Genomic DNA, 72089 nt, shown 5'->3' on the forward strand with positions numbered 1-72089 from the left:
ATGTGCTGTAGAATCACAGAGCTGCTGTAACTAACAAGTTAAGCCATCTCAATAAGTTTTGTTTTACAGATCACAACATGATTATGTCAAAACATAACCAACACCATCAGATCACATTGTCTCTTTGTTCATCTGACTGTTATAAATCAATAACAGCAGACAAGCAAAATTTAAAGTAAACATAAAAGTGTCAAGAGCCCAACTGAAGCAAACACCCATCACCTTAATGGTAACTTACAATTAGTGATTTCCTCCTTCAGTGATTCTGCTTGTTAACATCAGGTGTCTTCAATAATGCTCAATCATCACTAAATTAATCACTTAATTATCTCATTAACTTAAACACTCTTGAGTGTTAATTTAACACTCATATTTTAACACTTTACACTTTTGAGTGTGGACTCATATACACTCCCAGGAGTGTTAATTTAACACTGGAGTTTTTGCTGTGTAGGTATATTTTATATGGTATCCCATAAAATACTCTAAAATAAATAAAGCAATACATTCAAATAAATTAATTCAATCTTAATTCATGAAACCTTAAAGATTAATGGGTGTTTTTTCGCAGCCAATCACATCATGCCTCTTTTTCAATGTCTTTTTCAAATGCTGTTTTCACTTGTTATTAATAACCAGATTAACCTTATTTCTGTCAGATGTTTACAGAAGCTCTTATTGAGAATTAACAGGTTTTGGTGTTGACGATTCATTGAATGGTTCATTTAAAGTCACCAGAATCGTGATTAGTGTCAGCTTTATTTGGGCTCTTGACCCTTGACTCCTTAACATTAACTTTCTCTAATTGCTGTAAATGTGTATTTATTTTAACACTTTTGAAACAGCAAAAATAAACATGAGATAAATATGTTCAGATGACACTATTATCATCATGGACATGTAGAATTGATAAGCTCAGAAAGTGTTTATTATTTGAAAGATGAGTGTAATATATAAGAGATCATCTTTAAAAAGTTTAGCATATTGCAATTAACTTAAAATTACTTTTTAAATACACAGATCGTACAGAACCTTACAGACTATTGTATCAAATAGGGCTGGGCGATATATCGCATCACGTTGTTATGCGCATCTCGTCAGTAAAGCCGGTTCCTTGATTAGTAGTAAATCACCATCACCTGCTTTCAGATGGAGCGGCATTTACTACAAAGAGCCGTAGTTAACTGACAAGCTGAGCCATATCGCATTAATATCGCGGACGTATTGCCAGCGATAATTAATGCGATATGGCTCAGCTTGTCAGTTAACTACGGCTCTTTGTACACAGCAAAAACTGTATTAGTCCACACTCAAGAGTGTTGAAGTTAATGAGATAATTAAGTGATTAATTGAGTGATGATTGAGCATTATTGAAGACACCTGATGTTAACAAGCAGAATCACTGAAGGAGAAAATCACAAATTGTAAGCCACCGTTATGACGATCAATGGTTGCTTTAGTTGGGCTCTTGACCCTTATATTATTAACTTTAGATTTTGTTTGTCTGCTGTATCTGAGTTATAATCACCAGTTGAACAAAGAAAAAAGTGATCTAATGGTGTTGATTATATTATGACAATCATCATTTGAACTTTATGTTTTTGGTTTATGTTGCTGGTTACAGCATAACTGTGATTCTGCATAAATATCCAGAATTTTAGATATAATATAAAGGATTTCTTAAAAGTTGTTTAAAAAAAATAATAATAATAATAATCTTTCTTTTAGGCACACACAGACGTCAAGATTCAGTCTATGCATCTCAACAAACTCACTCAAAAATGTTTTGTTCAGAACAATATTTATTAAATATTTTGGATTATATAAAAAAAAATACTGATAATCATATGCTGTAGAATCACAAAGCTGCTGCTAACAAGTTAAACTAAACTATCTCAATAAGTTTCATTTTTAAGATCACAGCATGATTATGTCAGAACATAACCAACACTATCAGATCACACTTTTCTATGTTCATTTGACTGTTATAAATCAATAACAACAGACAAACAAAATTTAAAGTGAATGTATAAGGGTCAAGAGTCCAACTAAAGCAAACACTGATCGCCATAACGGTGGCTTACAATTTGTGATTTTCTCCTTCAGTGATTCTGCTTGTTAACATCAGGTGTCTTCAATAATGTTCAATCATCACTAAATTAATCACTTAATTATCTCATTAACTTTAACACTCTTGAGTGTGGACTCATATACACTCCCAGGAGTGTTAATTTAACACTGGAGTTTTTGCTGTGTAGTAAATGCCACTCCATCTGAAAGCAGGTGATGGCGATTTACTACTAATCAAGGAACCGGCTTTACTGACAATATGCACCTAACAATGTCATGTGATATATCACCCAGCCCTAGTATCAAACAGACATCAAGAATCAGCACATGAATCTCAACAATGGTGACAAACGAAAAGCTTCATGCCGCAATGCATGAGTTGGGTGAGATGGCAATTTTATGTTCTCTTTTTAATTTGCTGTTAATGTTCCAAAATGAAACATTCTTTTTACAAAATTTCCAAGCATTTCTAAAATCATTTGAGCTATCAAGTTCCTCCTTCAGATATTTGGTCTTCACCAAACGTTCCATTTTTCCTGTGCAGCCTTCAGATATCTTCAATATCTTCAATAGCAATGTGCATAGATTTGTACAATGACCTTGACCTTGTACTTTACCCCCAAACTTACCTGAAAATACTGTTGTCTGGTTTTGTCAAATTCTGAGTTTTCTTTTTGTTGTTTTTCAGGAACTCAATGATGAGAGGAGAAGATCAGAAAAGTCAGTCACTCACAGCCAGACGACAACAACTCACAACAACTGTGTGTGTGCGCGCGTGTGTGTGTGTGTGTGCGTATGTGTGTGTGTGCGTGTGCGTGTGCGTGTGCGTGTGTGTGTGTGTGTGTGTGTGTGTGTGTGTGTGTGTGTGTGTGTGTGTGTGTGTGTGTGTGTAAGCAAATGCAAGGTCCCCTATGCTGCAGATGGAGAACCAGGTTTCCTCGGCTTCAGAAAGAAACGTAGCAGAAAGCTGGATACAGGGCTACAGGATTTGGAGTATGTTCAGATTGGCCCGATCTGAATGACTTGTGTAGCAACAATAATATCCAGTTGAACTGGGCATATACAGGCGGGGAGCAGGTAAATATCAGCGAGGGGCAGATTATGGATCTAAACATGCGTGCTGAGGCGACAATACTTCACATTGGAACCAGTAAGAAGCTGAACAGCCGGACATGCAGGTATGAAATCCTCCAATATTTTCAAGCACAACAGCGTGATTATTGGGTTAACCTGCGCCTTCAAGGTAAACTTGCATGCCTGCAGTGCGCGGATCATACAGTCTCACACTCTGCGTTACAAAATTCAGTCGTTAAAGGTGCTCTAAGTGATGTTGGGTGACGTCACTTCTTGTTGACGTTTAAAGTATTGTCAAACAAAACGGAGGCTAGCTAGACCCTCCCTCCTCCTCATCCACGCATTAACCCCCCAAACCCCACCCCAAATCCCACCCCAAATCCCACCCCAAATCCTTCTTGTCGGTTATTGGCTGGAACAGTTTGTTATGTTTCGTGGTGCAGCCCAGTTTGTTTTTGTTGCCATTTGTGGAGCCTAAGGCTGTCTACAGAGACCAAGTTTTTTTACAGTGTGTTCAGGGGACAGGCAGCTAGCGGATGGTGAGGAGATGTTTGCTGTATGTGACAAAAAATGTTTTGCCCTAAAAAACGCGTGACATCGCCTTTAACGAAGGTATCCTAAAATTTGTTATCAAAGCTCGGCTGCAAACTCTCCCGACCAAATACAACCTCTCTCTGTGGTTTCCAAAACACCACGAACCATTCTGTCTATTACACAGCGATAAAACAGCACACAAATCTACAGCGCACAAAATGAACAGGTGCCCTGCGTTTAAAGGCCTTTACATCGTGCGCCACAATCGCATCGTAAACATAACAGCTCAAGAACTGCGCAAAGTTTCTGGACAAAGTGCAATACACACAAATAAGACTGTTCAAACTGGCTGGTTTTCAAATCTGAATGATAACATTAACTCTCTAAGAAGTGTTCTTAGAGAACACCCAAATACTCCAGAAATTGTAGTTGTCAATGAACTTTCTAAAAACATTCTGATTCTGGAAGTGGGTTGTTGTGGACTTGTGTTTTTCTGAGAAAATGTTAAAATACCAGTCATTAATAAATGCTTTAGCAGTGTGTGGTTACAGCACAAAACTGATCATCCTAATTTTTGGTTGTTTAGGACATGTGCACAGACTATGCGTCAGAGGCTTGCAAATTGCTGGACTGAGTAAAAAGACCTCTAAGCAAATAGCCAAATACTGTTCTGTGTCAGCAACTAAATTGTTGAGCTTATCATAACGCAACACTTGTGAAGTTGTGGTTTCACACTGGACAAATGCAAAAAAATAAAAAACTTTAACGCCTAAGTTGTACTTCGAGAAGTTCTGACTCTATGAAAGTTAGAGTTGGAAGTCATTCTGAATTAAAAAAAGAAAGAAATATAAAATAAATAATTCCCGGTTCCATCCTCCAACTCGTCTCCCCTATCAATTCCGGTTTCATCTCCACTGTCTCTATCTCATAAAAAGGAAATAATATTTTAAAAAGTTGAATAAGATCATGAATTTCCTGCAAAACCCATGTAAACACTTGAAATCGAGGTCTTCAGCCCTGCTCCTGGGGACCCACTGTCCTGCAGAGTTCAGCTCCAACCCTATCAAACACACTGAACCACACACAAACACACTGAACCAGGACAGCTGGAAACAGGGTGAGCTGAAGGAGGTTGCAACTCATGAAATACACCTGCTGGCCACTTTATTACCTTGCTAGTACCTGGTTGGACCCCTTTCTGTCTTCAGAACTTCCTTAATCCTTTGTGGCATAGATTCAACAAGGTGCTGGAAACATTTCTCAGAGATTTTGATTCATATTGACATGATAGCATCACGCTGTTGCTGCAGATTTATCGTCTGCTCGTCCATGATGCGAATCTCCTGTTCCAGCACATCCCAAAGCTGCTCTACTGGATTGAGATCTGGTGACTTTGGAGGCCGTTTCAGTTTAGTAGACTCATTGTCATGTTCAAGAAACCAGTCTGAGGTGATTGAGCTTTGTGATGTGTGTGTTATCCTGTTGGAAGTAGCCATCAGAAGATGGGCACTGTGGTCGTCAAGATAGACAGAGATGGACATGGTCAGCAACAATACTCAAGTAGGCTGTGGTGTTTAAACAATGCTCAATTGGTACTAAGGGGCCAAAAGTGTGGCAAGAAAATAACCTCTACACCATTACACCACCACTAACAGCCCAAACCACTGATACAAGGCATGATGGATTCATGCTTTCATGCTGTTTATGCCAAATTCTGACCTTACCATCTGAATGTTGAATGAAGACTCATCAGACCAGGCAAAGTTTTTCCAATTTCTATAGTCCAATTTTTTAATTGTAGACTCAGTTTTCTGTTCTTATCTGACCCGGTTTGGTATTCTGATGCTGTAGCCCATGTTTCAAGGTTGGACATGTTGTGCGTTCAGTTATTTGAGTTATATATTTTCTCTTCTTCGGACCACTCTCTGTAAACCCTAGTGATGGTTGTGTGTGAAAATCCCAGTAGAACAGCAGTTTTTCCAAATACTCAGACCAGCCCACATGGCACCAACAACCAAGCCACATTCGAAGTCACTTAAATTATATTTCTTCTCCATTCTGATGCTCAGTTTGAACTTCAGCAGATGATCTTGACCATGTCTACATGCCTACATGCATTGAGTTTCTGCTATGTGATTGGCTGATTAGCTATTTGCGTTAACAAGCAGTTTAACAGGTGCACAGCAAAATCCCCAGAGTTAAATTAACTCTGCTCAGAGTACATTTGGTCCCTCGATATAGAGAGTTAAAATAACTCTGAATTTTTTAAGACATAATGGTAATCAAACATTTTCAAAAAAATCGTCATCATCTAAACCTCTGTTAATTCTCAATAAGAACTTCTGTAGACGTATGGCAGAAATAAAGTCAGTCTGGTTAGTAATAAGTGAACCTGATAATGCTGTTTGTGGAGTTGTTTAATCCTCCTCTGCTGAGATCTTCGCAGATTTAATGTCTCTTGTCTTCATTTGATTTCATCTAAAGCTGTGGCTGAAGTCAGTTGTAGTTCTTGTGTTTCTCTTTTTCTCTGTTCTTATTGTTTATCTTTCATTCAGTGATTCTGCTTGTTGACAGCAGGTGTTCATCATTAAAGGGGTGGTTTACTGCCTTTTTTCTTTGCTTGATTGTGTTTATGGGCTGCAATATAACATGTCTTCGTGTTTCGTTTGTTAAAAAACGCCTTATTTTTCATAAATTTCACCTTTATTGTAAGCCGCTTCCTCCTCTGTCATTTGAACGACCGGTTGACTTCCTTAGTCTATGAAACCACTCCCTCAGAAAGAGGCAATGAGCTCAGATTGGTTAGTTCGGCCGGTGTGTTGTAATTGGCTAAACTGCGTCCGGAATCTTCACGCCCATTTCCTTTACGGGCGACAGTTGCATGTGCTCCGGACCCGGTCAAATGTAATGGTGTCAATATTGCCTCATCAGTTTGAGCCAGAATCAGACCCAGAGAGCGGTGATAAAGAGAGTCAAGCAGAACCTCCGCAAACACGGCTCTTACTAAACGTTTCTGAATGGTATTTTTTTTTTATTATTATTATTTTCTCAAAGAATTTCCATACGCTGTTACTTGAAAATGCTACTGTTTGTTAGCTTTTGAGATACGGTTTCCCCCTGATTAAACATTTAATATAACTGAATACATGACTGAGTAATACCGTTTTTTAAAGATATTGTTTTATTGATAGAATGAACAACCGTTTAACTATTCACAAAACTTACCGGTAGTTTACTCAGTTTGTCGTTTTCTTACATGATAACAGCAGCTGAAGTTTGCTGTTGCGATAATTTTTTGAAGTTTGTACACGTTTCTTATACACACAAAATAACATCGAACTAACTAGCTACTATAACCAAACAGCTTTGGCATTGGTTTGCGTTCTTGATCAAATAAAAAAATTACGTCATAAAGTATACATGGAAAATACGTTTACAAAATTTGTACATATTACAAATTCGGATCCAAAATGTTTGTACGCATCTGTCATATACTAAAGCCAGCGCTGGCATTTTTTTACATCCTTGATAAAACTAAAACATTACGTCTTAAATTATACAGGCAAATACATTTAAAATGATTAAATCTTACTTGCAGGTTGTGGCCTCTGGTTTTAAAGCTGTAACTGCTTCATGTTGGAGTAATAGTTTCTTGTTGAATCCGACATTGAACTCGTGTAGATTCTGTAAGCTGTCTTCCGTAAAATGCGCAGCACAGAGAGCTAAACTACGATTGTAATTGTCAGGAACATAATCAAACTTAAATTTTAACCATTGTTGACGAACTACAGCGTCTGTAGGAAGCCTGAACACAGAAGACCTGACAGTAACAGCTCTCTCCACTATAACTCCTCCTCTTCGACAGCAGAACATGTTCCGGAGGGAGGGTTGATGTAAATGTATGGGTTAGTTACGTATAAAACCCGGGAAGTATCTCGTTGTAGTCCCATTCGAGTCGTTTTTGTAGGCATTAAACTTCCTGATTTTTAAAAGACAATATATCCGCTTACGTTGAACTTTCAGCGCAGCAACTTTGCAGATACTGTTCATGCACCAACAGCAACATTACACAGTATTTAAAATGAAAAAAGTGAAATAGCAATCAACCACCCCTTTAATGCCCAATTATCACTTAATTAATTACTTAAGTATCTCATTAACTTTAACTCTGATTTAGAGTTTTTTTTTTAACTCTCTGTAGAGAGGGACCAAATGTTCTCTGAGCAGAGTTCATTTAACTCTGGGGATTTTGCTGTGCAGACAGAAATAAAGTCAATCTGGTTAGTAATAAGTAAAGCTGGTAATGCTGTTTGTGGAGTTGTTTAATCCTCCACTGCTGAGAACTTGTTGACTGCAGGTGTTCATCATCAATGCCCAATCATCACTTAATTAATCACTTAAGTATCTCATTAACTTTAACTCTGATTCAGAGTTATTTTAACTCTCTGTAGAGAGGGACCAAATGTTCTCTGAACAGAGTTAATTTAACTCTGGGGATTTTGCTGTGTGGTGTGTCTGTTAGTTTGAAGCATTTTTTCGGTTCTTCCGAAGCGTGTCGTTCGTGGGAAGTTCAAAAAGTTGCCAGAGGCTCAGGCTAAATCCATTTCACTCGTAGATAGAAATGAATGAGCATGAGACTAAAACAAGGCAAGACATAAAACAAAACTTGGAGAGAGGACAAACTTAGAGAGACAAAACAAACTTGAAGAGAGAGAAAAAAAGGGGGTAATGATGAGCACCGTCATCGTTCTTTAAAGGTCCCATGACATGCTACTTTTTGTAGGCTTTAATATAGGCATTAGTGGTCCCTAGTACTGTATCTGAAATCTTTTTCCAAAAAGTCAGCCTTGGTGCAGAATTATAGCCACTACAAGCCAGTCCCAGAATGAGCTTCCTTTAGACGGGCCGTTTCGGTGTCTGTAGCTTTAAATGTTAATGAGGAGTAGAAAGGCGGCGCAAGGTGGAGGATGTATTGCAATGGCACGAAGACACGCAGTCGTTCAAGCATTTCAGTTCGACCCAGAATCGGATCCAGATGGAGAAGCAACGGATGAAGAAGTTGCAACTCAGCGGCACCAGCAGGACGTTTCCGAATGGTTAGTTTAAAATATTATGTCTGGATACGCACGGTACTTTAGTGAATAACAATAATACTTAAAATTAGATCTATGAAACGACAAAATGATATTACATAATTTATATTTCATATATATTAAAAGTAATATATATAAAAGTAATATATATAAAAGTAATATATATATATATATATATATATATATATATATATATAGCATGGGGGGAAAACTGTTTATTGTGCCTAGATGTTCTAGTACAGAGATCTGTAACGTCTGTAATTTATCTTATTACAATTACATCAAGCTCTGCGATCTTGAAATGCGGATATCGCGCGCACCATATAACCAACAGGAAAACGGTTATCCAAATAACAAAGAAGTGTACAACACTCGCTTTACAGTGTGTGTGTCCACATTCTACGTGTAACAAGCTAGGTAACGTTAACCATAAACAGTAAACAAGCAACACACTTATATCATTAGTTGGCTTGCTTGTCCGAGGTGTGTAGCTGAGCCAAAGAGAGTTGGTACTGATCCAGACTTTAGTTTCAGACGTTCAGCAAGCCCAGCTCTGTATTGACCCAAGTTGAGGGAACAGTCGTCGGTGAAATGTTTGCCGCAGACATGCAAAACTTTGGGAAGTTGTGTCGGCGCATTTCCAAAGAAAATGAAATTAATCCACTGGTTCTTCTGGGGCTTGGATGAAGGCTTCGGTGTTCATTTGTACATCCAGTTATTGAGCAATTATTCGCTCGCTCAGAAGCCATGATATCTCTCGTGGACAAACTAAAATCGCGCGCCCGCGCGTTCCTACTTCCTAGCTCATTTTCTCATGGTCGGGAAATATTTTCTGGGCGGGCAAAGCAGAGAAAGGGGAGGTAACATTTCTCCTTATGACGTCATAAGGAGGAGATTCAAGATCAGCCTGATTGAGCCTCCATTTTCTCAAAGGCAGAGAAAGATAGCAAAAGCTCGATTTACACCGATTCAAATTTCTAGAAACTTGGGGACCATATACAGGCTAGGGGAACTCATATTAATGTTAAAAAACCTCAGAAAGTGAAAATTTCATGTCATGGGACCTTTAAGGAAATCGTAGTTCACACCTTCTTTGGGTGATCGGACCAATCAAACCTCGAAAACTTTGAGCGGGAGAGAGTCTCTTTGCTCTTGACAGCCTAATTTGCATGGTTTATGATGGTGTTAGAATTCGTCATTTCTATACATTTATATGTAACCTACTATATATATTTAGCTTAGGCAAGCCGAGAGGTTTAATTCGGTACCAAGATAGATATGTCTGGAAGATACAAAGATAGAGATACATTCTTATTCTTGGAAATAATCACTTAGAGTTCAACTAACACAACTAGAAAGTCATAACTAGGCTAATATGAGGTGGAAGACATACATACATACAGGAATATATTGTATACATTTTGGAATTACTTATATTCTGAGTTAAATGGAAAGAATGTTTGTGTATGTGTAGTGTGGCGTCTCTGAGAGGTCTCTCCATTCCATCTGGACGTCTTGCTTGCCGTGAGAGGGGAGTTGGGGTGATTACGATCTGTTTGAAGCTCACAAAGGGGTTCGGAGGTGTTTCTGTTTAATCTCTATCATGCCACCACAAACGTGTCAAAGGGAGCAATTCGATCCAGACTCATTGGCGCTAAGCTGTGATTTACATGAAATGAGTCAATATAGTTAAAAGCTTTCTGAATCTTAGAATGAGTAAGTCATCGTGATTTCGTCCAGACGCATTCATTCCTGTCTGTCTGTCTTCTGGGTTGTGTGTGTTCATTTATTTACTTGCATTGTTTTAGCTTTGATTTTTTTGGGGAGTTTGTTTTAACTACTGATATAAATCAATGGCTTTTGACACATTATTTTAGTTTTGTCTTGTTTTTATTATTATTATTAGATTAGAATATGTTTTAAACATTCAAACAAAATATACAATGACCACCTGTAAATTGAATATAAAAATAATTTTTTGAACCCAAAGTAGATTTACACACATTGAAAAAAAAAAAAAAAAGTTGAGAAATGCTTCTTTTTCCCCATCATTACATATTATATCAAAATGTTCACATTTAGGCATGATAAGAAATACAAAGATCAGTAACAGGAAGAAATCTACAAGTTAACTGATTAGCAGGTAAACACAAAATAAAATTTGCAAAATTAGTAAACCGTTAAAGAAAGAAGCATGGTTTCCACTGTTAAACAATGCACAGTTCAGGTCACTTCTTGTTCCAGTGCTATTCAACACAAACACAGTCTCACACCAGAGATCTGGCTGATCTGTTCTTTTCATGACAGCAGTGACTTTAAACTTCTCATATGGAGGAATCAGCACCTCTTTCTCATCGGGATACTTTGAATATTTTGTCAAATTAGCACCTTCACAAGTGTAGATTTCAAAACAAGATTTATTTCCAAAACCCTGTATTACTTTACGATCAAGAGAGGAGGATGAAAATGAGCTCAAACGAACCTCTTTGCTCTGAACATCAAATTCAACATTTGTACCACGATAAGTTACATAGCATCTATTTTGTGTTTTCTTCAGAATTTGTATCGCTTCTGTTAACAGAAAGTGAAGTGAATACCACTTGAATGTCCCTGCTTTATATTTCTGTTTGTCAGTACGAGTGGCACTAGTTAAATTACTATATACTTTAGAGTCTTTGTTAGTGTACACATGAATGGCGACAGAGTGAATCTGTTGCAAGTTATCCTCTGCTTTCCTGGCTTTCTCTTCACCTTCTTGCCAAGTCTTATTAAATTCAGCTGAGGTCGATTTTTCCTTCTCTAGATATGTTGTGTTCACCAGGTCTGCCATTTTCACAGTACAACCATCATATTGATCATCAACTGAATTCGGTGCAAAATCCAATGGATATATCGTTCCTTCAACAGCAGCTCTGTGATCCTGCAGCAACAGAAATCATATAATGATCACATCATCAGTATTCATGTCTGTAATATTCATACTAGAACACAAGCTTACCTGTCCTAGAGCAGCTAAAATGAGAAGAAGAGCTTCAATGATCAGCAGCATCTTGATTCAGTCCCTCAGATGATCTAGTAAATCTAGTGAAGAACGGATGATGAAAGACAAACAGAAACACAACAGCGTTTCACAAATACTAAATCTATCACTGCAATACAATGCTCAATTTAACTGTGTTCAGCAACATAAGACAGTTTTAAATTCATGGAAATGGCAAAACTGTTTAAAATAATCACTTAAGCCTGTGATGTTCACTGATATTTTGACCTTTTTAACCCAAAACTTACCTGAACTGTTGTCTCTTTTTGTCAGATACTGTTTTCTTTTCGTTATTTTTCAGGAGCGAAGAACAGAAAAGTCATTTTCTCACAGCCAGACAGCAACGATACAACAACACAGCACAATGTATTTATATGCAAATAATCTCTGTCATCATATGATGCATCTAGTTTAGCTTATCTGATCTCTGCCCAACTCCAAGGAATCTCCTAAGGTCAGAAAACCTGCCTGGCAAGATATATCTTGCCTGCAGTTGTATAGGTTTTGATGTATGTTATCTTTTTGCATCACATTCCTGAACAATTTCATAGTTTGCATATAGATAGCTATAGCTATAGCTATCTATATGCAAACTATGAAATTGTTCAGGAATGTGATGCAAAAAGATAACATACATCAAAACCTATACAACTGCAGATTTCAAAACAAGATACAGTTCCAAAAAACCTGAATTATGTAACAGAACCTAAACCAACCTCCTTGTTCAAAACGCTAATCAAATTCAAGTTTACTACCACAGTAAGTTGACAGCATTCATTTAGTGTTTTCTTCTGAATCTGTATCACTTCTGTTAACAAAAAGTTAGTTGAATACCATGTATATGCAATAAAAAAAAAAAAAAATAGATATATTTTTTAATCACCATAGACTTTAATATCAGTATATACATAAATGGTGCCTGAATTATTCACTGTAAGATTTAGTTGATATCTTGGCATTCTTTTAACTTTCTTGACAAGATGTAACATGTTTGATGACCTGTATGAAGAGTGTGCAAAGAACATAAGGCAAAAAAGTCAGTTTCACACGTGTGTGTGTGTGTGTGTGTGTGTGTGTGTGTGTGTGTGTGTGTGTGTGTGTGTGTGTGTCTGTGTGTGTGTGTGTGTGTGTGTGTGTCTGTGTGTGTCTGTGTGTGTTTGGTTTATTCCCTACTTTGTGGAGACAGTTAGGGGAGAGGTTAGGGGATATAGAACATACAGTTTTTACAGTATAAAAATCATTATATCTATGGAATGTCCCCATAACATATGGAAACCCAACATATGTGTTACCTGTGCGCGCGTCTATGTGTGTGTTCTGAAACATAATAGCTGAAGTGTGACTTTGATGCTGTATCTCATGTGGTTTCACATGGGACAGGTTTGCAACCGTATCAAAACAGACTGTTTTACAAATAGCTTGTGCAGACTTGTTAGATCCTCAAACTGTCAGTAAACCTGATAACTCAGCCCCCTCTATCTTGACTGAATGAACTGAAGTTCCGCAGCCGCAAAAAAGACAGCAGCTGAACGAAGTTTTGCAAGGGTAAACAAAGATCTTGTTGTTTGAATAAGTACTGAACACTACACAGCAAAATCCCCAGTGTTAAATTAAGACTCCTCAGTGTACATATGTGTCCACACTACAGAGTGTTAAAATTAACACTGAAGCAGTGTTGTAGTTAATGAGATAATTAAGTGATTAATTAAGTGATGATTGGCCATTAGTGGTGACACCTGATATTAATAAGCAGAATCATTGACGGAAAGAGAAAAAACAATAAAAGAAAAAAGAGAAACACAAGAACTACAACAGACTTTGAGTCATTACACATTGTTGCACTTATTATTACCAGTTTGACTTTATTTCTGTCATACATCTACAAAAGTTCTTGAGATTCAACAGAAGTTTAGACGGTAATGTTTTATGGAATTTTTCGTGTCACCAATTTTTCCGGCCACCATTCTTTTACTTTAGTTGGGCTCTTGACCCTTTTCATTTTTTAAAGTTAGTTTTTTTCTGACTGGTTCAACATTGTGATTATAAAGCACATTTGTTACTGCAAGAGAAAACATGACCTGTTCACAATATGTTTTGATGATAATGACAATATCAGGATGTAGTGACCTGATTCCATGATGCAATTCTGAGTCTAAATTTTTGATTACATGCTTGATGTCTTGTTTTAGTATTGATGATTCTAGTCCTGAGATTCTACAGTTTGAGATCCAAAAGCAATATGAAAAATTTTGAAAATACTTAGTGCATAGAAGTTATTAATTTTAGACACACAGACATCAAGAATCAGCATAATGAATCTCAACAATAAACAAACTAGTGACAAACAGATCAACTCTGAACATCACAAAACAAGCTACTAAAGTCATAACAAAACAATAGCAAAATAAAAGCAAACAGAAAAAAAACAATGAAAATTACAGGACAATTCAGCTGCATAATTTATTCATGCTGCAATGCATGATGTGAGCCAGGGATGCGTTCTGATTGGTGGCTCCCATCATGCACTGCAACATGAAGGCTGGGCTGTATTTCCCAAAAGCATCTTAAACCTAACTTGATCACAGACCAACTGCAACAAATGGTCTGTACGATTAAATTAGGCTTACGATGCTTTCGGGAAACACAGCCCAAGTCATAGTTTTTCTTGCCACAACACATATGCTTTATAAACACAGAGTTGGAGCAGCCAGAGAAATACTAATGTTAAAAAGGAAAGGGTCAAGAGCCCAACTAAAGCAAATGCTGACCACCATAATGGTGACTTGAAACGAAATATTCCACAAAATATAAAACTTCTACTTCTAAACTTCTGTTGAATCTCAAGAACTTTTGTAGATGTATGACAGAAATAAAGTCAAACTGGTAATAATAAGCGCAATAATGTGTAATGGCTCAAAGTCAGTTGGTGTTTCTCTTTTTTTCTGTTCTTGTTGTTTCTTGTTCCTTCAATGATTGTGCTTATTAACATCAGGTGTCACCACTAATGGCCAGTCACATCATTAATCACTTATTTATCTCATTAACTTCAACACTGCTTCAGTGTTAATTTCAACACCCTGTAGTGTGGACACATGTGTACACTGAGAAGTGTTAATTTAACACTGGGGATTTTGCTGTGTACAAAGACCACAAACTTGATTAAACAGCCAAGAGTCAAACTGCCCAACTAAACGAAACCCTAATCACCAGAATGGTGACTTTACAAAACCTATTATTTCCAATAAAACATAAACATCTAAAACTCTGTTCATTCTCTATAACTAGTTGACAATAAGTGAAGCTGATAATGCTCTTTGTGGAGTTGTTTAATCCTCCTCTGCTAAGATCTTCAGATGCTTAATGTCGTCTTTTATCTTCAGTTGATTTCATCATCTGAAGTCAGTTGTAGTTCTCTTACGAGAGGTCTCTCGTACTGCGTAAGATATCTTACGCTAGGGGAAAATCCTTTTTCCGCGAGATATTGAAGCCAAAAATTATCCTTAATTTTGTAATAATGCAAAACGCGTTGCGGCAGCATGCAGACATAGGCGAGACAGCTCGTGCGCCTATTGGCTGCTCTGCGGCAACTGCAGCAGCCTATCGAGCGAGGCCTGGCGTGACGCCAGACCCAATCAGGGCACTTCGCGCCCGCTGCGTCACCTCCCGCCGAAATGGGCGTGGTCTAGGCCTATAAATACCGCTCGCAGGCAGCTATTATCTGATTTTTCATCCTTCAAGCGAAGCACACGCATCGCTGGAGCCGGAGAAGAAGCCGCGCCGTCTGAGAGAGAGCACCTTCAGCGGGACGAGTCACTGAAGTCGCTGGCCGCGCCGCCTTCCTGCCTTCCTGCTGCGCTTTCCGGCGCTCATATCCTTTCTATTACTCTGTACTTTTGTGTGTGTGTGTCGCCGCCGCGACACACATTCTAAAAGAGCTAGCGTCTTTTTAAAGATGCCTTCCTGCGGCTCGTGCAGAGCCACACTCAGCGACGGGGACCGCCACGTGATTTGCGTTTCCTGCCTGGGTGAGGAACATGCAGCTCTCGCGCTCGCTGACGGCGGCTGCCCTCACTGCGAGCTGATGGCAATGGCGACTCTGAGGACTCGCCTAGCCTTCTTCACCGAGACTGCTCCCCCGCCCGCCGCGGCGTCGCGCCGTAAAAAGCGCCGTGCCCAGCGGGCCCCGGAACCCTCCCTCAGCCGCCAAAGCTCGCCGGTTCGCCCGCTTGCTTCCCCGGCTTCGTCACCCTCGCTTCCTGACGGACAGCGGCCGCCGTCTGCCGCCGCTTCCGTTGACATCGTGGATGAGGAAGCCCTGCTGGGAGAGGATGATTCCTGCTCTATCCTGGCATCGGACAGTGAGGATTGGGCGGGCTCTGAGGACCCCGCGCCCCCTGCCCGCATGTCTTCAGGCAAGAGAGCGTCCATCGTCCATCGCCTCGGCCTCGAGTGGTCTTCGCCTGAGCAGCCCGCTCACAACCGGCTGGATGGATTTTTCCTGCCTGGGGAGCGCGCTTCGCCTGCGTCCAGACCGGCGCCTTTTCTTCCTGAGTTACACGAAGAAGTCGCCAAGTCCTGGAACGCCCCCTATTCGGCTAGAGTGCGTCCTGCTGTTTCTTCGGCATTCTCCGCTGTTGACGATGCCAAGAACAAAGGATACCTTTCGCTGCCGCCGGTCGAAGAGGCGATAGCGGCCCACTTATGCCCGCCCTCTGCTGGACGGCGTGCTAAGTCGGCCCTACCCTCTAAAGCTTGCCGCACGACGTCAAGCCTGCTCCGCCGCGCTTTCTCCGCCGCCGGGCAAGCTGCGTCAGCGCTGCACACCATGGCAACGCTTCAGATCTTCCAGGCCGATCTCCTCCGTAAGCTGGATGAGGAAGGGCCTGACGCGATCTGCGTGCCGGACTTAAGGAGTGCCACGGACCTCGCTCTCCGTGCTACTAAGTCTGCAGCGCAAGCCATTGGACGGAATATGGCCTCTCTCACCGTGACTGAGAGACATCTTTGGCTGACGCTCTCGGAAATGGCCGAGTCTGAGCGCACCGCGTTCCTCGACGCCCCGCTTTCCGCCACAGGCCTCTTTGGATCCTCCGTCAAGGATTTCGCGGAGAGATTCGCAGAGGTACAGAAAGCGTCACAGGCTATGAAGCACTTCCTCCCGAAGCGCTCCAGCTCTGCAGCAGGCCGTGCGAAACCGTCTGCTCAGAGCTCACAGCCACAGCCACCGTCCACTGCCTCCACTTCACAGCGCCGCCAGGCCCGAAGCGCGAGACCGCGCTCCCGCTCGTCCGGTCGCCGCCCCGCTGCACGTGGCCCGCGACCTAGGATTACGGTGAAGCCCGAGGCCCCGAAGTCGTCCTAGCACAGCTAGGAAAACGACGGTGTTTGAGTCCCGCTGCGGCCAGACTCACATCAAAGTTATTCGCTCGTCCAGTTCCAGCAAATGTGACTGTTCCAGTGTTTTCTGCAGCCAACAAGTCGGTTCTGTCACCCGCTTGCCTGCACACAAATGCCGTTTTCACGGCTACCCAGATAAATCCCCAAAAGAGTGTATTTTCTGGTGTCCCGGCTACGGCCGATGGTGTTTCATGTGTAGTAAGAATGCCCACTGCCCAGTGCCCATCCCTACACACAAGCACAGCCTGTCACACAGGGCTCGCGCACATAAAACCGACTCAGATCGGTTGCGCTTCAAACATGGTGAAAGTGCCCACTACCCAGTGCCCACTAACACCGCGTTGTGCATGTCTCACGGTTTCTGTAAAAACGAAACCAACGTGCACTCGCTTCACGCAAGCGAACGATGTTTTCGGTGTGATAAATGTGCCCGCTGTCCCGCGCCCACATCCACACACAGACATGACAGTTCCCACGGGAACCGCCCAGCCCTCCCCCTCGCGGCTGACCACCGCAGAGGAGTCGAGCGCGGGCAATCTGCCCGCTGTTATCAGCGCGCCCCATGCCTCAAATGTCACGAGCGCGATGCTTGTGTTGCAGCACGCCGAAGCCTCTCCATCGCTGAGCGAGCGGAGCGCGCTTCGTATTCAACCCCTAGCTATCCATGCAGACGCATGGGCAAAGCTGCCCGGGGTTTCGAAGTGGGTGCTGGACATTATAAAAAGAGGCTATTCGCTGCAGTTTCGCTGACGCCCTCGCCGCTATGTGGCGCGCGTCGAGACCACGGTAAAAACAGAAGTAGCACATTTACTTCGAGCCGAAGTGACGAAACTATTGAGCAAAGGGGCCATAGAGCCTCTCTCTCAAGTTCAGAGCGAAGGAGGGCTATACAGCAGATACTTCCTGGTACCGAAAAAAGACGGGGGTCTCAGACCCATACTAGATCTAAGGCAACTGAACAAAGTGCTTGTGAAGCGACAGTTCAGGATGCTCACGACCAGACAAATCCTTGTGCAGATTCGCCAAGGAGATTGGTTTGTGTCAATAGATCTGAAAGACGCGTATTTTCAAATACAGATAGCGTCACGTCACAGGCGATATTTGAGATTCGCCTTCGAGGGCCAGGCATATCAGTACACAGTCCTGCCATTCGGTTTGTCCCTGGCACCCCGTACATTTACGAAGTGCATGGACGCGGCGCTCGCACCCCTCAGAATGAGAGGCATACGAGTGCTGAACTATTTGGACGATTGGCTGATTCTAGCGCAATCTCGCGCAGTGCTCATGGAACACACGACCATTTTACTCGATCACCTCGAGGATTTGGGTCTCAGTGTCAATTGGGCGAAGAGCTCTCTGTTACCCAGTCAGAAGATATCTTTCCTGGGCACAGAATTGGACTCGCTGTCCATGATAGCGCGACTATCACCACAGCGCGCGGTAGACATTCAGCGCACAGCGAACGCGTTTCGCTGCGGCGCGTCTGTCCCGCTCAAGAAATTTCAGAAGATGCTAGGTCTCATGGCCTCAGCATCGTCAGTGCTCCAGCTGGGCCTGCTCCGCATGCGCCCGCTGCAGTTTTGGCTGAAAGCGCGAGTCCCACGCAGAGCGTGGGCATCCGGTTCGCTTCGCCTCAGGGTCAATCAGAAGTGCGTCACAGCTCTGAAACCTTGGAGAGCGAACGACTGGTACCAATTAGGTGTAAGCCTGGGGACTTCCTCGAGGGTGAAAGTGGTGTCCACGGACGCGTCCACCTCGGGATGGGGAGCGCTGCTCGAGGGCAGACCGTTCTTCGGCCAGTGGTCGGAACGGGAGAAGCTCCTGCACATAAACTGCCTCGAAATGCTGGCAGTAGACAACGCGCTGACGCGTTTTTGTCCCCAGATAAAAGGACGCCACGTCTTGGTCCGTTCGGACAACATGTCTGTGGTGTCCTACATAAATCGCCAGGGCGGCCTCAGGTCCAAGAACCTGTACAGGCTGGCAGAACGCCTCCTGGTATGGGCTCAGTGCAACCTGCGCTCGCTCAGAGCAGCGCACGTGCCAGGGCTCCTGAACATAGGACCGGACAGACTGTCCAGGAACAACCAACCTTGGTTCCCAGTCATGATGCAGTTAGCAAGTACTGCCCCGTGGCCAGTACCAGTGAGGAGAGACCTCCTCTCACAGGCCCACGTTTCGATCTGGCATCCTCACCCGGAACTGTGGTCCCTTCATGTCTGGGCCATCAACGGGTACATGTTGGACTCCCTGAAGGAGTATTAAACACGATCACGCAGGCTAGAGCTCCGTCTACGAGACGACTCTATTCCTCGAAATGGTCAGTGTTTTCGGGCTGGTGCACAGCCCGTGGTGTGTCACCCACAGACTGTGGTGTGGCGGAGGTGCTTTCCTTCCTACAAGAGCTGTTGGATGGGGGCAGGGCCCCCTCCACGCTCAAAGTTTATGTGGCGGCTATAGCAGCGTTCTCAGAAACAACGCTTGGTCAGTCAATAGGAAGGAACGATTTAGTCATCCGCTTCCTTAGAGGGGCTAAGAGACTGAATCCTCCCAGACCTCCCTCAGTCCCCGTATGGGACCTTTCTACGGTTCTGGAAGCCATGAAAGGTGTGCCATTTGAGCCTTTACAGTCAATCGATTTGAAACACCTGTCTTTCAAGACGGTGTTTTTGCTGGCTCTCGCTTCGGTGAAGCGCATAGGGGATCTGCACGCGCTCTCTGTGAGCGCGGCGTGCATGGAGTTTGGGCCTAATGACTCAAAAGTTATACTCAAACCTAAGCACGGTTATGTTCCGAAATCCCTCAACACACCGTTTAGGGCGCAGGTTATTTCCCTGTCAGCCCTACCGGTCCCTGATGAGGAAAGAGACGCGAGCCTCCTCTGCCCAGTCAGGGCATTACGAGCTTATGTGTCTCGCTCGTCTGGTTTCAGACAGACGGAGCAGCTCTTTGTTTCGTTTAGCGGACGTTCTAAGGGACTAGCCGCGTCGAAACAGAGCCTATCCAGATGGATAGTTGATGCTATAGCGCTGGCATACGCCTCCAAGGGCATGCAGTGCCCGTTGGGTGTCAGAGCGCACTCCATGAGAGGCATGGCCTCTTCGTGGGCCTGGTCAAGTGGGATTGCCTTGCAAGATATTTGTATGGCGGCAGGCTGGGCCTCCCCGTCTACATTTATAAGGTTTTATAACCTAGAGGTTCCCGCCCTGCAGGCCAGGCTGCTGTCGGTCTAAGTTTACCAGTATTATCTGACCTGATGCGTCAGCTCAGAATGCTGCGTCTACTGAGCACAGCTCAATGTTCGACAGTAAAAAAGTAGCAGCACGAGATGTGCCTGGGCAAACTGTGTAAGACCCACATTCCCCCATCAGTTCAGGCCGTACCCCGCCCTGTCTGTATGATGAAATTTGCGTCTCAGCGACGCTACCATATGTGGAAGAGTGCGGCTTCGCCCCTCCCTCTTCCTGGACTCCCTGTGAGTTCCCTGAGTGATTGTGCACTATATGTACCCCGGGCTTTCGCCCTTGGGTCTTTGGTGTCAGATCTCAGCATGCACGGCGTTTTGCATTGGGTCCCCTAGCGTAAGATATCTTACGCAGTACGAGAGACCTCTCGTAAGAGAACGTACTCGGTTACTAACGTAACCTCGGTTCTCTCTAGAAGAGGGAACGAGTACTGCGTATCTTGCCGTGCATGCACACGCTCTGGTTGCTTCGATGATGAAAAACCAGATAATAGCTGCCTGCGAGCGGTATTTATAGGCCTAGACCACGCCCATTTCGGCGGGACGTGACGCAGCGGGCGCGAAGTGCCCTGATTGGGTCTGGCGTCACGCCAGGCCTCGCTCGATAGGCTGCTGCAGTTGCCGCAGAGCAGCCAATAGGCGCGCGGTCTGTCTCGCCTATGTCTGCATGCTGCCGCAACGCGTTTTGCATTATTACAAAATTAAGGATAATTTTTGGCTTCAATATCTCGCGGAAAAAGGATTTTCCCCTAGCGTAAGATATCTTACGCAGTACTCGTTCCCTCTTCTAGAGAGAACCGAGGTTACGTTAGTAACCGAGTACGTTCTTGTGTTTCTCTTTTCTTCATTGATTCTGCTTGTTATCATCAGGTGTTTTCAATGCTCAATCATCACTCAATTAATAACTTAATTAACTCATTAACTCTAACACTGCATCAGTGTTACTTTTAACACCCTGCTGGTGGTTCCCATATGAACACCGAGCAGTGTTAAATTTAACACCGGGGATTTTACTGTGTGGGAATGGTCTGGCTGGAAATTATATTGTCCAACAATATGCATAGTTATGTGAAGAACCTTGGAGTATTTTTCGATTCTGAAATACACTTTGATCGTCAAGTTAACAGCGTTGTGAAATCATCTTTTTTTCAGTTAAGAAATTTGTCTCCAAGGAATTAGAGATTGTTTTGCATGCCTTTGTTTCAACCCGGTTAGACTACTGTAATGCTCTAGGCATAAGTGAATCACTGGTTACTCGTCTTCAGTGTGTCCAAAATGCTTTAGCAAGATTCTTAAGAAATACCAGAAAATGGGATCACATAACCCTTAAATACAGAATACAATACAAGGTATTAATGTTTGTTTTTAAAGCATTCCATGAGTATATAAAGGACATGTTAATCCCTTGTCAGTCTCAACGTCACCTATGCTCCTCTCATAACATGCTCCTAACCGTCCCACGGTCTCGCTTGAGGCGTAGTGGAGTTTATGTTGTGGCTCCTATAAATGTGTTGCCATTATCTTTGAAATCCTCGTCAAGCATGGATATATTTAAAAAGGACTTGAAGACTTATTTATTTGATCAAGCTTTCGGCGTTTGATTAGGTCTGAGAACTGAGTGATTTGTTGTTTGATTTTCTTGGTGTCATGTTTTGATGTTATTTTATGTTTCTATGTATTTTAGAGTTATTTACTACTTATGGACAGCACTTTGGTCCATTCTAATGGTTTTGAAAGTGCTTTATAAATAAAAGTTGAGTTGAGTTGAGTTGTTGGCGCGTTGCTATTTTGAGGCAACTGAAATAGACTGCGCCATTGACCAACAAAAATTAGTCGCAGTATTTTTTTGTTATTTAAAGAGCGCATTAGTAATGTGCGCCTATAGGCAGGTCTACGATGCGCGTACACTTTGTCCCGTAGATGGTCCATTTGCTCGCTAGAGAAGCGTACAGTTTTTCCACTTGCAAATTCCTTCATGTAAATAGCGAATCCGCCATGGTGCGAGCGCAACTGGCTTTTAAAGGGAATGGGAGATGAGACTCTGACTGGTTTATTGCATGTTACGCCAAAAACACACCCATTTCTCATTAAGAGAATAGAGACAACCCTTTTAGAACATGCGCCAGGAGCGCTGACCATTTTTCCCGTCGTGCATTTGCGTCATGCGCTTTAGACCACGCGCTTAGATCCTTAAAATATGGCCTGAATTATCTAAGTTGATTTGACAAAGAAAAAAAAAGTTGTGTTAACAAATCATGAATTTTTTTTTACTTGTATATAAAAATAATAATAATCACACAGATTTTTTACCTAATCAAAGAATTTATGCTGGCAAAAGAATCTGCACTGTAAAAAAAAAAGTATTAAAAATGGTAATGCATAAAAGCCAAAATTTCTATTCAGCATGGTCTTTATTATCACGTCAATTTGTTGACTTTATTAATATTTGTTGAAAATACCTTATTTAAAAAATAAAAACACTTTTTTTTTTACATACAAATTCAAGATCTCTGCACGTTTTTAAAATTGAATTATAGCTTTGCAATTGAATTTGTGCCTTCTTACAAAACTGTAAGTTCATGAAACTTCACCTTACACTTTAAACATTATATATAAACCACATTAATAAATTTCCCTCAAAAGTGGAAACTTACATTTCTTATAAAAATTTTACTTACATTTGCAATAACTTGGTCCTCAGATTTTGTACTCTTCTGGTGCTCTCTCTCTCTCTCTCTCTCTCTCTCTCTCTCTCTCTCTCTCTATATATATATATATATATATATATATATATATATATATATATATATATATATATATATATATATATATATATATATATGTATATATTTACTCCTTATTGTTCTCCAAGTTTAGTGAATACAACAAGCCAAAACGGACAATGAATACATCTGTAAAGTCTCCCACATTTTCCAACACAACCTCCTCTTCCAGGACAATGAGAACATTGAACATGCTGCAGAGCAATCTCAAGAATTCTCCTTTTCATTTTATTTGACACCCCCATGCCTCTGTAATCCATAAAAAGCATAAAATAACAGTATTAATACTGAGTATATAATGAATAAACCAAGAATACTGAACATCCTCGCTGCCCCTTTATAGGAAAAAGTTCCACTTTTTAATTCTCTCTGAAAATGTGTTTTTGTCTCAGTGGTTTCAGACCTTCATATTCAAAAAACAATATCAAGCAAGGCTAGCCATCAATTCCAAGTAAATAGTTTTGTATTTATGAATAGGATACTGTAAATATCTAAGTAGACTTAGCTGCTGCTTTCTCTGTATTTCTCAGTGTTTATTTAGGGTTAAATGTGGTTAGACTGTTTATTCAAAAAAATTGTTAGCTAAAAACGAAATAAAATATGAACTGTTGGTGGCGCTAGTGCAGTGGTTCCCAACCCTGCTCCTGAAGGACCCCCAACACTGCACGTTTTCTTTGTCTCCCTAATCAAACACACCTGATTCAACTCATCAGCTCATTAACCCCGTGTTAAAATATGAGTGTTAAATTAACACTCAAGAGTGTTAAAGTTAAAGTTAGTGATGATTGAGAATTATTGAAGACACCTGATGTTAACAAGCAGAATCACTGAAGGAGAAAATCACAAATTGTAAGCCACCGTATGTGTTTACTTTAAATTTTAAAGAAAATGTTACTGTTGTTTGTCTGCTGTTATTGATTTATAACAGTTAAATGAACAAAGCAAAGTGTGATCTGATAGTGTTGGTTATCTTTTGACATAATCAAGCTGTGATCTGAAAAATGAAACTTATCATAGTTTGGTTTATCTTGTTAGCAGCAGCGTTGTGATTCTACAGCATATGATTATCAGTATTTTTCTTATAATCCAAATTATTTAACAAACATTGTTCTGATCAAAAGACTTTTAAATGAATTTATTTAGAAACACAGACATCAATAATCAGCCTGTGAATCTCAACAATGGTGACAATAATAAAGCATGTTGCAGTGGCTGCCACCAATCACAACTCATTAATGGCTCCCATCATGCATTGCGGTATGAATAAATTATGATCTGAATTGTCTATGTAATTTACTTTTCCTAATTGAATATTCTGCTCGTCACCATTTTTGAGATGCGTAGACTGAATCTTGAAGTCTGTGTGTGCCTAAAAGAAAGTTGTTTTGTTTTTTTTAAAGAACTTTTAAGAAATCCTTTATATTACATCCAAAAATCTGGCCAATCACAGTTATTCTGTTATCAACAACATAAAGAAAGAAGGATCTTAATGAGTTCAGTGATCAAATTCAAATGATGATTGTCATAATATAACCAACACCATCAGATCACTTTTCTCTTTGTTCATCTGGCAGTTATAATTCAGATACAGCAGCCAAACAAAATCTAAAGTTAATAACATAAGGGTCAAGAGTCCAACTAAAGCAAACAATGATCGCCATAACGGTGGCTTACAATTTGTGATTTTCTCCTTCAGTGATTCTGCTTGTTAACATCAGGTGTCTTCAATAATGTTCAATCATCACTAAATTAATCACTTAATTATCTCATTAACTTCAACACTCTTGAGTGTGGACTCATATACACTCCCAGGAGTGTTAATTTAACACTGGAGTTTTTGCTGTGTACAAAGAGCCGTAGTTAACTGACAAGCTGAGCCATATCGCATTCATTATCGCTGGCGATACGTCCGCGATATTAATGCGATATGGCTCAGCTTGTCAGTTAACTACGGCTCTTTGTAGTAATGCTGCTCCATCTGAAAGCAGGTGATGGTGATTTACTACTGATCAAGGAATCGGCTTTACTGATGAGATGCGCATAACAATATCCTGCGATATATCACCCAGCCCTAATATACACTCCCAGGAGTGTTAATTTAACACTGGAGTTTTTGCTCTGTAAATGCCGCGCCATCTGAAAGCAGGTGATGGCAATTTACTACTAATCAAGGAACCGGCTTTACTGACGAGATGCGCCTAACAATGTCATGCGATATATCGCCCAGCCCTAGTACTCCAGGAGCAGGGTTGGGAACCACTGCGCTAGTGGGTTTGAGCGACTGATAAATTTGGTAAAATTATTTTTCAGAAACTGCACTTATAACTGCCAAATTTCATTACATGTCATCGTAAAGTTCTGCCTGTCAGTGGCAAAGAGAGCAGAATAATAATAAGAAACCGTACAGATACAATATATGTCACTACAACGTTGGTGAATGGCCTCTAATACTGTAAACCAACTCTAAAGGATATGATATGTGTTTATTGCTTTGTTTATTGATATTGTTTTTGCTGACTTTGTTGTGTTGTTTGTTCAATCTCATGCTTAATTCATTTTTTAACAACTACAGTAAATCAATTTTACCTAGGATAAAAAGATTTTTGCCTAGGATAAAAAGAATTGTTTAGGATTCACAAAAGTTTCAAAAAATTATTGGCCAAAATCATAGAGTGTGAACCAGGCTTAACTCTTTCCAACTAACTGATGCAGACGGAGCATGATTCAGGAGACCAAGTTATAATAAAAAAAGAGCAAATTCACAAATTCAACATCTGTTATTCAAGAAAAAATAGAAAAAAACAAAACAAGAAATAAGTACAGATCTTTAAATCATTTACGTCACAATTACATAATCAAATTATTTTCGAAGAATAGAATAAAAAAATGTGGGTAATTAAGTGTGGAAGTGAAGTAAACAATGTAAGGATGTAAATTCAAAGCACTCAGCATACATTTTGAAGTATTACTTTAGTTCAAGCGGTACAGCAAGGCTTTATAATGCCAAGAGCATGGGATCAAATAACAGGGAATACAAAAAGTAATGGCAGTGCCGTTCTGACCAATTTTCTGCCTAATGTGAATTTCTCCTTCTATTGAGTTCGCTCAATTGTCATCCTGTCAGTTTTGTTCCGCCCTAGAAAAAGCCCTCAAATTGAATGTTTGGATACATTATTGTCACTTTTATCTATATAGTACTTTTATATATTTATTTATACAATACAAATTGTAGTTTCAAAGTACACAGTAAATTCCACAGTGTTAAATCAACACTGCTCAGAGCAAATATGGTCCCACTCTACAGAGTGTTAAAGTAACACTAAAGCGGTGTTAAAGTTAATGAGATAATTAAGTGATTAATTTAGTGATGATTGAGCATTATTGAAGACACCTGATGTTAACAAGCAGAATCACTGAAGGAGAAAATCATAAATTGTAAGTTACCATTAAGGTGATGGGTGTTTGCTTTAGTTGGGCTCTTGACCCTTATATGTTTACTTTAATTTTTACTGTTGTTTGTCTGCTGTTATTGATTTATAACAGTTAAGTGAACAAAGTGAAGTGTGATCTGATAGTGTTGGTTGTGTTTTGACATAATCATGCTGTGATCTGATAAATGAAACTTATTGAGATAGTTTGGTTTAACTTGTTACCAGCAGCTTTGTGATTTTAACAGCATATGATTATCAGTACTAAAATATTTCATAAACATTGTTCTGATCAAAAGACTTTCAAATAAATACATTTAGAAACACAGACAATAATCAGCCTGTGAATCTCAACAATGGTGACAATAATAAAGCATGTTGCAGTGGCTGCCACCAATCACAACTCATTAATGGCTCCCATCATGCATTGCGGTATGAATAAATTATGATTTGAATTGTCTAATTTACTTTTCCTAATTAAATATTCTGCTCGTCACCATTGTTGAGATGCATAGACTGAATCTTGACATCTGTGTGTGCCTAAAAGAAAGATTTTTTTGTTTTAAACAACTTTTAAGAAATCCTTTATATTATATAAAAAATTCTGGATATTTATGCAGAATCACAGTTATTCTGTAACCAACAACATAAATTGAAGTCAGAAAAAAGGATCATAATGAGTTCAGTGATCAAGTTCAAATGATGAACGTCATAATATAACCAACACCATCAGATCACTTTTTTTCTTTGTTCATCTGGCAGTTATAACTCAGATACAACAGCCGAACTAACTCTAAAGTAAATATATAAGGGTCAAGAGCCCAACTAAAGCAAACACCCATCACCATAATGGTAACTTACAATTTATGATTTTCTCCTTCAGTGATTCTGCTTGTTAACTGCAGGTGTCTTCAATAATGCTCAATCATCACTAAATTAATCACTTAATTATCTCATTAACTTTAACACCGCTTTAGTGTTACTTTAACACTCTGTAGAGTGGGACCATATTTGCTCTGAGCAGTGTTGATTTAACACTGTGGAATTTACTGTGTAGCTTTACCATGATATTCTATACATTGTGCAAAGGCCCTTTGAGCATCTGCATTTAGCTATAGCTGATTTCTCGAAAGACACTGAACAATTCAGGTCACTTCTTTTTCCAGAGCTTTCCAACTTGTACACAGTCTCACACCAGAGATTTTTCTGGTCTTTTCTTGTCTTAACAGCAGTGACTTTAAATGTCTCATTTGGAGGAATCAGCACCTCCTTCTGTTCAGGATACTTAGAATATTTGATCACATTAACACCGTTGCAAGGTTTGATTTCAAAACAAGATTTAGTTCCAAAACCCTGTGCTACTTTACGATCAAGAGAGGATGAAGCAAATGAGCCGAAACGAATCTCTGTGCCTGTGACATTCTTATAAAATTCAGCTTTTGTACCACGATATGTTGACTTGCATTTCTTTTGTTTTTTAGTCAATATCTGTATTGCATCTGTTAACAAAAACTGAAGTGAATATACATTGAATGTCTGGTTTCTGTAGTTTTGTTTACCATTATAAACAGTCATATCAAAATTGCTATATATGCTAGAATTAAGGTCAGTGTACACATACAAGGCAACATAATGATTCTTTGTCAATTTATCTTCTGGCGCTCTGGCATTCTTTTCACCTTCTTGCCAAACCTTTTTAAATTCAGCTGAGTTATTGATTTCCTTCTTTAGATATTTATTCCTCACCAGATATGCCATTTTTTTTCCCACAGGCCATATATTGATCATCAACTGAATTCAGAGCCATATCCAATGGATATATCTGTCCTTCATATATATATATATATATATATATATAACATTGCTACATGTACTGAAACTGAGACTGAATGTCCTACTGTTAGTTTGATTGCTTATATTGCTCTTCTCATTTGTAAGTCGATTTGGATAAAAGTGTCTGCTAAATGATTAAATGTAAAATTTAAATGTAATGTAAATTACCTTGGAATATGGTTAAAAAAAACATTTGTAAGGTTCTTCAGTTGCTCAGGAACATTGATGAGAGAAGATCAGAAAAGTCATCCAGTCAGGTTACAACAGCAGTATTTAAACCATAAAATAAGGAAGCTTGCTTTTTTGTTACAACATGTAGTTTGACCAATGTTTGTGTTACATACATGACTGACCGACCAATGGTGGTGTGCGAGAAGGCGGGACCTAAAGCAATGCAAAAACACACATCAACCCGATCACTTGTTTAGCGTTCATGTAAACACTACATTCAGATTCATCAATCAGAATGAATTCAGTCCGATTGAAACAAAAATCGTGCATGTAAACATAAGGAATGGTGACTGTAGAAAGCAAAAGCAGAATCACAGACATTTTGGGTGATCTAGAAATCCCAGCTGGACGCATTTTTTTAGGTTCAAAAAGAGGACATGTCTGGGAAAAAGAGGACGTATTATCACCCTAAGTAAAATGTATTAAGGTTTTCAGAGAATCTTGCATCAGGATGTGAAACTGCACTAAAGCATATTCTTAAATAAGGAAGCCTTTGGTTCCCTTCAGGCTCTTTACTCATGATGTACATGTTCCCAGCAGGCACAGGATATAGACTACAACGTCGGTCAGACGTTGGATTTTGGTTGAAAATGAAAGTCGGGTTGATGTCTAAATCCAGTGTTTGTTTGACGTCAAGCTCCAACGTTGGGCACTGTTGAATTTTGGTTGGAATAAACCAAACAAAAAGGTGAAATGCATGGCCGTACACTTATTACCAGCTTCACTTAAAACTAACCAGATTTACTTTATTTAATTTCCGGTTTAAAGAAATCATATTTTGCATTTTAAAGTCACCATGATGGTGGTTAGCGTTTGCTTTAGTTGTGCTCTTGACCCTTGCCTTTTTAACCTAAAATTTTCTCTGGCTGCTATAATTGTGTGTTTATAAACCACAGTAATTTGTTGCTAATTTGAACAAAAGAACTTAAAGATGTCCATTGTACGATATAGTCACGAGGAATGACCAAAATTTTTAACATGCCAGGAATTCATCTGATTGCTGGTCGGGAAAGGTTAATCGGCTCTCGTTTCTCCCTGTACAAACACTGCGCGACAAACGACAAAGCTGAAAATCGGCCCGACCCGAAAAAAGAGTTGCGCAAGTCAGAATTTGGCTCAAAATCGGACGAAAATTGCACAGTGTATGCCCGCCTTTAAAGTTAATGAGATAATTAAGTGATTAATTGAGTGATGATTGAGCATTATTGAAGACACCTGATATTAACAAGCAAAATCACTAAAGGAGAAAACTGTCATTGGTTTGTTACCATTATGGTGATCAGTGTTTGCTTTAGTTGGGCTCTTGACCCTTAAGTCATTAACTTTACATTTAGTTTGGCTGCTGTAACTGAGTTATAACAGCCAGATGAACAAAGAGAAAAAGATGCTCTGATGGTGTTGGTTGTTTTTTAAAATAATCATTATTTCACAATCATTTTACCTGAATCATTGAACTCATATAGAGCCCAATTTCTGTGTTAGATTTACTTTATAAATTACAGCAGCACTGGCCTTGAAAAGCATAATATTTTTAACTTTAATAATGCAACACAAATCATTTCTTAAAAGTTTTCACATTCAAAAACTGTTTTTTTTTTTTTCTATCAAGAATCAGCTTGTGAATCTCAACAATGGTGACAAATAATTAAAGCATGTTGCAGTGCATTCTGGGTGCCACCAATAAAAACTCATTCATGGCTCCCATCATGCATTGCTGCATTAATAAATAATGAGCTTATGGTCAGAGTTGATCTGTTTGTCACAATTGTTGAGATTCATACGCTAATTCTTGATGTCTGTGTGTGCCTACCTGAAATACTTTTAAAGAAGTTTTTTTTTTTTTTTTTGATTTGATTTGATCATTTGGATTTCATTGAAAAGGCTAAAAATAGCATGCTCTACAAGGACAGTGCTTCTATAATCCATAAGGGTAAACTTTACTCAGAAATTATGCTCTCAATGAGTTCAGTGATTCAGGCCAACTAATGATTATGTTAAAACATAACCAACACCATCAGATCACCTTTTCTCTTTGTTCATCTGGGTGTTATAACTTAATTACAGCAACCAAACTAAATCTAAAGTTAAAAAAGTAAGGGTCAAGAGCCTAACTAAACTAAATACCGATCACCATAACGATGACCATTTTACAAACATTTTCTCCTTCAGTGATTCTGCTTGTTAAAACCCCTTACCAGTCAGGGATCACTGGTGATCCCAGATTATTTTAGTTCAAAATATGTTTGAGCTTATATATCTCAATATTAATAACAGTCTGGTTAATTTTGAGTCTTGAACTATAAACTCTCAAGTGTTGGCTTTCTAAATGTATGTGTGTTATGTTTCTATTCAGAATTACTTATGAGCAGTAACCTTTTTATTTTGGGCATTTCATGTATGCAGCACTTGCCAAAATTGGGGGTGACTGAGAAGGGGTTAACATCAGGTGTCTTCAATGTTCAATCATCACTAAATTAATCACTTAATTATCTCATTAACTTTAACACTGCTTCAGTGTTACTTATACCACTCTGAGTGTGGACTCATATAAACACTGAGCAGTGTTAATTTAACATTGGGGATTTTGCTGTGTGCCAACACTGGAAACTTTGACTGCAAAGCAGAGGTGGAAAGTCCAGGGGTCAAAGTCCTGCCATATGTTTATTCCACCCATGAACTCACACAGCAAAAACTCCAGTGTTAAATGAACTCCGGGGGGTTTATTTGGCTCCAGACTCAAGAGTGTTAAAGTTAATGAGATAATTTAGTGATTGATTGAGTGATGATTGACCATTATTGAAAACACCTGATGTTAACAAGCAGAATCACTGAAGGAGAAAATCTCCTTTTTTAAGTTGCCATTATGGTGATCAGTTTTGGATTTAGTTGGGCTCTTGACCCTTAAACTAATAACATTAGATTGTGTTTGGCTGTTGTATCTGAGTTATAATTCTCAGATGAGCTAAGAGAAAGTTGGTCAGATGGTGTTGATTATGTTTTGACATAATCTCAATTAGAGAGTTAGATTTAACTTGTTGATTACAACAGCCTGTGATTCTACAGTGTACTATTTTCAACACTTTCAATATAATAAAAAATATATTTTTTAAAGTTGCTCTGATCAAATGACTTAGAGAAAATTTCTTATTTGGACACACAGACATCAAGAATCAGCCTGTGATTCTCAACAATGGTGACAATAATAAAGCATGTTGCAGTGCATTCTGGGTGCCACCAATCAAAACTCATTCATGGTTCCCATCATGCATTGCGGTATGAATAAATTATGATCTGAATTGTCTTAGTAATTTCCTTTTCCTAATTGAATATTCTTTTTGTTACCAAAGTTGAGATTCATACACTGAATCGTGATGTCTGTGTGTGCCTTAAAGAAAGATTGCTCTCTCTCTGTCTCTCTGGTTGTAATCAGAGGTGGAAAGTCCTGCCATATGTTTATTTCACCCATAAACTCAGTCAGCTGATTTCACTAATTAGTTCTCTCTCCTGTCTGAATTAGCAAATCCAGGTGATTGGAACAAAATACTGAGGAGGAATTTTACTTTCAATGCCACATGTCAGCCAAGCGCAAAGAAATAAATCAGACCTGGACCTTATCGTAGCCAAAAAATCTGTGTATATTAAATATGGAGCAATTTCAGCCACACCCTCAGATGAGATCAACTGAAGATAAAGGAAGACATTACATCTACTTCTACTCTTTGACCCCTGGATTACCCACCTCTGATGTTTAGCTTGTTATTTTGTGACTATGAAGTAGCTGTTTATCTTATCTCAAATGTGTTCAGTTATCAGTAATGCTATAAGGACGCCATCTTGTGGGCATAAGCATAAAATGACTGTTCTATTTATTTGCTTAGACATCATAATTGGGTGTTTTATTTATTAATTCATACCTTTGAAGATAGATTTTTGCATATTAATTGTGCCTGTAAAATGTCAGTGTAAATTCTTTACTCCCTCATGTTTATTTCTGTTTTGTGTTCCAGAATCACACCTATTTACATTTTAATTGTCATCAGTAACTCATTGAAAGACATTCTGGAGTCTGCAGAATCTATTTCGTTAATGTCTTACACAGTTCTGACCGACTGTCTGCAGCAGTAACAACGAGGCCACAATTTACACAATTAGTAGGCCTATTTCAGAAGAGATAACATGTTTTCATTGTGTAGAGCCACTGCCCATGACTGAATCAATTTAAGAAATTTTTTAACACATTGCATACTGCAATATAGTAGGAGTTGTATTGGATCAAAGTTGTATCAAACACAACCGCTGAGTGGCAACCCCAATACACAGCAAAATCCCCAGTGTTAAATTAACACTGCTCGGTGTTTATATAATCCACACTCTCAGAGTGTTGTCAGTAACACTGAAGCAGTGTTAAAGTTAATGAGATAATTGAGTGATGATTGAACATTACTGAAGACACCTGATGTTAACAAGAAGAATCACTGAAGGAGAAAATCACAAATTTTAAGTCACCATTATGGAGATCAGTGTCTGCTTTAGTTGGGCTCTTGACCCCTTATTTTTTTTACTTTAGATTTAGTTTGACTGCAATAAGTTATTTATGCTTCAGTCAAAGATGAGCAGAGAAATACTGATGTTATGCTGCCGGATGCTTTATTTAAAAGCAGTAACTGTGTAGTTGCTGATGCAGTGACAATCTCCTTCCTAAGTACTTTAGCAAATGCATGCGTGGTATTGTTCGCTAAATACGATCTGCAAAGATTTGATTAAAGTCATGTTTTTAATGGATTCACTATTACACATTAGGTGTTTGCAGTTTTATATTAAATGCTGTGTTCTTCAACCCTGCTCCTGAAGGACCCCCAACACTGCACGTTTTCTTTGTCTCCCTAATCTAACACACCTGATTAAATTCATCTGCTCATTATCACATGGGCTAATTAGAAAAGTGAAATCATACTCAACCATCCCTTTAATGTAATCATAACTAATACAATTAACATTTTCAGCTCTACTTTCAGACGAGGGAGCAAAATAAAATTACAAAGTTAAAATCATATAATTCAATAAATCATGTTTCAACCCAGCCTTATTCGTTAGTTGTTATTCTAAATGTTTAAAGGATGTTCCAAGAATGTTGTTCTAAGAACATTTTTCTCCAAACATTATGAGGAACATTTTAAAAACCTTCTACAAACAATGTATTAATAATTGTTCATAACTTTGAGAGAACCTTGCCAGAACGTTAGCCAAAGTTATGAGAATGTTACCTGTCAATTGGGCCCCTCAAATAGAGGACACACCATTGGCATATTAGCAGTTAAAATTACTTCTATACGGCAAACTAATAGGTAGATCAGAGTAGTTTGGAGAACAGCACTTAAAAGCAACTAAATATATCATATACCAAGCAGGACCAACCTTCTTGAAAAAGTATTCTTGGAAGTGAACGTCACAGCTGGTCATATGAGGGAGAATCATGGATAATATTCACTCCATTCATAGAGACCTCAGCACAGAGTCGTGCCCGTCGTGCCAGTACCAGCAGAAAACAAGAGAGATATTGTGTTGAGCAGATTGTAACCATGGAATTGTTAATCTTTAACTCCAGATTTCTGCAGGAAACACAAACACATTGTGCATCAGTTCAGTCTTATTAAGGGTGACAGTAAATGATTCAGTAAAGTGTTAACCCTTGCTGTAAAAAAAGGCCAAATTCTGACAGCATCATTAAAACAGTAATATCCTGTAGAAAACAATGCATTCTGGGTTATATTTGTTGTTTTCGAAAAGCCTACAGGAATATACTCTGAATTAACAGCGCTCAAAATCGACACTCAGAGACTGTGTTCCAAATCACACCCTATACCCTCATTCACTATTCCTTACATTAGTTCAATAATATAGTCCCCTTGAATGAAAAGAAGTTGAACCTGAATTCAGACAATGATGAACAATGATAAGCAGAATCACTGAAGGACAGAGAAACAAGAACAGAAAAAAAAGAAACACAACTACAACTGACTTCCAGCCACACTGAGTGTGAAACCAGTTTACAAACCAGTTTAACATTATTTCTTTCATACATGTACAAAAGTTCTTGTTGATAATTAACAGATATTTAGTTGTTGATGTTTTATTGAATATAATAATGTTTGTAGTCACCATGATGGAGATCAGTATTTGCTTTAGTTGGTCTCTTGACCCTTGACCATTGATTTATCTCTGGCTGCTGTCTTGGTGAGGTTATAAAACATATTTATTATGGCAAGAAAAAGTCAAGAGGATGTTTGTCAAATGTTTTGAGCTGTTGTGATGATGCCATAATAATTATGGACGTGTCTGATTCTCTGATCTCATTCTGTGTATAAGCTTTGAATTTATGGTTATTTTATATTTGCCATATATCTGTGAATCTACAACATGAAAACCAGCAACATTTCTGTAATCAGTTATTCTGAAGGATACTGAAATCATATTGTACATTAAAACAGTTTTAACTCCTGCTTGACTCAGACACACAGAGACATCAACAATCAGCATATGAATCTCAACAATGGAGACAATCAAAAGTTTCATGTCGCAATGCATGTTGGGTTCCAGGATAGAATAAAACTCCCAGCATGCACTGCTGCATGAATAAATAAATAAAACAATTATTTGCCACCATTGTTAAGATTCATGTGCTAATTTTTGATATTTTGTTTCTACAAGACAGTGTAGCTCTGTGTTTCTTGGTTGTGCATGATCTGTTAAAATAATCATCATTGAAACTCATTGCTGAAGTTTCACAGTGGTGGTAATGTAACACTTTATTGTAATGTAACACTGAGATTAGTGAATGAACAGGCTTTATGATGATTTTATCATCATAATCAATATAACAAACTATATTCACAAGCCGTTCGTGTGCAAAAGTGTCCCTTGCATAATACACAGCTCAAGCAAGAAAACAAATAATGTTAAAATGTCAAGGGTCCGCATCCCAACTAAAGCAAGCACTGATCTCTAAAATGGTAACTTCAAACCAAACATTTTCAATTAAACATCTCAATAACAACTTCTGTAGATGTATGATAGAAATAAAGTCATACTGGTTAATAATAAGTGTAATAATGTGTAATGGCTGGAAGTCAGTTGTAGGTCTTGTGTTTCTCTATTTTCTGTTCTTGTGTTCCTCTTTCCTTCAGTGATTCTGCTTGTTAACAGCAGGTGTTCATCACTAATGCTCAACAATCACTTACATATTCACTTAATTATCTCACTGCAACACTGCGTAAATGTTACTTTTTACTCTTTGTAGTGTGGCTTTCCCTGTGCGGTTGAAAGGGTTAACAGTGTAGGATAAAAAGACACACCCACAAAATGTATTTTAACAGTAATAAACTGTAAGTTATAAAACAGGTATATACTGGCAATTATATACTGGTATTTTACTGTAAAATTTATTTTTTGGGTCACCGTTGTGCTGAAGAGTAGAGCCTGTGCTTCAGTCCAGGAGAAGATCTGCAAACATTGATGATACGCTGCATGTTGCTTTATTTAATAGACGGTGACTGTGTAGTTGCTGGCCCAGTGGAAATCTCTGTGTTTATAAAAGTTTTTTTTGTGGTTTCAAAAGAAATAAGTTCACATTAAAGGGATAGTTCACTTTGAAATTAATTTTTGATATGTTTTAGCTTACCTCAAGGGCATCCAAGATGTAGGTGTCTTTGTTTCCGCAGTAGTTTCAATTTTGATATTTTTAGGTCAAACCGTTCTTGTCTGTCAGTCATATAATGCAGGTCGATGGTCATTGTCTCAAAACACAAGCACAAATTCCCCATCGTCCAAATGAAACAATTCCCCATCATAAGTACACATTGATGGCCTAAGACACGAAACGAGCGGTTTGTGTGAGAAAACGAACAGTATTTATATCGTTGTTATCTCTTGAAAACAGCACACGTCCAAATGATCTGACGGCGCGGGCGGGTATAGATATATACATAGATTTCGCCTTGGCTACGGTTTCGTTCCAATGAACTGCAGTAGCGAAGGCGACATCTAGTGTATACATCTATACACTAGATGTCGCTTGGCTACGGTTTCGTTCCAATGAACTGCAGTAGCCAAGGCGACATCTATGTTTATATCTATACCCGCCCGCGCCGTCAGATCATTTGGACGTGTGCTGTTTTCAAGAGATAACAACGATATAAATACTGTTCGTTTTCTCACACAAACCGCTCGTTTCGTGTCTTAGGCCATCAATGTGTACTTATGATGGGGAATTGTTTCATTTGGACAATGGGGAATTGTTTTAATTTGGACTCTGTGCTTGTGTTTTGAGACAATGACCATCGACCTGCATTATATGACTGACAGACAAGAACGGTTTGACCTAAAAATATCAAAATTGAAACTACTGCGGAAACAAAGACACCTACATCTTGGATGCCCTTGAGGTAAGCTAAAACATATCAAAAATTAATTTCAAAGTGAACTATCGCTTTAATACTTTGCTCACGTTATTAATGCATTATACATTTTAGTTAATACATTTAAATGACAGTTGGTCAATTTAAGGCAGTCAGTTTCTGCAAGTAAAATTAGTTAACTCGAGTTTTAGTGCATTTTTACAGTAAAGAACTGTACAATTAACAGTAAATTACTGGCAACAGTGTTGCCAGTATTTTACTGTAAAAAAACCTGGTACGGTCTAACAGTGTTCAGACACACACAGGTATGAAGTACTTTTCAGCGAAAACATTTCACAAATGAAGATCATTGTTAGGTTTCAAAATATACATTCAAAATATGAATACATTGTTGAAAATATAAGTTTTGGAAACTTTCCCTTTCTGAAGAGACTTCATACATCCATGAAAAGAGACCAGTTGGTTAAAATATATATATTTTTAAAGTGGCTCATAAAAGCGAATTTTTGCCTCTTGATTTGATTTTTTTTTTTTTTTTTTTTTGTTGTATCTAATGCAGTGAAATTCAGATTTTATAAGTGTGACCTAAATGTCCAAAAGTGTCCACAATCTATATGTAACTCATTTGTAAGTTAATAAGTATAAAAAAAAAAAAAAAAACTTTAAGTATATTGTTAGGAGACTGGGCTGCTCTTACCATGACCTTTATTGAAATCATGGAACAGTGGCATGATTTCTCGCTCTCCAAATTCGTCTGCATAATTAACAAGTGCTTGCTTCACTGTTTTGTAGCCGGCTAGCACAACCACTTTCTTTGGACCAAAATAGACCGTGAAAACTGGACCGAACTGCTTTGCCATCTATTGAAGATTGAAAGAGATGTTACCCCTTACGAAAAGAAAACGTACTCGGTTACTAACGTAACCTCGGTTCTCTCTAGAAGAGGGAACGAGTACTGCGTAAGATATCTTACGCTAGGGGAAAATCCTTTTTCCGCGAGATATTGAAGCCAAAAATTATCCTTAATTTTGTAATAATGCAAAACGCGTTGCGGCAGCATGCAGACATAGGCGAGGCAGCTCGCGCGCCTATTGGCTGCTCTGCGGCAACTGCAGCAGCCTATCGAGCGAGGCCACTGCGTCACGTCCCGCCGAAATGGGCGTGGTCTAGGCCTATAAATACCGCTCGCAGGCAGCTATTATCTGGTTTTTCATCATCGAAGCAACCAGAGTGTGTGCATGCACGGCAAGATACGCAGTACTCGTTCCCTCTTCTAGAGAGAACCGAGGTTACGTTAGTAACCGAGTACGTTCTCTTACGAGAGGTCTCTCGTACTGCGTAAGATATCTTACGCTAGGGGACCCAATGCAAAACGCCGTGCATGCTGAGATTTGACACCAAAGACCCAAGGGCGAAAGCCCGGGGTACATATAGTGCACAATCACTCAGGGAACTCACAGGGAGTCCGGGAAGAGGGAGGGGCGAAGTTTGTTGTTTCTCTGTTTCGACGCGGCTAGTCCCTTAGAACGCCCGCTAAATGAAACAAAGAGCTGCTCCGTCTGTCTGAAAACAGACGAGCGAGACACATAAGCTCGTAATGCCCTGACTGGGCAAAGGAGGCTCGCGTCTCTTACCTCATCAGGGACCGGTAGGGCTGACAGGGAGATAACCTGCGCCCTAAACGGTGTGTTGAGGGATTTTGGAACATAACTGTGCTTAGGTTTGAGTATAACGTCAAAAGAGTATATAGTCATTAGGCCCAAACTCCATGCACGCCGTGCTCACAGAGAGCGCGTGTAGATCCCCTATGCGCTTCACTGAAGCGAGAGCCAGCAAAAACACTGTCTTGAAAGACAGGTGTTTCAAATCAATTGACTGTAAAGGCTCAAATGGCGCACCTTTCATGGCTTCCAGAACCGTAGAAAGGTCCCATACGGGGACTGAGGGAGGTCTGGGAGGATTCAGTCTCTTAGCCCCTCTAAGGAAGCGGATGACTAAATCGTTCCTTCCTATTGACTGACCAAGCGTTGTTCCTGAGAACGCTGCTATAGCCGCCACATAAACTTTGAGCGTGGAGGGGGCCCTGCCCTCATCCAACAGCTCTTGTAGGAAGGAAAACACCTCCGTCACACCACAGTCTGTGGGTGACACACCACAGGCTGTGCACCAGCCCGAAAACACTGACCATTTCGAGGAGTAGAGCCGTCTCGTAGACGGAGCTCTAGCCTGCATGATCGTGTTTAATACTCCTTTAGGGAGTCCAACATGTACCCGTTGATGGCCCAGACATGAAGGGACCATAGTTCCGGGTGAGGATGCCAGATCGAGCCGCGGGCCTGTGAGAGGAGGTCTCTCCTCACTGGTACTGGCCACGGGGTAGTACTTGCTAACTGCATCACGACTGGGAACCAAGGTTGGTTTTTCCAGAACGGTGCTACCAGCAATACTGAGCATCCTTCTTCCCTGATCCGTTCTATCACCTGAGGCAGGAGAGAGACGGGGGGAAAAGCATAGAGCGGGCGGCGGGGCCACACATGGGCCAGCGCGTTCCTGCTCTTGGAGAAAAATTCCGGACAGTGAGCGTTTTCTTGAGACGCAAACAGGTCCACTTCCGCTCTGCCGAATTTCTTCCACAGCAGTTGGACTGTCTGTGGGTCATTTCGAGGCAGTTTATGTGCAGGAGCTTTTCCCGTTCCGACCACTGGCCGAAGAACGGTCTGCCCTCGAGCAGCGCTCCCCATCCCGAGGTGGACGCGTCCGTGGACACCACTTTCACCCTCGAGGAAGTCCCCAGGCTTACACCTGATTGGTACCAGTCGTTCGCTCTCCAAGGTTTCAGAGCTGTGACGCACTTCTGATTGACCCTGAGGCGAAGCGAACCGGATGCCCACGCTCTGCGTGGGACTCGCGCTTTCAGCCAAAACTGCAGCGGGCGCATGCGGAGCAGGCCCAGCTGGAGCACTGATGATGCTGAGGCCATGAGACCTAGCATCTTCTGAAATTTCTTGAGCGGGACAGACGCGCCGCAGCGAAACGAGTTTGCTGTGCGTTGAATGTCTACCGCGCGCTGTGGTGATAGTCGCGCTATCATGGACAGCGAGTCCAATTCTGTGCCCAGGAAAGATATCTTCTGACTGGGTGACAGAGAGCTCTTCGCCCAATTGACACTGAGACCCAAATCCTCGAGGTGATCGAGTAAAATGTGGTCGGTCAACCGCGAGGGGGAGGGCTGGGCGGTTCCCGTAGGAACTGTCATGTCTATGTGTGGATGTGGGCGCGGGACAGCGGGCACATTTATCACACTGAAAGCATCGTTCGCTTGAGCGAAGCGAATGCACGTTGGTTTCGTTTTTACAGAAACCGTGAGACATGCATAACGTGGTGTTAGTGGGCACATTCACCATGTTTGAAGCGCAATCGATCTGAGTCGATTCATGTGCGCGAGCCCTGTGTGACGGGCTGTGCTTGTGTGTAGAGATGGGCACTGGGCAGTGGGCATTCTTTCTACACATAAAGCACCATCGGCCGTGGCCGGGACACCAGAAAAATTCACACTTATGGGATTTATCTGGGCAGCCGTAAAAACGGCGTTTGTGTGCAGGCAAGCGTGCTGCGTCGCCGACTTGTTTACTGCAGGATACACTGGAACAGTCACATTTACTGGAACTGAACGAGCGAGAAGTTGCCATAGAAACAGAGAGTGTCAACATGCTGGCGTTTATTGCAGGCCTGCGTGCATTACAACAGGCTTGTTCACTGCAATATTGACATTTCCAGTCGCCTGAATTCCAGAGGGGAATGGGAAATGTATAGGAAAAAGGAGGTTGGTCCGTCCGCAGCGGGACCAGAAAAACTCCCTTTTTTTCCTTACGCCAGTGACGCACGGAACACCATAGAAACGGTGTTTGGGTGCAGGCGAGCGGGTTGTACAACGCGCTCGTTGGCTGCAAAATACACATCTGCAGTCGCCTTTTCAGGGAACATTGACGGCATAATTTTATCTGCCGGTAGACCCGGGGATCGAACGCGGGTCTCTCGCGTGCAAAAACCTGAGAGTCTGCCACTGGGCCACAGGGGGAGACACATTGTAACTCAGTTAGCGCGAGTATTATAAGAGAGCGTCAACGTGCTGGCGTTTGTTTGCAGGCATGCGTGTATTACAACAGGCTTGCTCACTGCAATACTGACATTTCCAGTCGCCCGAACTTCAGAGGGGAATGAGAAATGTACGAGAAAAAGAAGGAGGTCGGTCCGTCCGCGGGGGGGCCAGAAACGCTCTTTTCTCCTTTCGCCAGTGACGCACGGAAACCATAGGGGGGGGCGGAGGAGCAGTCTCGGAGAAGGATGCCAGGTGAGTCCTCAGAGTCACCATAGGCAGTAACTAGCTCGCAGTGAGGGCAGTCGCCGTCAGCGAGCGCGAGAGCTGCGTGATCAGGAAAAGGGGCGTCTTGAAAAAGACGCCCAGCTCTTTTAGTGCAATGGGAGTGTGTGTCGCGGCGGCGAGCACACACACATACATAAACACAGTAGCAGAGAAAGGATATAACGCCGGATAGCGCAGCAGGAAGGCAAGGAAGGCGGCGCGGCCAGCGACTTCAGTGACTCGTCCCGCTGAAGGTGCTCTCTTTCAGACGGCGCGGCTTCTTATCCAGCTCCAGCGATGCGTGTGCTTCGCTTGAAGGATGAAAAACCAGATAATAGCTGCCTGCGAGCGGTATTTATAGGCCTAGACCACGCCCATTTCGGCGGGACGTGACGCAGCGGGCGCGAAGTGCCCTGATTGGGTCTGGCGTCACGCCAGGCCTCGCTCGATAGGCTGCTGCAGTTGCCGCAGAGCAGCCAATAGGCGCACGAGCTGCCTCGCCTATGTCTGCATGCTGCCGCAACGCGTTTTGCATTATTACAAAATTAAGGATAATTTTTGGCTTCAATATCTCGCGGAAAAAGGATTTTCCCCTAGCGTAAGATATCTTACGCAGTACGAGAGACCTCTCGTAAGAGAACATATATTTCCCTGTATATGAATGATCAATATATTAAATGGTTTAACAGTATTTGAAATATGCAGAATAATATATTGTGTTAATATATTGAATAAAACATAAGGAATTGCCGCTTTTCATAGATTGAAAAATATGTGACAATATATTTACTAATATATCATCACGTATGCAATTTTATATTCAGTAATACACTTCATCATATATAGATGTATATGTGGTCAGATATGGTACTGCATGTAATATATTGCAGATATATTTACTCATGCATCACACATGTATAGAACAATATATATTGTGATACATTTCTTATATTTGCATTCATTTCATTAAAAATGTTTTACATTTACAGGATAGATCACAACAAACACACCTGCATGTATACTAAAGTGTTTAGCCAATAGACTATCGCTGTGCTGAGGAGTGCACAGCCTTTACTTTTATAATGTTGTAGCGTCTGGAGGAAATCCCGATGACTTATTAATTCTGGGGTGTTGGGTGGTTTCTAACCCAGTGGACTCTTCCATGTAAATCAAATGCCTAACGCCATAGAGTCTAGACCAAATGGCACATTGACACTTCGGGCCCTATCTTGCACCCAGCACAATTGACTTTGTACACCGACGCATGTATCATTCCTATTTTGCACCTGCGCAAAGCGGACTTTTCCCTCCACAGATGCACGTCGGTTAACTAAGAAATACACTTGCGCTCCCGGGGCGGTTCAGCGCAAAGAGGAGGCGTGTTCCGGCGCAAACGTTCCCTCATGCTATTTTACAGGTTTAGAAAACAATTGCGCCACTGACCGAAAAAAAAAAACTGTTTAAAGTCAGTGGCGCGTTGCGCATGTTATTCATATGCTATTTTAAGGGCGCATGCTTGGCCATAATCAATGTAGCGTGTGCACAACATACACTTTGATTCTCTCATCTACACAGAAGCAGCAGTTCTCATTTTTGCAAATCATACATTATTACGATAGATAGATAGATAGATAGATAGATAGATAGATAGATAGATAGATAGATAGATAGATAGATAGATAGATAGATAGATAGATAGATAGATAGATAGATAGATAGATAGATAGATAGATAGATAGATAGATCTGATTGGTTTATTTCACGTTACGCCCAAACCACACCTATGAATAATAAAGCTACTTCAGACCAACCCCTTTTAGATTTGCGCCAGGTGCAAGAGTCATTTATCCCGCCGGGAAAATAGCAACAGCGCCAAGACCCGCCCACAAAGTTACTTGCGCTTTGCGCTTTGACACTTGCGTTTCAGATCGTTAAAATAGGGCCCTTTAAGTGTCATGGCCAGCAGACACGATGGCAGGGACAGACATCTGGAATGCATCGACTCACATACACAAACCTTCTTCCATTTAAACTATGCTAAAATGCGCCATTCCCAAAATGTATATGATGTATCTCTGCGTGTATGTATGTTTCCCACCGCATAGTAACCTAGTTATGACTTAGTAGTTGTAAGAATGTATCGCTACTTTTCTATCTTCCAAAAGATATCGTTCTTGGTACCGAATTAAACCTCTCGGTTTTCCCGAGCTAAATATATATAGTAGGTTATGATAGAAATGTATTATACTATGTTTACTCTGCTTTGGAGCATGAATGACACCATCATAAACTATGCAAATTAGGCTGTCAGAAGGAGACAAAGGAAATCTCTCCCGCTCAAAGTTGCTAAGTGTTATTGGTCAGCTCCTTCAAAAAAGGTGTGGACTTTTTGAGGCTTGTTTCCTTAAAAGATAAGGATGATGGCTCATCGCCCTTTTTTAATTTTGTTCTTAGATTTCTTCTCTTTCTTAGTAGTTCTTCTCCTTCTTATTTTAGTTCTTCTTTTTCTTAGTCTCTTACTCTTAGTAGGCTATCTTATTTTTGTCTTAGTCTTATCTCCGGATTCCTGAATTGTTTTAGTCTTGTGCTCATTCATTTCCATCTCCGGGTTAAATAGACTCAACCTGAATTTTTAGCAACTTTGCTTTCAAGTAAACCTTTTTAAACTTCCCGCGCACGACACGCGCTCCGGAAGAACCGAGAGAACGCTTCAAACTCACAGACAAACTGAGGACCTGCACTCACACGCACGCATCCTTACTCAGCACCAAAGAACCATATTATTTCTATCGAGATTTAGATGCATTAAGACTGCCTGCCCCTGTTTTAAGGTGATTTGATTCGTTGCTGGCTCTCAAAGGTTTAATTGTTGTGATGTTTGCCATTCTGTGACTTTCTCTCTTCCTTTCTTTACTTTCATTATTTTGCCTATGTATTCTTTGTTTTAAATATAGTCGTATGTTTTCATAGTTTCATTTATTAAAACCCATTATACGCTTGATTGTCTCTGTCTGCTGCTCACCTAACAATGTCCCTTAAATGTCCGATCTTAAGCTACAAGCTTTATAATTTTGAATACTTCAGTTAGTAACCTTAACAGAAAAGTTATTCTTCATGACTAGAAGAAGGACCTTTCTTGCAAGTTTACAAGGAGAATAATCCTTTGTGAGAGTTGATAAGAGATCGCACGGTCGGTTCGGTGGTCGAACAGATTATTCAGTGTTGAATTAATTCTGTTAAAGGTTATTCTGTAAACTGATTTAGCCTATCTGTATATTCATAATTGATTATGACTCGTTGTTATTAATTGTCTATATATATAGATACAAATACATGAACTAATATATGTATTCCCCCTCTTTGGGCGATATTTAAATTGTGTAGGTAATAACCAGTATGATTAATTATTAATTATGAATCATATATTCTATGATCTAGCTAAAAATAATAGCACACTGACTTTACAGAACTGCTATCAACACTTTCTTTAGAGTTTGACTGTTTAGCTATTGCTGGAGATTTTAACATTCACATAGATAATGCAGAAACCAATATGGCAAAAGAAATCAAATCAAAATGATGATCAAATGTCACAACCACACCAGACTCCACCCTCACTCAATCACACTCCTGATTACTGATCACACACACCTGCACGTCATCAGTCCTGCAATCACCTCCAGCACTTAAGCCTCACTCTCACTCTCAGTCTTTGTCCGGTATCATTTGCATTAAGACGCTAGCGCTGTGCTTACCTCTAGGCAGTGCTTTAAGTGGCCCAAAAGAGGTGCCGGTACTCTATTAATTAATTAATTAATTTTTTTTTTTTTTTGCTGACTCCCCTCCTCCCCTGAGGTAACAACAACTGAAGGGGTCTTCTCAACACACCGGCACCCAGTTTGCAAGTCTAAATTAGTTGCTTACATTTAAAAAATGAGCATACAATAGCATAAAAAGTATTTTTAATGAACATAAAGGTCCATGTTTAGTAAAAATCTTCACGAAACTTAATGAAATATTTTGTGAAATTAGAAAATATAAGATATTGTTAATTTATTTTGTATACACATTCTCATATATTTTGTTTTATTGTCACGAGTAATAATCTCAGGGTTTACTGGGTTTTACACGATTCTGTTTGTAGTGTGTTATTGGTGGTGGTGTACTAAAATAAACATTGTCACGTGTGTATAGCTTTCATCTTCTCACCGCTGATTCCTGATGGTTTAGAGGACAATTACTCGAGTCGCCCCCTGTCGTTTCAAAGAATAGTACAACGGCGAGCGCGTCAAGTATAAATACCTCGTCCGTTTGGGGAGGTGCGCGGATTGCGCGCGCAGTCTGCGGAGACTCGCGCTGCGGAGCCAGGCGAAAGTATAAACAAGGAGGAAGCGTGCATTGTGAAGTAAAGCGGCAGCGCAGACAAAGGATTAAAACAGATGTGCAAACGAGCGTACCGGTACGCTAAAAGCACGTTCTGGGCGCACGGACAGGTGGTGGTACGCTCAAGAGCTATATTTGGAAGTGGCGGTACTGAGTACCGGCGCGTACCGGCCCACTTAAAGCACTGCCTCTAGGACTCCAAAGCTACTTACCCGTTTCCTTGTGATATCTCCAAGTCTTCCTCGTTGTTCCTCGTCTCCAGTGTGTCATCCTGAGTCTGCTAAATTCCTGTGTGTCTCCATCCGATCACCACCTGCAAGTATACGAACTGTGCAACGGATTCATCCTGCAATGTTGGCTGGTCTTGGAGATGCAACCGCACCTGTATTCGAACAACCTCTCAAAGGTAGCGTTCGTTATATCACAGTTGAATGGTAAAGTGCTACGTTGGGCCGAATCACTCTGGTCCCAGAAGAGTGCCATAACCCAGACTATCTCCAGTTTCTTTACTCACTTCAAGGAAGTTTTTGGGACGCCCACCTGGGATTCATTGATTGGAGAACAACTGTACCAGTTGAGGCAAGATTCCATGACTGTGAGTGAATATGCCCTGCAATTCCGTACCCTAGCTGCCGCTAGCGGGTGGAATGAACAAGCCCTGATCACCACTTATCGTCAGGGTCTGAACCAAGCGTGCCGCACAAGCCCTGAAAAGTGAAGCCAAAACGTCTCGATCGCCCCCCGGGCTGGTCCTAGGATAGGTCATAAACTCCGCCTCCCCGTGTTATTCAACAGCACATGAGACTAACTAAACAATTAAATTACACTTCAAATATCTTTTTTCCAACGATGGTTTCTATCATTTAGGGCAGGTTTTATCACGCTGATGTAAGTTCAAGTGTTTGTTTTTAAAATAAGTTTGTTTTTAGTTAGTTATTTGATGCGGTGGTGTGACGTCATGATTGTCAGCTGTGATTGACAGGTTCTCTGAGCGAAGTAGTCACTACAGACTTTTTTTCGGGATCTTCGGAGGACTGAGGAGATTGAAGCTTTACATTTAATATCTAACTTTCTATAATACATTTTTTTTTAAAGTGCAGGAGCGTGTCTTTGCGATTGTTTCTGCGAGAGTGAGGACGGGCCTTGATTTCGCGGCTTTACTTCCTGCTCACTACTGCGCAGGTCTGGTCCCGAAATTGCTACTGTGCAGACTCAAGTTTCAAGATGTCAGCGCCATATCGGGACCCTGACGGCTTCAGTTCTCTCCAATGGAAGAGAGCGAAGGGGCGTCGTCCATCTTTTTTTACAGTCTATGGTCTGAACCCTCGCGTGCGGTTGCATCTCGCTGCATACGAGGATCCCATCGGGCTTGAACGCTTAATCCAACTCTCCACCCGCTTCGCCACTCATATGCAGTTGTGTCTCGAAGAGCACCAAGACCAGCGACTCTCTCTTCCATCCCTCCGCCGAGCTGAGTCCATCAGCCCTCCAGAACCAGCCCACGAACCCATGCAGCTAGACAGCGCACGGTTGACTCGTGCTGAACGTCAGAGGCGGCCGACCCAGAGTCTGTGCCTATATTGTGGTTCCTTTGAACACTTCATCTCTAGATGCCCTATTCGTCCTCCTCGTCCCATGGTGAGTGCTATATTCCCTTCGATAGATAAGATGAAACCACTCACTACTATTGTGAACCTAACTGCTGCCGATGTTACTATTCCAGTCATCGCCCTTCTCGAGTCGGGGGTCAGCTGGTAATTTCATCTCCGGCGCCCTCTGCCGTCCGCTCAAGCTCAAGTCTACCGCCACGCAGTCCATCTACCAGATTAACTCGATAACTGGCAGACCTCTCAGCCGGAAACGGGTGCGTCTCTGTGCTGGTTCCATCCACAACAACATTTGCTGGTTCTGGAGGAATCCACCGCTGATGTGATTCTAGGGCGCCCATGGTTGGAGCAGCACAATCCCATCATCTCCTGGAGGACAGGTGAAATACTGAAGAGGGGCGACAGCTGCTTCCCAAACTATTTCTCTGCACTTCCGGTGCCGACTACTCCTTGGTCCAGAGAGCTGTCCCTTTGCTCTACCTCCATAGAAAGTCCAGTGGAGAAACGTTCGGTGGACATTCCTCCATGTTATGCCCACTTCAGTGATGTTTTCTGCCCCAAGCGAGCCTCCAAGCTGCCACCGGCCATGGGACTGTGCCATCGATCTGCTTCAGGGTGAGTCAGTGCCCCGTGGGAAGATTTATCCTCTGTCACTTCCGGAGGAGAAGGCCATGGTGGAATACATCAAGGAGGCTCTGGATCAAGGTTATATCCATCCGTCTACTTCCCCTGCTGCTTCCAGCTTCTTTTTTGTGGCTAAGAAGGACGGAGGCTTGCGGCCCTGCATAGACTACCGTGCACTCAACCGGATCACTGTCAAATTCCGCTACCCCCTTCCTCTCGTCCCTGCTGCGCTGGAACATCTCCGTGGTGCCACTGTTTTCTCCAATTTGGACCTCCGCAGCGCCTACAACCTCATCCGGATACGTGAGGGGGACGAATGAAAGACGGCCTTCGTGACCCCTACTGGGCACTATGAGTACCTCGTCATGCCATATGTATTGGCCAACGCCCCCTCCGTATTCCAGGACTTCATACATGAGGTACTCCGGGAGTTCCTCCACAAGTCTGTCTTGTTCTATATAGATGATATCCTGATTTACTCCCGGAGTATGGCCGAGTCTAACAAACCCCCCAAGCCAGATTCCCAGTGAAATGCTCTCAGACAGCAAGTGCAGTGAGTTTGCTTTTCTTCTCTGAGCAAATCAGCATATCCTCACTGAGGTCAGACAGATCAGACCACAACTGAAAGTCACTATGTCTGATTTTGAAGAAATTAGTGGTAAAATTTTGGAAGAAACAGTATAGCAGTATAGCTTAAAACATCAACCTGTGCCCTCGACACAATCCCCACTTCCTTTTTCAAAACTGTGTTAATCCTCCTCTGCTGAGATCTTTAGAGATTTAAACGTCTTTTATCTTGAGTTGATTTCATCTAAGGCTGTGGTTGGAAGTCAGTTGTAGTTCTTTTGTTTCTCTTTCCTTCACTGATTCTGCTCGTTAACAGCAGGTGTTAATCACTAATGCTCAATAATCACTTAATTAATCACTTAATTTATTGACTGCAATGTATATCTACTTTTAGTAAACTCAACTGAAATAAGTTCAGAGTACTCATAACTATTGTTTTTATAAACTTAATTGAATTGAGGCAATCGGTTTCCTCAAATGAAATGAGTTAGCTTAACTTGTTGGGTTTTACAGTGAATTAAGGCAATCAGTGTCCTCAAATGTAATAAGTTAGCTTAACTTATTGAATTTGACTTTGTATTATTGTTTTAGTGGTCTCGATTAAAATAAGTTCAGAGTACTCATAACTATTGTTTTTTATAAACTTAATTGAATTAAGGCAATCGGTTTCCTCAAATGAAATGAGTTAGCTTAACTTGTTGGGTTTTACAGTGTAACAGTTCTGTAAAGTAATATGATGGTAAATGTAAAACCTCTGTGCAACAGCAACTTAAAATGTTTCTCTCACCCTTACTTTATATCACTTATGGAAAATATGCTGGCATATGTTCTATGCCAGTGCTTCTCATGCTTGGTCCTTGACTGTAGCACTGCACATGTTTCCCTTGTATGCCACATCCATTTTAGAGTACTAGTGAGCTCATCAGGAAGCATTATGTAAGGTGTGTTTGTTGTTTTGGATGTCTCCCATATTTAACACACCTGACATAGTACTCTAAAAACTGAAATAGATGTGCCATAAAAGAAAAATGTGCAGTGCTACATGGCATGAGAAACACTGGCATAGAACACATACCAGCCCATATGTTCCACAACTGTTATTAATAACTTAAGGATGAGATATATAAATTGATGTTGCACAGAGGTTTTACATTTACTGCCGAATCACATTACAAAACTTTTATGCCCAGTTATATTTCCCAGTTATAGAAATCGATTAAAGTGAATTGACAGCTGAGATGTCAAATATATTAGAAGCAAACCTAAAAATCTTTAGTAGATTTCGTACATACATTAGCAAAAAGTGTTACAATGCATGTATGGCTCTACATTTATTCATACTCACATGCTAATAGGTCATTTACTAAGACCAAACTATTAGTTTAGGACTATTCAATTTCGTTCCTGGAGGGCCATGACCAGCAGAGTTCAGTTCAACTTAATCAAACAAATCAGAACCGTCTAATCAAGCTCTTCAGGATTATTACATTGATTATTACAGGCAGGTGTGTTTTATTAGGGTTGTTGAACTCCAGGAACAAAAAGGAATAGCCCTGTACTAGTTAACTTAGCTTATTGCCATAGTAGTTAACTTATTTAACCCCCTTTAAAATGATCTTTCTGTGAGTCTTGCAAACCTACCAGAAATATGCGAGAATTTTTTTCAGAACGGATACTTCCGGTGAACTAATACGCGCTTTGTGCATTAAAAACTAGGGCTGGGAAATGATTAATCACGATTAATCGCATCCAAAATAAAAGTTTTTGTTCACATAATATTTGTGTGTGTACTGTGCATAATTATTTTGTATATATAAATACACACACATGCAAGTAAATATTTAAGAATTTTTTTTTATTTATATATAAAATATTTATATTTATTTATAATACAAATTATATATAATATATATACAGTATATTTAAGCAAATATTTCTTAAATATATACATGCATGTGTGTGTATTTATATATAATAATTATGGACAGTACACACACAAATATTATGTGAACGCAAACTTTTATTTTGGATGCGATTAATCATTTCCCAGCCCTATTAAAAACCTTAATTTTTCGTTTTTATTGTATTTTCATTTGATGCATTAAAACAACGTGTGATGAAAACAAAATAAAAAATATAAATAAAAGAAACTGAAACTCGCTTTTTATGTCCACGAGAAGGTTTGAATATGCAATAAACTAACGGTTTCTTCGTTTTTCCGTTTTTTAAACAAAAACGAAAAAACAAATTATCCAAAGGTACACGGACCGAAAAGAAAGCGCGAAGACATACACACACTAACATCAAGATTCAGCTTATGAATCACAACAATGGTGGCATGCTTCATGCTGCAATGGATGTTGGGAGCCTTTAGTTTTATAATATGGTGGTTCCCAGCATGCATTGCTGTATGAAGCATGTCACCATTGTTGAGATTCATATGCTAATTCTTGATGTCTGTATGTGTCTAAAATCATTTGGTCCATGAGATATTTTAAAAATCACAATTTAGTATGTCTGACCTGTGGTATAAAGTTATCGTTGGTAAAAAAAACATTAAAACTATTAATAAAAAATAAGCATTTTTGCTCAGCTATTAGATTAGGAAATCATTCTAATTCATGATGGTTCAAATAACATCATATGATCATCTTTGTTTCTGGCTTCCTTTGTAACAATTTATGTGTTTTGGTAAACACTGTTACAAAGACCATAAACTTGATTAAAAAGCCAAGAGTCAAACTGCCCAACTAAATGAAACCATGATCACCATAATGGTGACTTTACAAAACCTATTATTTCCAATAAAACATAAACATCTAAAACTCTGTTCATTCTCTATAACTAGTTGACAATAAGTGAAGCTGATAATGCTCTTTGTGGAGTTGTTTAATCCTCCTCTGCTAAGATCTTCAGATACTTAATGTCGTCTTTTATCTTCAGTTGATTTCATCTCCTGGGCCCAGTTTTTCAAAAGTAATCCAGTGGGATTTCGGATCACGGATTGGATCAAATCTTGGAAATGGGTTTTTCAAAAGCAAAAGAGGGATTCTGAACTAAGATCAGATCATGTAATCCGATCTTAAATTTGATCTGGATCAAACCTGCCCTTTGGGTTTTTCAGAATTTTGAACTCGGATTAGGATCTATTTGATCCAAAAAAACAGGATTATCCTGATCCCATCAGAAGGGTGGATTCAGTTGTGATTTTTCAAACCAAATAAAACCAGAGAGGTTTTTTTTTTAAGTGAATGATCACAAAATCAATGTTTACTGATGATATATACATTTCTTCATATTTGAAGCATATATGAAGCATGTCACATCTAATGAGATATGGTAAAACAACAAAATCTACAATTTAACATTATAACAAAATAAGGAAAGTAAAATGTTTCTGTTTATTACAGTGTTTCTGTTTCTTAAAATTAAAATAAACAACGGTTATTTGTGGCCACCGGTATTTTGCCAACTGCTGTTCTTTGCTAAGCCAGTAGGCTACACTGTTGGTTCCATTTAAGGCTCTAGTAAACAGGATTTGGTGATCCTGAAAAGTTCCTATCCGGATCAGGGGCCCGTTCTTCGTACGTTGCTTAAAACATCCGAGATCAAATGAGACATCCAAGATGATATCATTGTGCTAATCATGATCTGGCTAACTCGGTTCTTCGAACACACTTGCCGGATATGATTAGTATAGCTGGATTGAGTCATCTGAGATAATTGCGCGTTCATGCGCTGGTTAAAAGGGGATATGTATCGATAGTAGAAACATTGATCAGCAACGCTGCTATTGGCTGCTCAGCGTGGGCGTGGCCAAAGAGTGCCACAGTTTTTCTCCTCAGCAGAGCAAGAACTAGTCAAAGTTTATTCGGAATTTTAATGTTTAATTAAAACGTCAGGGAACACCTCAAAGTCTGCAAAAGCCAGGAGAGAGGGCTGGCAAAAAGTAGCAGACAATTTAAATCCGTTAGAAGTGGCCATGTTAGATGTTTTTATCACTTATTAGCCTAAATTTTTTTATTTTAATAATTGCATAATTACTTTGTTGTAACTTCAGAGTCACCACACTAGAACATGGGAACAAATAAAAGTGAAGTACAAAAATATTCTACATAATGGTAATTTTTTGTTATATAGTCTCTTTTATAAAAGGCACTGTTAAATAAATGGTTGTCTGATTATAAAAGCAACCAAGAAAAAGGTTGAGAAAAGAAAAGATCTTAGTAGCCTACACTGTAAAATAATTTTTGCTGCATTAAATTAAGGCCGTATAGTCATTTCAACTGTTAAATCTTGAGTGATGAATTGCTTTGACTTGTGAAAGTGAAAACTGATAAACTTATGTTAATGTAAAAATATTAACACTTGTATCTGTTCCCAAGAAAGTGGTGGCTGAAATATGTGCAGTAAGTGGACATTTTCTAACTTTCCAAAATAAATAAAGTATAAGACTTTATAATGTCCATTTGTTTCCATTGCACTGGAGAGTGAATAAACCCTCTCAGATAACTGTCATATGGAGGAACTAGCCTACCTGCAAGTGCATAAAGAACTTTACTTAATTTATACTTGTATGCTTTATGGCTGCAATATAAGTTGCAGGATTCCACATCTACAGAAAGGCCTACAGAAGAGTCTGCACAGACAGAGGAGACATAGGCCTACAGGTGGGCAGTGTATAGCCAACTTTCCTTTTATTTGTTGCATGAGGCATGTGTCTAATATCTCTTGTTGCAGGCACTTGACCACTGGCTTTTCTTTACAAAGAACAATTGAAATAAAACTCAAGGAACTAAGCATATTTGTCTTTTATTAAACATTTAATGAAAAGTGTATTTTTTTTTTTTTTTGGCAGTGTTGTGTAATATGGCACATGCAAATGCAACAATGTCACAGGCCCTGTCAGGTGTGCAACCCTCAGACTTTTCAGACACTGAAATCTTCCCTTTAGTTAGCCAAAGTTCATTTCATTGTGTGCCCTTGTCCTGGCTAGAGCTGCATTGTAACTGGTTTGGGTCAGGGAATGGGGTCTTAAAACACCTGTCTGCAGGCAGGAACATGTCATAATCACCTATGAAGAAATGCAGTTCTGTTAGGATCAGCATAAGTGTGTGTAATACAGTGAGCTTGATATTTAATTGTGGAACTTTCCTTACCACTTTCAAATAATGTGCATAAATGTGAATCTCTGAAAATTCTTAAGTCATACACAGATCCTGACCATTTTGCTTTCACATTTGTGATATGGAAGATTTGTCAACTGCCTTTTTTTTATTTGATATAATATTATTAATCTGGAATATTAAGAATCACAATAGTAACTGGGCTGCACATTTACATTGTGAACCCCCTTTCTGTTCACATAATCCCCTTCATTGAGGCCTTGATGGCAGTCTAGCCTATAAGCCTGAGTGACATACTGTAATCAGCATGGTCATGATCGCATGATCTTCATAAAAAAATATTTAAATAGTCTAATAAATAGTAGGCTATAGTCTAATAAATAAAAAATAAAAAAAAGCTGCTTAAAAAAACTGATTTACATTGGGTCTTCAGTGGCTTGGAAATGGCAAAAAAAAAAAAAAAAAAAAAAAACTAAAACTGTTTTTTAAACCTAAAAGCGGCAGGTAAACTCCGAATGACACGACAAACAGCACTTTCCATCAAGTTCTCCGCATCTCCAATAGTGTAAAGGAAAGAGCCACTCGCAATTAATCTTAGGGTACAGTTTGTGCTGTAGTGACTCCGACAAGTCGAAAATAAATGTGCGTTTCCAACAAATTAATAATGTAAACGACAATCTCACGAGTCACGAGGAAAAAAAATATCAGAAAGTGCACTATCGCGCTGCGCTGGACTTCCCGTATCATCTCCGTTTATGAGCCGCAGTCTAATCCTGTTTACATGAAATAAGCCTGCTCCCGAGCAGGTTTAAGATTGCGCACCTGTTGCTATGACAGCAAGTCCAGGATGAGCGTCGAAGAACCAAACAATCCAAGATCATGCCAAATCGCCAACAATCAAATCCAGCTAAGTGAGTTAGCGACGTACGAAGAACGGGCCCCAGATTGATCCAATCCGATGTTGCTTTGAAAAACTGGCTCAAAAGTAAGGTGGATTACGTGATCACGGATCGCAAAAAAAAGGATTACTAAATCCGGATCAATTTTATCCGGATTAAACCTTTTGAAAAACCGGGCCCAGAAGTCAGTTGTAGTTCTTGTGTTTCTCTTTTCTTCATTGATTCTGCTTGTTATCATCAGGTGTCTTCAATGCTCATTCATCACTCAATTAATAACTTAATTACCTCATTAACTCTAACACTGCATCAGTGTTACTTTTAACACCCTGCTGGTGGTTCCCATATGAACACCGAGCAGTGTTAAATTTAACACCGTGGATTTTACTGTGATGAAACCACAGGTCTTCTTCACAAGGGTCGCATTATCAGATGAGATGAACGAAGACAGCGGGAAGAAGATGAGAAGATTTGTTCTTCTTTCCTTCTAATAAGGGCAGAAGTTGATATATCAACTATTATGATTGAAAATATTCCTGAGCAAGTCCTGGATTGTGTTTTCCCTGTCCGTTTGTTAATTTTATTATCAAGGTAAATAAAGCCAGTGAATGTGCCTCATGCATCCCTCCTGTCCCAGATAGCAACATTGTTTCAGCCCAGATCCGGCCCACATCTGGCACTTGTGGAATGATGATCTGGCCCACATGCAGCGTGCAAATGATGGCACTTGACTGGACCGCTCCTGTCTGCCAGATCTGGGCCACAAGCAGGCCATAGCAATGTGGCATCTCAGCCAAGAGCAAAGAAATAAACCAGAACTGGACCTTATCTGAGCCACAAAATCTGTGTATATTAAATATGGAGTCATCTCAGCCTTAATAAGCCTGTTAACAAGCAGAATCACTGAAGGAAAGAAGAGAACAGAAAAAGAGACGCAGACTAACTTTTGTTGGTTGCAGTATGTAACCTCGCCACAATACCACTAAAAATCACACACTACACCTTTAAAATACACTGTAGAAAAAAAAGAAAAAAAACTGTGAAATCCATAGCAGCACATGGCGCCCAACAATTATCATTAATGAAATAACGGCTAAAGATATTTAAAATAAAATTATTATTATGCGTGTAGACAGTAAGGTGAGCTGCATGACTTTTTTCAGTACTTCATTTTTTTTCCCTCAAATTAAAGTAGTTTATTGTCATCATTGTATAAGGTGAAGATTTACTGATGACAATTTAAATGTAAATAGGTGTGATTCTGGAACACAATACAGAAATAAACTGAGTAAAGAATTTACACGGACATTTTACAGGCACAATTAATATGCAGACATAAATATTCAAAGGTATGAATTAATAAATAAAACAACTAATTACGATAAGCAAATAAATAGAACAGTCATTTTATGCCTATGCCCACAAGATGGCGCCCTTAGAGCATTACTGGTAACTGAACACATTTGAGATAAGATAAACAGCTACTTCATAGTCACAAAATAACAAGCTAAACATTGAAATGTTTCATAGTAAATCTTATGTATTACTTGCAGTAGCTATAGTGAAAATTAAAAGAAAGCTTAAAAGTGCAGCAGAATTAACCAAGTAATGCAGCGGACACACAGTTGAATGGCTAATGGCGATATGTCTTAATCACAGTATAAAACTATCAGAATAAGTAAGGACTGACAAAATACAATTTGCATGTACACTGAAAAAAATGATTATGGCCCCAATTAAATTAAGCATAATGAAATTTTGCTCATTTAAATCATTTAAATTTAGTTGTTGACTTTAATAAAAAAAAAATCATTGGTTTTATGAGAATGACATGCATTTTGAATCTAGCTATGTGAATTAATTAAAGTCACTTAAAAAAAATTAAGTTGGTTCTTTGCGCATGCGCACATCTTTGGCGCCTTTCCAGTCAGCTTCTTCAAGCAGTGCAAGAGTCGGAGTTGAATTTTTTTGGAGGTGGAGTTTTTTGATTCCATTTGCACAGTAAGTAATAATTCTTATTATATATCACTGTTTATTACAATGTTGGTTGTATAAAGAGTATAAAATGCTCTGGTTCAGATTCAGAACATGTAAAGTTAACGTTATAGCAGCTAGACAAAAACACACAGCGACCGTCACATACTTTGCGCGCGCACACCATAATTGTTCAAATATTACTGATTTTATGTCACGGTATGTACTTTTAAGATATTTTAGGCGAGAATGTAGTTTTATAAACTTCAAATATGGTCTTTGTTTATAAAGATAGCTCCTAAAAATTGTTCAACGTTTTCTGAGCTCCAGACCGTCATCCTCCGAACAGACTGTTTACGTTAACGTTATACACCCGGTTAATCTGGTTATACCTAAGTCCTTAAAGAATTTGCTGCGGCTTCTAATGTGTCTTTGGTGGTTACACGTGAGATATAAATCGTTCTGGACGGGTAATATTTGATCTATTATTTCTTTTAGAGCAGCTGGGTGTTTTTAGCCGAGCGCCTGGCGTTTTCAGTGGCTGAAAAAGACTTTGGTGAACTCGCGGCGCAAACACGTCAATTTAGCGTGTGCTTACATAGAAAAACTATGGAGTGGAAAACGACTTCTGTGGGAAAGGCCTCTAAGTTAATCGTTATACGGTTTGCATGTTACCGAAAAATTAAAACTTCAGTTAGCGATTATGGGTTTTTGAAGCAATGAGGGGGAGATGTGTTTCTGCTTCCTTTTAAGTTACTTTGTCAGTCAACGACTGTGTGTGCTGTAGTATTTTATAATTATGTGGATAATTTCATATTGGTAAAGTTCAAAATATAGCATTGGATTTCTGAATCTTTCAGTGACACAAGTTAACAATAGGGATCCTGTAAATATGTACCTGTAATTATGATCCTGTGATTTAAGCAAACATCTTTACTACTGAAACATCTCCTATTTTCGCTAGTTTTATTGTGTGGTTGTGGTATGTTCAGTATATATCTTGAACTAACAATAATAATCATTGTGTGCTTGCTTTCATTTGAGGTGCTGTCTGCGCATGCGTGACACTGAGGTTCCAGTAAGTAATGTTTCATTATGGAGCATCATTCATTACAGTTAACAATCTATTGACTGGTTAAAGAAAATAGTGGTTATGAAGCATAATATAATATGCTCAACGCTAAAGCATTTACATTTGGTTACATTATGCTTTTTTAATCTTTACTACTGACTGAGACAACCCCTAGTTTCACTAGCTTTAATGGTGTGGTATGAAAATGTATCCAGATTCCAGAACAAACAATAATAATCATTTTGTGCTTGCATGCTTTCATTTGAGGTGCTGTCTGCGCATGAGTGACGCAGAGATTCCAGGTTCACGTTTTCAGTCCAGTCCCAGAGTTTTTTTCAAACGATTTGCACAGTAAGTAATGTTTCATTATGAAGCATCATTCATTACAGTAAACAATCTGTTTACTGGTTAAGGATGTGTTTTTTTTTGTACCTTAGGTCGACATTGGATGTTAAGTTGCTGGAGTTTTATTATTCCAACACTTTGCAAAGGAAGTAATTTTATATTATTATAAATTAAAATTATAATAATTATAATATATCAATTTTATTATTATCATCACTCATAGTAGGGGTCTTAAAGGGGTCATGAACTGCATTATTTTGTTTTATAAATGTTGCAAAGTTCCACTTGCAATGTCAGTATGATTTTACTTAAAATTGCCATAATTTAGAAATAAAATCAGTTTTTCCTTCCCTGATTCTAGCCCTCTGATTTGAACGCTTTGCTGTGATGCTTAAGTGTAAACGGAAGCAAAAAAACTAAATGTAATGTCCGCACACTGATATAACGGCTCCTTAGACATCAGACATTACGTTTAGTTTTTTGCTTCAGTTTGCCTCCTTTGTCCTGCACCTGAGCCCAGTTTGGGTTTGAGGAACTTGCACACCTATTTTGTATTATTGACTTAAGTGAAAGCACCCACTGATTGCCTAACAAGCTATTGCATATTGCATTTTTCTTCAATATCGTGCAAGCCTAACGATGAGCATTGTAGCCGATCACAGACATTATGAGAGTGTGAATGCTGTGATCTAGTCATTGCAACTTGATTTTTGCGCTCACAAAGGATTTCATCATAACTAACAGTGCAAACACAATGTAAATAAAAGGTTAGTTGATTATAATGGGACATTTGGCAAGAGTCCAGATTCAGAACTCACCTAAAACTTGCGCTGTTTGATTGACAGCTCCAGCGATTTTAAAGGGAGCGTTCTTTGATCGCTTTCTATATATAATTTAATCAGTTTAAATAACAGATTGTTTTCATGCTACTACCTGGCACTGCACATTATTTTGCACTCTTCAAAGGCATGTTTATTGCTTAGTTGCTCAATCCAGTGTTAGCGTCAAGCATGTTATTTACCTACTACTTTTCATGCGCAAATCAGTTTTAGCAGGGCCACAGTGGTAATGATGTAGTAGGCGTTGATCTTCTGCGGTCTTCTCGAGACGGTCTTTCACCGATAAATAGGTACCGGTATACTCCCAAACTAGTTGTTTTCTGAGCTTAGTTAATAACAATAAAAGCTGTTACAATTATAGACAAACGCAATGTGCTTAAGATACCAGCACAAACACTATATAATGTATGAATTTTGTAAATGACTACCTAAATGATCCACAACTGTTTTGTGTGTGTGTGTGTGTGTGTGTGTGTGTGTGTGTGTGACAATTATTTGCCTTTTTTGTCCAGAGCTGTTAAACTGCCCACTGTTCTTCAGAAAAATCCTGCAGCTCTTGCAGATTCTTTGCTTTTGCAGCATATTCTATTTATATTTAAAAAAAATTAAAACATCTTACTGTTTTAATAATTATATATATATGTTGTGGTCCTAATTTCCTTTGATTGTATAGACTTTTCAAACAGTTATGAATCAAAAACAATTTCTAATAACAGTTTCTTGTCATTTAAATATAGGACACTCAAAGAAATTAGTTCTTGGAAGACCTGGCAAACATCACCATGGGCATCACCGTGATTAAAAAGGAAAGGGGAGTTCTTGGAGAGTATGATGACATCGGCATTGTTATTGAAGGAGAAATGATTCTGGAGCAGATTAAATCTTTTGCACAAGCCTGTGCAATGATGCTGGGTGCAATCTATGCATTTGATTTGGCATACCCAAAAGAACTCAAGTACTATTTTGAATTTGTTCAGAAAGTCATTCTGCAGATGGATTCTGAAAGGCTGTTCTCCAAAATTTCAAAGACTGAAAAACAGTGTAATGCTGTAATCATTTTGCAACATGCATGAGTGTTCAGCCTCATGAAATTTGTTGCATGAAATGTGAGAACTTTGTTTTTAGGAGTTGTACAGTTTTATTGATTCACAAACAATGTGCTGTTGCCTGTTTCCACATGTGATGTATTTTTTATGTTTATGAATATGCAATGTTATTTGTTGGCACTTTTTTTCAACATTTGAGCTTTTGGCACTGTTTTAATGATTAAAAAACAAATGTATTGTGGCCTATTCCCACTTATGATTTATTTATTTTTAAATTCACAAAGAAAAGGACTTATTAAACGTTCACTACATTTGATGGCAGTCATTAAAGATAAGTTTAAAATATTAAAGTAATTTCTCTGTGTATTTGAAAGCCATTTAATAACCTCATACTGTCAATTAAATACCTCTAGATGTTTAACTAGTAGATTTAGCTTAATAATTTTGACTACTCAATAAAATAAATAAATAATTTAAGTAGAAGTAAGATGATTAAACGGGTGGAATTACAAAAAAAAATTGATTAAATTCAACTAAATGAGTTTAGTAGAAGTAACATGATTAAATAGGGGTGGAATTACAAAAAATAATTATACTAAGATAACTAAATAAAATTGATTAAGTCCAACTTAATTGATTGTACCTACATTTAAACAAATGCATTGCGTGGAACCACTTACGATAAAAAAATTTAGTAAATTCAATGAATCATTTTTTTCAGTGTACGCACAGCTATCCCAGCTAACAGGGAATGTTAACTTTGGCTAACGGTCTGTCAAGAAGTTAGGCCTCAGTCTTCAAGAATTTTCTCAAAAGTTAAGCACAAAAACTTTATTCATACATTGTTAGAATTTAAATGTCTCCTCATAATGTTAGCAGAAAACATTCTTTGAACAACATTCATGAATATATTTTAAATATTAAGGATTACTAACTTTCTGGTTTAAAAATGTCTTAAGGTTGGATGTTACACAGCAAAATCTGTGTTTCACAAACACCGCTCAGTGTTTAAATGTGGCTCAGAGTGTTAAAATAACACTGAACAGTGTTGGAGATTATTACATAGTTAACAAACATGTATTCATTACTTCAATGAGCTCATTGTTTCTGCCTTAAATTATTACATTGTTTACATTAATACAGTTTTAGCTTTTTTCATTTTTTTTTAACTGTGTGATTTGTATGTACATTTCTGTAATACATAACTTGGACATAGTGACCTCTGATAACAGATCACTCTAAAATATAATGTAGACATGCATTTTCTGTAAAGCTGCTTTGAAACGATATCTATTGTGAAAACTAAGCGCTATACAAATAAATGTGAATTGAATTGAATTGAATTAAGTGATTTTTGAGCATTAGTGATGAAAGACTAAAAGAAAGAGGAACAAACATTTGAAGTCATCATTGTGATGATCAGTGCTTCCTTTTAGTTGTTCTCCAGCTGCTGCATTAGTGTTCAGAAAACACTTTTACTGTGTCAGAAGTCAAAACTCATTCATGGCTCCCCGCATGCATTGCGGCATGAATACATTTTGCAGCTGGAGTCTTTTACTATTTATATTTGAATATATTTTCTTTGTCACCATTGTTGAGGTTTGTATGATGAGTGTTGATGTCTAAACTTTAACTCGAGAGATTGAATAAGTTACAAGTGATCTTTCTATCACAATGGCTGAATTTATTGCTTTTTTAAATTCATTAATGTTTTGGTTTCATAATCAAATAAAACTAAAAACAGTTATTTAAACCACTTTAATGCAGACATGTTGATCTGCCTTTAGTGTTTTTCTTTATCAATTTGCAAATGTTCTCTGAATAGGCCTTATTCACGTAACACCATCTTTGACGGGAATGAAAGCGAGACTGTGAGCGATAAACATGCATCTCTTCAGTGGGTTGTACTGTTATTTAATGTGTTTTTGGATTGTTCTGCTGACGAAACAGAAAACTATAAGTGATCTAGAAGCTTTTTACAGGTTGTTCTTTTAACAGCAGAACAACCTATTCTATTCCTCACAACCTCACTTTAATACCTGTCATTGCACTGCTCTGAATAAAGTCTATTTGAAGTGCTGAAAGAGAAATAAGTTAACAAAAGTCAAGGGTCAAAAGCCCAATTAAAGCAAACACCGATCACCATAATGATGAATTCAAATTAAACACACACAAAAAAAAAAACCATCAACATCAACATCTAAACCTCAGTTCAGGGGCATAACCATGAGTGATGACTTAACTATGATGAATAAAGTCGTTGTTTAAAGTCATTTAGAGTGCATGTCTACATAATTTAAGACCAGCTGTGGTCACTTGTCTTCACAATGATTTTTTGAATATATTATTTGCGACTGATACTAAATGCACCTGTTTTGGAATATGTAGGCCAATAATTTAAATAAAGAATTAATCAAAGTTTACAGTGTTGACAGTGTTTTAAAGGACTTCTGTTTCAGAATAAATTAAGCAGAATTTAATTTTCGTTGTAACCACTACTCAGATTTTAGTATGTGGGCATGTTGACAGCTACAGTTTTGGGTTATGTTGACACTGTCCATGTTCATGATGGAGATGTGGTAGTTTTACTATGTGTGTCTTATACTGTTTTCTACGGTTTCTTTTTCAATAGGATCAAAGAAAATAAGATTGAAATGACCTGAATATTGAGTCCGTCTATTAGTTTACATGAAAGTGCCCGCTCACTTTTTGACCAAAAATAAATCTCTGCCTATGCCACTTCCTCAGTTAACTCTAAATAAGAATTATCTTTTGTAGATGTATGAAAGAAATAAAGAAAACCTGGACTTAATAAGTGAAGATGTAATGCTGTGGAGTTTAATCCTCCTCTGCTGAGATCTTCAGAGATTTAATGTCTTCTTTTATCTTAAGGCTGTGGCTGAAGTCAGTTGTAGTTTGTGTTCTTATTTCTCTTTCCTTCAGTGATTCTGCTTGTTAACAGCAGGTGTTCAAATGTTTGAAAGAATGTTTCAGGAACATCAAACTAACATTGAATTAAGTGATGTACACGTATATGACGTACACGTATGTTTTTTGTTGATTATTTCTTTCTTTAAGTAATTTTCTTAACATGAATCTTATCTTTATCTTTCTCAGCATTGCATTGCTGCTGCATGCTGCAATTGCGGCACGAGTCCTCAAATATATGTTTGTGTTGCTGCAGGTACATGATTTGTTGTTATACATTCTTAAAATGTATTTCTGTAAAAGGATGTTGGCCCAGTTTGCATGACATTTCACAGTGCGTTGTGCATTGCATTGCTGCCGCATGCTGCTCTAATTGTCCTAAAATATCTGATGTTGCTCAGATTTAAAACTGAAAAAAGTGTGTTGGATTTACATGATTTAATAGTGTACATCAGTCCCACATGAATCAATTAAGTTAAACAAACATAATTTGTTCATCTAACTTCAACATCATGGAACGAGGTCATTTTAAGGGGCCCAATAAAGTTATTTCAACTTAAATTTGAGTATTCAAATGCATACATTTATTCATCCTTACATTTATTCATCCTTATTCAACTTACAGATATTTATGTCACACAATCAAATTTGTAGACCTCAGCTAGCTATTAGATAGCAATAACTCACATTACCATATGCCAACAACACTGAAAAAAATTATTCATTGACTAGTTGAATTTACTAAAAGAAATTATGTTAATTGGATCCACATAATTGATTTTAGCTACATTTAAACAAATGCATTACGTTGAACTAAGTTCAGCTTAATGCATTTGTTTAAATGTAGCTAAAATCAATTGCGTGGAACCACTTACAATAATTTTTTTTAGTAAATTCAATGATTTCAGTAAATTCATTGAATTTTCTAAATGTTTTTATCGTAAGTGGTTCCACGCAATTGATTTTAGCTACATTTAAACAAATGCATCAAGGTGAACTTAGTTCAACGTAATGCATTTGTTTAAATGTAGCTAAAATGAATTATGTGGAACCAATTAACATATTTTTTTTTTGTAAATTCTACTAAGTCAATTAATCATTTTTTTCAGTGAAGTCCAGTTAACTGAGCTTTTCTTGCTTTTTCAATAAAATAAATCATATGCAGCTGAATAAGTCCACATCCTAAGCAAATGCTCCACTCTTCTCCACAATGGTAACCCACTGTAATTTAAATGATTCTCATAATTCCAATGTAATTGAACTTTAAACACTATCAAGTCTTCCCCTTTTCACATTTTCTCAAAAACACATAAAATAACACTTGATTTCAACATTTATTCTCTCTTGATTCAGCCATATGCAAAGCAAAGCATGCTGGGAACTAACAAGCACCGCCCATTTTCAGTTAAAGAAACTCAAATCTTTAATGTAATTATAACAGAAACAGATTAAGTAAACTTCAATTTTACATATATTTAAGCAGACTAAACACAATCAAATTAAGTTAGAACAAAATGTAAAGCAATTGTGTTGCTTAAGCTCATTTTAATTAGGCAATTTGAACAAGCAGCAAAAATATATTTTGTTTCAGTGAATAAACGAGTACTTAATGGGACGAATTTCAGCGTTTTGAGAGTCCACAACACAACGCAGATAACACACCTCTGCACTTGTGAAGTTGAAAATACTAAATATTCAAAGTAAATACAACTTAACTGAATCAGTGCAAAAAAATGACTCAAAAGGTTGAATGACCTTCTTCTTCTTTTCTTCTTCTTCTTTTTTTTTTTAACAGTGAGTCATAAAGGACTATTATAAATCATACAGTGTGAACCGAGCTTTAGTTGATTAAAAGGGACACAGTACTTCAGTCCTTAACAGAGGGACGCGCTGCAAATAAGTGGATATGCAGGTGGAGAGGATGTATCTTTTCTTAGGGAAAAGCTCCACTCTTCCTCACAATGCTAGGCCACAGAGAAAGTCAAAACATTTTCTGAACAGACTGGGATTTGGATCCTTTTCTTTCTTTTTGACTTAGTTAGTTATATTCACCTGCAGAGCCAATACTTCAAATTAAACCTTTAACTTAAACAGAATTTACATTAGCACCCATTAGCACTCTAGCCCAAGACTGGTTGCCCACTGAAGCTAAGCATGGTTGAGCCTGGTCAGTACCTGGATGGGAGACCTCCTGGGAAGACTATATTACTGCTGGAAGAGGTGTTAGTGAGGCCAGCAGGGGGTGCTCACCCTGTGGTCTGTGCGGGTCCTAATGCCCTAATAAAGTGATGGGGACACTGTACTGTCAAAGAGCACCGTCCTTTGGATGAGATGTTAAACCTGGTAAATCCCATGGCTCTTCTCGTAAAAGAGTAGGGGTGTGACCTTGTTGTCCTGGCCACATTACCCTCCAATGGCCTTTGCCAATCATGGCCTCCTAATAATCCCCATCCATTGAATTGACTAGATCACTCTCTCTCCTCTCCACCTATAGCTGGTGTGTGTTGAGTGCACTGGTGCCGTTGTACTGTGGCTGCCGTCACACCATCCAAGTAGATGCTGTGCACTAGGGATGGGCGATATATCGCACGATATTGTTATGCGCATCTCCTCAGTAAAGCCGGTTCCTTGATTAGTAGTAAATCGCCATCACCTGCTTTCAGATGGAGCGGCATTTACTACAAAGAGCCGTAGTTAACTGACAAGATGAGCCATATCGCATTAATATCGCGGACGTATCGCCAGCAACAATTAATGCGATATGGCTCAGCTTGTCAGTTAACTACGGCTCTTTGTACACAGCAAAACCTCCACACTCAAGAGTGTTTAAGTTAATGAGATAATTAAGTGATTAATTTAGTGATGATTGAGCATTATTGAAGACACCTGATGTTAACAAGCAGAATCACTGAAGGAGAAAATCACAAATTGTAAGTTACCATTGTGGTGATGGGTGTTTGCTTTAGTTGGGCTCTTGACCATTATATTTTTACTTTAGATTTCGTTTGGTTGTTGTATCTGAGTTGCTACTGCCAGTTGAACAAAGAGAAGAGTTGTCTGATGATGTTGGTTAACATTCAACATTTGAGCTTGATCACTGAACTCTTTAAGATCCTTCTTTCTGACTTCGATTTATGTTGTTGGTTACAGCATAACTGTGAATCAGCATAACTGTGAATCTGCATAAATGCCCAGAATTTTTGATATAATATAAAGGATTTATTAAAAGTTGTTTTTAGAAAAAAAAATCATTCTTTTAGGCACACACAGATGTCAAGATTCAGTCAATGCATCTCAACAATGGTGATGAGTAGAATATTCAATTAGGAAAAGTAAATTACATAGACAATTCAGATCATAATTTATTCGTACCGCAATGCATGATGGGAGCCATTAATGAGTTGTGATTGGTGGCAGCCACTGCAACATGCTTTATTATTGTCACCATTGTTGAGATTCACAGGCTGATTATTAATGTCAGTGTTTTAAATAAAGTAATCTGAATTTTTATTGATCAGAACAGTGTTTTTTTAAATATTTAGAATTATAAGTAAAGTACTGATAAACATAGGTTGAAGAATCACTAAACTGCTGCTAACAAGTTAAACCAAAGTATCTCAATAAGTTTCCTTTTTCAGATCACAGAATGATTATGTCAAAACATAATCAACACTATCAGATCACATTTTACTTTGTTCATTTAACTGTTAGAAATCAATAACAGCAGACAAGCAACAGTAAATTTAAAGTAAACATATAATGGTCTAGAGCCCAACTAAAGCAAACACCCATCACCTTAATGGTAACTTACAATTTGTGATTTTCTCCTTCAGTGATTCTGCTTGTTAACATCAGGCATTTTCAATAATGCTCAATAGTCACTTAATTAATCACTTAATTATCTCATTAACTTTAACACTCTTGAGTGTGGACTCATATACACTCCCAGCCCCAGGAGTGTTAATTTAACACCGCTCCATCTGAAAGCAGGTGATGGCGATTTACTACTAATCAAGGGAACCGGCTTTACTGACGAGATGCGCATAACAATATCGTGCGATATATCGCCCATCCCTACTGTGCACTGGTGGTGGTTGAGGAGAGACCCCGACATGATTGTAAAGTGCTTTGGGTGTACAGCAGTACATATGAAAGCACTATATAAATGCCTCATTCATTCATTTACATGGCATATAGACAAAACTGAAATCTTTAGAGCCATTACTGTTCTTCATTGCCACTAAGAACAAATCTGAGGGTTAAGGACCATTTTGCAAAATTTCAGTTGCATTAAGGCGAGACACTACAGGTGAATAGGGTAATTTTTTTAAATAATATATATCACCATGAAACTTCCTCAGTTCATTACTTACACAAGTTCATAAAAAAAGTTTTACAATTTCAAAGTTTTTTTTAAATTTGTATGTTTAATTATGCAAATTAGGTATTATCTCATTAAATATGTGCAATTTTGCATATTTTTTCAGTAGATATATCTGAAAATATGATAAAGCCAGAAGCAAAATTATTTTTTCATTTTGATTACACACAAGATGAAAAAAGATGTTCAGAGGGATTTCAGGATATATGCTTTCATTAACTAGGAAATCAACAAATACTGTCCATAGCCTTAAAATATCGATTTTCACCTTTTTTTATTTTATTAAAATGTCACATAAATCAGGCCAGGAATGATTTATTAACAAATCCCTCTGAACAGATCTTCAGAATACTGCTAAGTGTATAACTGGAAAGTTTGGTGTACATAGGTGCTACATAGGCTGAGATGTTTCTACTGGAGAATGACAAAAAAACGCAAAAAAAATATTTTGAGAAAACGGCAGTTAAAGATTTAATAGTTCTAAATGAGATTTCGTCGTTAGCTTTAAATCCCCCTTTGGACATTCACGATTGGTTACTGATAGAAAGGAAATGCCCATATTTGGTTTACATAGCGTTGTGCATGAGACTCAGAGCTTTACAACGATCCCGGACATGACAGACTTCAGTGAACAGACGGAGCTCGGCATGTCGCGTTGGAATACTAACTTCCTGGTAAATTCGGGAGAAACTTACTGCCGCAAGTAAACAAAATTTAATAAAATAAACATCGTAATGTATATTTTCAGCGTTTTCTTTATAGCAGCTTGAAAGAATACATATTGAAGGAGTAAACTCAGCCAAAATCTCAAAACTGACCACTGCATGAAAAATCGATGTTTTTGCCTGCCGTGTCTCCCCTTAAATCCCTTCATAAGGGACAATAAAACATTTGATCATGTAATACATTTGACATGCTTTATAAACACACAGTTACAGCAGCCAGAGAAAAAGACAAAAAACACTCAGAAGTCAAGGATCAAGAGACCAACTAAAGCAAATACTGATCACCATAAGGGTGACTTCAAATGAATATTCAGGTGTTGCACGAAAGAGGCGATGAAGAGATTCAACAGAATAAATTAATCTGTTCAGAAACAAAGTTCTAATAACATAAATATTTTTGAATTTACAGGGCTATTTTTGTCCTTTCTGACTTCATTTGACTGGACAGTGAAACAGGACCCATCTGGAAAAAAACGAGAAAGGAACAGAACATGTACATCATGAGTAAAGAGCCTGAAGGGAACCAAAGGCTTCCTTATTTAAGAATATGCTTTAGTGCAGTTTCACATCCTGATCTCTGAAAACCTTAATACATTTTACTTAGTGTGACGATACGTCCTCTTTTTCCCAGATGTCCTCTTTTTGAACCTAAAAAAAATGCGTCCAGCCGGGATTTCTAGATTGCCCAAAATGTCTGTGATTCTGCTTTTGCTTTCTACAGTCACCATTCCTTATGTTTACATGCATGACTTTTGTTTCAATCGGACTGAATTCATTCTGATTGATGAATCTGAATGTAGTGTTTACATGAACGCTAATCAAGTGATCGGGTTGATGTGTGTTTTTGCATTGCTTTAGGTCCCGCCTTCTCGCATGCCACCATTGGTCGGTAGGTCATGTACGTAACACAAACATTGGTCAAACTACATGTTGTAACAAAAAAGCAAGCTTCCTTATTTTATGGTTTAAATACTGCTGTTGTAACCTGACTGGATGACTTTTCTGATCTTCTCTCATCAATGTTCCTGAGCAACTGAAGAACTTTGCAAAAAAAAAAAAACATATTCCAAGGTAATTTACATTTACATTTCAATTTTACATTTAATCATTTAGCAGACAGTTTTATCCAAATCGACTTACAAATGAGAAGAGCAATATAAGCAATCAAACTAACAGTAGGACATTCAGTCTCAGTCTCAGTACATGTAGCAATGTTTATATATAGAGAGAGAGAGAGAGAGAGAATAGTAAGTGTTAATGGGTCAAGTGTTAACGAAAGAGATGCGTCTTCAGCAGTTTCTTGACAATGGCCAAAAAATTAGCAGCTCGATTTGAGTTAGGCAGGTCATTCCACCAGCTTGGAACAGTCAAGGTAAAGTCCATAATAGTGATATTGTGCCTTTTTGGGATGGCATCACAAGGTGCCGTTCACTTGCAGAATGCAAGCCTCTAGATGACAAGAAGGTATTTTAAAAGATTTAAAGGGGTTAAATGTATTATTCTTGTTTTATAAATTCACTGATTAATTTCTTCATTCATTATTTTCAAATGGTTTGCTATCTAGCCGAACATTCCAAGTACACCAGGGTAAAACTTTATTGTGTAACATTTTTAGTGTGTAAATCTGTACATATTCCTCTTGGAGTGATTGGAGATTTTGTCAAACACTGTTCTCATTGTCTTTCATCATCCGTTCTTCACTAGATCTACTAGATCATCTGAGGGATTTGACTGAATCAAGATGCTGCTGATCATTGAAGCTCTTCTTCTCATTTTAGCTGCTCTAGGACAGGTAAGCTTGGGTTCTAGTATGAATATTACACACAGCAAAAACGTGAAAAAAAGTGATCTGATGGTGTTGGTTATATTATGACAATCATCATTTGAAAATGATCACTGAACTCATTAAGATCCTTATTTCTGACATAGATTTATGTTGTTGATTACAGCATAACTGTGAATCTGCATAAATATCCAGAATTTTAGATATAATCCAAAGGATTTCTTAAAAGTTGTTTTGAAAAAAAAAATCTTTCTTTTAGGCACACACAGACGTCAAGATTCAGTCTATGCATCTCAAGTCTCAACAATGGTGACGAGCAGAATATTCAATTAGGAAAAGTAACTTACATAGACAATTCAGATCATAATTTATTCATACCGCAATGCATGATGGGAGCCATTAATGAGTTGTGATTGGTGGCAGCCACTGCAACATGCTTTATTATTGTCACCATTGTTGAGATTCACAGGCTGATAATTGATGTCTGTGTTTCTAAATAAATTCATTTGAAAGTCTTTTGATCAGAACAATGATTATGAAATATTTTTGGATTATATGAAAAATACTGAAAATCATGTGCTGTAGAATCACAGAGCTGCTGTAATTAACAAGGTAAGCCATCTCAATAAGTTTTGTTTTACGGATCACAACATGATTATGTCAAAACATAACCAACACCATCAGATCACATTGTCTCTTTGTTCATCTGACTGTTATAAGTCAATAACAGCAGACAAGCAAAATTTAAAGTAAACATATAAGTGTCAAGAGCCCAACTAAAGCAAACACCCATCACCTTAATGGTAACTTACAATTAGTGATTTCCTCCTTCAGTGATTCTGCTTGTTAACATCAGGTGTCTTCAATAATGCTCAATCATCACTAAACTAATCACTTAATTATCTCATTAACTTTAACACTCTTGAGTGTTAATTTAACACTCATATTTTAACACTTTACACTTTTGAGTGTGGACTCATATACACTCCCAGGAGTGTTAATTTAACACTGGAGTTTTTGCTGTGCAGACATGAATACTGATGATGCACTGAAAAAAGTGAAACATCAGTGCAATTCATTCAAAATATATATTTACATTGGTCCAATGGAAAATTGTGATTTTCAGTTTATACCTTCTGGTTTCACTTTGCCTCAAAGTAAGTGGTACGCCCTCTATCACTGAAAAATATATATACTTTGGATTAACTTAAAACAATTGATGTAATTTGTTACAGCTATTTTTTTAGATTTTCTCAAATTGTATTTATGATTTAGTTAAATCCATACATTTTTATTTAATGTCAAACCAAAATTTTAATTTTTTCCAACTCAACGTTTTACCTTAACCCAAAGTACACAGCAAAACTCCAGTGTTAAATTAACACTCCTGGGAGTGTATATGAGTCCACACTCAAGAGTGTAAAGTGTTCAAATATGAGTGTTAAAGTGTTAAAACACTCAAGAGTGTTAAAGGTAATGAGATAATTAAGTGATTAATTTAGTGATGATTAAGCAATATTGAAGACACCTGATGTTAGCAGAATCACTGAAGGAGAAAATCACAAATTGTAAATTACCATTATGGTGATCGGTATTTGCTTTAGTTGGACTCTTTACCCTTATATGTTTACTTCAAAAAAAAAAAAAAAATAACAGCTTGTCTGCTGTTATTGATTTATAACAGTCAGATGAACAAAGAGACAATGTGATCTGATGGTGTTGGTTATGTTTTGACATAATCATGTTCCAAAACACGAAACTTATTGAGATAGTTTGTTTTAACTTGTTAATTACAGCAGCTCTGTGATTCTACAGCATATGATTTTCAGTATTCTTCATATAATCCAAAATATTTAATAAACATTGTTCTGATCAAAAGACTTTCAAATTAATTTATTTAGAAACACAGACATCAATAATCAGCCTGTGAATCTCAACAATGGTGACAATAATAAAGCATGTTGCAGTGGCTGCCACCAATCACAACTCATTAATGGCTCCCATCATGCATTGCGGTATGAATAAATTATGATCTGAATTGTCTATGTAATTTACTTTTCCTAATTGAATATTCTGCTCGTTACCATTGTTGAGATGCGTAGACTGAATCTTGACGTCTGTGTGTGCCTAAAATAAAGGCTTTTTTTTTTTTTTTTACTTTTAAGAAATCCTTTGTATTATATCTAAAATTCTGGATGTTTATGCAGAATCACAGTTATTCTGTGATCAACAACATAAATCTACGTCAGAAATAAGGGTCTTAATAAGTTCAGTGATCAAGTTCAAATG

General features: G+C 38.8%; 2 protein-coding genes and 1 pseudogene across 5 annotated transcripts in view; 1 reads left to right on the top strand and 2 right to left on the bottom strand.

The window, feature by feature from the left end:
• Window positions 1–10657: 10657 nt before the first annotated feature.
• Window positions 10658–34261, bottom strand: LOC311278011 (ecto-ADP-ribosyltransferase 5-like). Of its 3 annotated transcripts, none has more exons than XM_084388561.1 (3): window positions 34143–34261; window positions 11770–11852; window positions 10658–11691 (listed from the first exon to the last, which is right to left on the bottom strand). In XM_084388561.1, exons 2-3 carry the CDS (start codon window positions 11818–11820, stop codon window positions 10900–10902), a joined length of 843 nt encoding a protein of 280 aa, XP_084244687.1. In that variant the 5' UTR covers window positions 11821–11852; window positions 34143–34261; the 3' UTR covers window positions 10658–10899. The 3 variants fall into 3 exon arrangements, with proteins under 3 accessions (XP_084244687.1, XP_084244689.1, XP_084244688.1); XM_084388563.1 differs by lacking the exon at window positions 34143–34261 and adding an exon at window positions 28665–28802; XM_084388562.1 differs by lacking the exon at window positions 34143–34261 and adding an exon at window positions 12060–12264.
• On the bottom strand, window positions 27723–47835 carry LOC311304521 (NAD(P)(+)--arginine ADP-ribosyltransferase 2-like; annotated as a pseudogene). The gene is made up of 2 exons: window positions 47691–47835; window positions 27723–28490 (listed from the first exon to the last, which is right to left on the bottom strand). The product of its transcript is annotated as an NAD(P)(+)--arginine ADP-ribosyltransferase 2-like (transcript).
• Window positions 47836–68902: 21067 nt separating this feature from the next.
• The window catches only part of LOC311278002 (ecto-ADP-ribosyltransferase 4-like), a 5179-nt gene continuing 1992 nt past the window's right edge, over window positions 68903–72089 (top strand). Inside the window, exons 1-2 of the mRNA XM_084388550.1 lie at window positions 68903–69088; window positions 69722–69809. Coding sequence (XP_084244676.1) covers window positions 69759–69809 — 51 coding nt within the window. The 5' untranslated portion in view covers window positions 68903–69088; window positions 69722–69758. The remainder of the gene's footprint in view (window positions 69089–69721; window positions 69810–72089) is intronic.

This window comes from Rutilus rutilus (assembly GCF_951802725.1).
Source record: "Rutilus rutilus genome assembly, chromosome: 1".
In the NCBI taxonomy this organism is placed as follows: Eukaryota; Metazoa; Chordata; class Actinopteri; order Cypriniformes; family Leuciscidae; genus Rutilus; species Rutilus rutilus.

Coding starts and splice junctions, on each gene's coding strand:
- LOC311278011 (XM_084388561.1), bottom strand. CDS start 11,820: ATGCTGCTGATCATTGAAGCTCTTCTTCTCATTTTAGCTGCTCTAGGA. Junction 11,692..11,769: donor TTTTAGCTGCTCTAGGACAG/GTAAGCTTGTGT, acceptor CTGTTGCTGCAG/GATCACAGAGCTGCTGTTGA.